Source organism: Gastrolobium bilobum, unplaced genomic scaffold (genome assembly GCF_033153095.1).
Source record: "Gastrolobium bilobum isolate Gb01-03AN ecotype WA unplaced genomic scaffold, APGP_CSIRO_Gbil_v1 utg359, whole genome shotgun sequence".
NCBI lineage: Eukaryota > Viridiplantae > Streptophyta > Magnoliopsida > Fabales > Fabaceae > Gastrolobium > Gastrolobium bilobum.
Genome location: NW_026897777.1, coordinates 137,028 through 209,116, shown reverse-complemented (window position 1 = coordinate 209,116; position 72,089 = coordinate 137,028). Strand labels below are relative to the sequence as shown.

The 72,089-nt window shown below is 32.8% G+C and overlaps 5 protein-coding genes across 5 annotated transcripts; 2 read left to right on the top strand and 3 right to left on the bottom strand.

The window, feature by feature from the left end:
* The first annotated feature begins 25,286 nt into the window (after window positions 1-25,286).
* LOC133310230 (homeobox-leucine zipper protein ATHB-20-like) lies at window positions 25,287-27,186 on the top strand. The gene is made up of 3 exons (XM_061511126.1): window positions 25,287-25,434; window positions 25,546-25,925; window positions 26,863-27,186. The coding sequence occupies exons 1-3, from the start codon at window positions 25,320-25,322 to the stop codon at window positions 27,184-27,186; spliced, it is 819 nt and encodes a 272-aa protein (XP_061367110.1). The 5' UTR covers window positions 25,287-25,319.
* A 24,560-nt stretch (window positions 27,187-51,746) lies between these two features.
* Window positions 51,747-54,769, top strand: LOC133310220 (wax ester synthase/diacylglycerol acyltransferase 4-like). Its single transcript, XM_061511115.1, has 5 exons — window positions 51,747-51,932; window positions 52,151-52,723; window positions 53,104-53,457; window positions 53,656-53,793; window positions 54,608-54,769. The coding sequence occupies exons 1-5, from the start codon at window positions 51,747-51,749 to the stop codon at window positions 54,767-54,769; spliced, it is 1,413 nt and encodes a 470-aa protein (XP_061367099.1).
* Window positions 54,770-55,661: 892 nt separating this feature from the next.
* On the bottom strand, window positions 55,662-58,568 carry LOC133310233 (probable leucine-rich repeat receptor-like protein kinase At1g35710). The gene is made up of 2 exons (XM_061511130.1): window positions 56,254-58,568; window positions 55,662-56,007 (listed from the first exon to the last, which is right to left on the bottom strand). The coding sequence occupies exons 1-2, from the start codon at window positions 58,370-58,372 to the stop codon at window positions 55,676-55,678; spliced, it is 2,451 nt and encodes an 816-aa protein (XP_061367114.1). The 5' UTR covers window positions 58,373-58,568; the 3' UTR covers window positions 55,662-55,675.
* A 238-nt stretch (window positions 58,569-58,806) lies between these two features.
* On the bottom strand, window positions 58,807-63,068 carry LOC133310225 (uncharacterized). Its single transcript, XM_061511120.1, has 5 exons — window positions 62,716-63,068; window positions 62,556-62,605; window positions 60,001-60,124; window positions 59,752-59,859; window positions 58,807-59,625 (listed from the first exon to the last, which is right to left on the bottom strand). The coding sequence occupies exons 1-5, from the start codon at window positions 62,945-62,947 to the stop codon at window positions 58,976-58,978; spliced, it is 1,164 nt and encodes a 387-aa protein (XP_061367104.1). The 5' UTR covers window positions 62,948-63,068; the 3' UTR covers window positions 58,807-58,975.
* Window positions 63,069-64,546: 1,478 nt separating this feature from the next.
* LOC133310219 (uncharacterized) lies at window positions 64,547-71,277 on the bottom strand. The gene is made up of 4 exons (XM_061511114.1): window positions 71,191-71,277; window positions 70,359-70,861; window positions 65,118-65,718; window positions 64,547-65,002 (listed from the first exon to the last, which is right to left on the bottom strand). Exons 1-4 carry the CDS (start codon window positions 71,275-71,277, stop codon window positions 64,547-64,549), a joined length of 1,647 nt encoding a protein of 548 aa, XP_061367098.1.
* Window positions 71,278-72,089: the final 812 nt, after the last annotated feature.

Here is a 72,089-nt window from a genome sequence, read left to right as displayed (position 1 = left end):
TAGTGATAATCATTGATTCATTGTTTAGTGTAAAAATATTTCACATTATTATTTTATACTGTATTTTCTTATCATTTAACATACTTTTTGAATGACGTAATAATATATCATCAAATAACAGCACTAGAAAAAATTACACAGATAAAGCACTGTAATTAAACTTAAAAAAAAACCTATCATTACAAATCAGCTATATTATATTACCAAAACCCTAAACCAATCAGTGTTCTTAAGAACAACATTTATGATGAAGAGGCAAATTCAAACGGTTGACTTGATGGACGTAATAAGGTTAACTATTAGGAGTTTGGAAAATAATATTTATTTAAAATAAATATTAAAAGTTTTGAATAACCATATGAGTCAAATTAAATTATTTGTATGAATTAAATTTTTAGCAGAAAATAAATATAAAAAAGCGAAAAAAAAGTAATGGGAGGAAATAACAATAAACAATTAGGAATAACACTAAATGATAGTAGCTCAGTTGGTAATAAAGGAGCTGAGTAAGTGAAAAGAAAAGAGGGTTCGATCCCCACATGTCACCTTTGGGAGGGGTTTAAATATCTTCATTCCTTATGCGCTCTGCACTCCAGATTAGTCTCATAGTCAGTTCAAAGACTCGAAGCTTGTAAAGATATTGGGAAGAGCCAAATCGTCTCAAAGAGATAATTAGTGTTAATTAAGTTAACTAAAATAATAATAATAATAATAATAATAATAAGAAAATGAGATTTCTCCTCCTCTGTCACGGATTAACAATCTCACCATGTACTTTCGAAGTTAACTTGGAATTGAAGGTATGAGGACACGGAATACATGGTATTCATTAATTTCAGTGACTTTCATTTTTTGCTAATTTTGGATGCTGACCATTGCAAGCGATCATCGTGAATAGCACTTTTGTTTACTTCAATCAAAACAAAGAGATGACTTTGGTCTTTGGTCTCCATTCAGTTTAATCTTATATAAGAAACCCATAGTCATAACTAATCCTAATTAATTTAATTTAATTAAATGTGCTAATTAATATATGATTCAGTGCCAAGAATCAGGGATGATACACAACAATGTCATAAAATACAATTCATGCATGTTTGGAGAAAGGAGTAGTTAGTTTAGTGGTTTTTAATTCTTGGATGGTATGTTTGTCTGGCTCTTCCTACTTGGACAAGTTCATGGACTCCACTTCCTAGATTGCAATGATGTAGCTATTAACATATTGATTCAAGAGAGAAAGTGGTTTGGAAGTTTGTTCTCTGATGGTGGAAATGTCGGACACACATTTTCTATATAACATTCAATGGTCCACGATTTCTAGCCACTTTGATTTTTGGGATGGCAAACATGCTAGCTGTGCCTGTCTTCACTTTTTCCGCAGGGCCTGAAATTGCGGCTGCAATTGGTGCATTTGATCCCCTTATACAGAAATAGAAGAATTTTCAATTCTGAAAATATATGAATATTTTAAACCCTCCCATTAATTATTCTATACAAATGATGTTGCAAAATTTAAAATAGTTTATATAACATATGTGTGATATTATAATTACTAACATAACTTTTTAACAATAAATAGGAGAAAAAGAGTTCTGACCTTATAATGGATAGCTTTGCTTGTTAAATTATGCTGGAAAGATGAAGAATCGAATTGGAGCTTACACCTTCAAGAAAAGATACTTGTGTCTTCCGTTATTATTAGGGGAAAATATTTGTCCTTATTTCAGAAAGTATATAGTTATAATATTAAGATTATATTTTTTTCTCTCTTTTAAAATTGTAGGTTGATGTGAAAAAAAAAAAAATACAACTTGAACAGGGTGTTTGGTAGAGGGTGTTTTTTGAGATTCCGTAGAAACTGATATTGAGATTTTTATTTATCCACGTTTGATAAAGAGGGATTGAGAAAATTTTCCCGGAATCTAATTTTTCTAAGATTTTGATTAGTGAACCATTTGAATGCCAAAATACCATCCAAAAATGCCACCAGGGAGGTGGTATTTTCAGATTCCTGGCGGATGGGAAAATTTCAAACAATTTTTTGACAAAATTAACCCTCTGTTAAATTTATTCGTGACAGATCTGAAAAACAAAATCGATAATTTGTAGTGTTAGTTTTCGTAATATATCATGTTCATAAATCATAAAATAGAAACATGATAAAGGGATCTTTGATATACATGATTTTCACATACACATAAGAGATAAAGACATACCCGAAAATAATGATAAGGATTAACAACAGTCATCATCTTGTGAGCAATTGTGTTAGGGTAGTTTCTCTCTCTAAGCCTTCTTTACTTTGATATGTATTCTGATGGAGAGAATGACATTAGGGTTGAAGGGGAGTAGGGACGACAAAGCGAGCTGCCTGCCCCGCCCGTGCTTGCTATAAGCCCACCAAAAAGCGGGCTAGCCCGCCCCACCCCGTTTGGGCGGGCGAGGCGGGCTGCCCGCCAAGCCCGTGAGATTTTACACTAAAAAGAGAAAAAAATTAAAAAATCCAGCCCGGGCTGGCGGGCGGCGAGTTTGGAAAAACTCAGTCTGCCCAGCCCCGTTTGGCGGGCGGGGCGAGCCGACCCGGCGGGCTGAGCCCATTTTGCCATCTCTAAAGGGGAGAGAGGACCATCCCTAATATATATATATTCGATAACTTATAATCTGGTAAGTCCATCATATACCAAATCAATGATGTGATTGAGATTAAATGTATCAATAATTAATTGGGCCATATAACGTTTAATGAGTAATATCAAGAATCTTAATATTATAATTATAATAATTTTTTTAATATTATAATTGATTCTTAATATTTCTAACATTCTCCCACTTGGCCCGATTAATCATAATGTACATGTATCTCTAATGTTAGTATCATAAAAGATAAATTGTCAAGTGTAAGTTATGGCGGTAATTCACTATTAATTCAGTACATCCCCTTGCATATACTACAACACTAACAATCCATCATATAAAATTCATAGTATAGGAAACATAATGGTCCACATAATGTCTTACAAAGACTTCCTTGTCAAAATTCATAATGTGTATACAACCAATATAACAAGGAAACATATTGTATGTCACAAACACATAAGTGAGCTCAGATTGTCACACATCAATAATCTTTAATACAACCAAGGCCCATACTTTCAACATGTTCTTTAAATAGCTTTGGTTGTAACCCTTTCGTCAAAGGGTCTGCCATCATGTGTTCAGTTCTGATGTCCATAATTGACACTCTATTTCTAAATCTCCTCTTTAACGAAAAAATACTTTACCTCTATACGTTTGGCACCTTTAGAGTATCTCTCGTTCTTAGAGAAGAATGCTGCTGCAGAATTATCACAGTAAATTATCAGCGGCCTGCTAATGGTGTCGACAACCCCAAGCCCTGAAATAAAGTTCTACAGCCATAATGCATGAGTTGTGGCTTCAAAACATGCCACAAATTCTTTCTCCATAGTGGATGAAGCAACAATAGTCTGTTTTTCATTTTTCCATGATATGGCTCCTTGAGCAAACATAAACAAGTAGCCAAAGATTGACTTTCTACTATCAAGACATCCACCAAAATCTGAATCAGTATATCCAATTACTTTTAATTCATTGGACCTTTTGTACATGAGCATGTGATCCTTCGTGCCTTGAAGGTATCTTAAAACTTTCTTTGCAGCTTTTCAATGTTCCATTCCTGGATTACTTGTGATATCTGCCCAACATCCCGACCGCAAAACTGATATCCGGTCGAGTACAGGTTTGAGTATAAATTAAGCTGCCCACAACAGAGACATATGGAATTGATTCCATCTCTTTCCGTTCAACATCATTCTTTGGACATTGCATAAGATTAAATTTATCACCTTTCTGTACAGGAACAACCCCAAGTGAGCATTTACTCATATTAAATCTCTCTAGAATTTTCTCAATATATCCTTTATGAGATAGTCCCAACATCCTTGTGATCAATCACAGAATATTTCTATTCCAATCACATAGGACGCATTTCCCATATCTTTCATTTCAAAATTCTTTGATAGAAAATCTTTAGTCTTACGCAATATACTCAAATCATTTGCAGCAAGTAAGATGTTGTCAACATAAAGAACTAAGAAAACAAACTTACTCACACTGATCTTCTGGTAAATACACCGATCAACAATATTTTCCTCAAATCCAAAAGATGTAATAATGGTATTGAACTTGATATGCCATTGTCGGGATGCTTGCTGAAGTCCATATATTGACCTCTTGAGTTTACACACTAATTTTCTTTCACTTTCCATGGAAAAACCTTCAGGTTGATTCATATAAACTTCCTCCTCTAAGTCACCATTAAGAAAGACTGTTTTCATATCCATTTGATGTAGCTTTAAATCATAATAAGTCACAAATGCCATAATCATCCTTAATGAATCCTTTTTCGAGACAGGTGAAAATGTCTCTTTATAATCAATGCCATCTTTCTGAGTATAACCCTTGACAACAAGTCTAGCTTTATATCATTCGATATTACCATTAGAGTCACGTTTCGTCTTAAAGACCCACTTACAACCGACTCTTTTGGAACCTTCATGTAATTCGACGAGATCCTAGACATCATTCTGATCCATGGATTTTAGCTCTTCTTTCATAGTTTCAATCCATTTATCGGATTCTATACTTTCTATGGCTTGTGAAAACGAAACTGGATCTTTATTGATTCCAATATAATCTGACTTTAGCAGGTAAACCACATAATCATTCGAAATAGCTGGCCTACGTTCCTTTTGGGATCTTCTTAATTATATTTCATGTGGTTCTTGTGCATTAGCATTCTGCAAGTTAGCATCTGCTGGGAGTACTTCTTCATTCAAATGTCGTTCAATGTTGTCATCGTATTCTACAACTGGAACAACATTAGGGAATTTAGTAGATGGAGTAACAATTATAGGCAATGAAACATTTACCTCAGTCTCCTTTATTCCCTTAATTTCCCTTTTAGAACTCCTACTAACTTCGCAGTTCTCAATGAATCTTGCATTACCAGTTTCAATAATTCTCGAACTATGGTTCAGATAAAATAAAATACATACCCTTTGGACTTCTCAGGATAACCAATAAAGTATCCACTAATCGTTCGAGAGTCTAACTTTAGTTCATGTGGATTATAAATTCTTGCTTCAGCTGGGCAACCCCAAACATGCAGGTGCCTTAAGCTAGGTTTCCTTCCTGTCCACTATTCAAAAGGAGTCTTTTGAACTGCCTTACTAGGAATCCTATTCAGCAAGTAGGTCGCACTTTTAAGCGCATAAGTCCACAAATTTTTTTGGGTAATGAGGAGTTACTTATCATGCTCATGACCATATCCATTAATGTCCGGTTACGCCTTTCCGCCACACCATTTTGTCATGGTGTGTCCGGCATAGTATACTGTGCACATATGCCATGCTTTTCGAGGAATTTTGCAAATGGACCTGGACATTGTCCTACTCATTATATTTACCATAATATTTACCACCTCTATCTGACCTTACGATTTTCACCTTGTTATCTAATTGTCTCTCAACCTCCTTAATGAATGTCTCTGGAACATTTACACATTGAAATTTTTCATGAAGTAAATAGATGTAACCATAACGTGAAAAATCATCAATAAAGGTAATAAAATATTTTTCTCCATTAAAAGCTGGAGTGTCCATAGGTCCACAAATATCAGTGTGTATAATCTCTAGAACCTGGGTGCTTCTTGTGGCATCTTTCTTATTATGTTTGGTTTGCTTTCCCAATCCACACATAATTCAAGATTAGTAAAATCTAAATTTGTCAAAATATCATTCTTCACCAATTTTATTATTCTTTCTTTTGATACATGACCCAATCTTTTATGCCACAAGAAAGCAAAATTTTCATTCTCTGTGTTACGCTTAAATTCAACATTATAAACAACATTAAGTAGTGATTCAAATAAAATCATACAAGCACAAAGTAGCACTCCTTTGGGTAGATACTACAATATACTCTTCATAAGCAAATACCAGAACATTAATAGACAAAAATATTTTTCAACTAAATATATCCATTATCTTTAGATAATCAAAATATTAATTTGTCACATAATGTCACTAATTATATAATATGATTCACCTTTGGGTAAATCCCTCATTTATAATAATCAGCAATGTTAATTTATTCAATTTATATCAGTAATTGGTATTTTATAAGTACATGGATAAATGACAATTTTATGCATGCAATAACATTCTAGTTTGGCCACTTTGGTGACTAACAAACTATAACCATAATGCAAGCAAATAAATATGGATAAATGATAATTTTATGTATGCGATAACATTCTAGTTTGGCCACTTTGGTGACTAACAAACTATAACCATGATGCACACAAATAAATGACTTTTATGTTATCTACACACTTTTAGTTTGACCACTTTGGTGACTAACAAACTACGACATAATGTGAGAAAATAACTAACAGATTAATTTCATATCATAATCAGAATATATTGCATCAATAAAAATTAACAATAAGTATATATAAAACAATACAATCTATACTTCAAATATACATATTGCAATTTTTTTTATAAGCATGATCGATGCAAATCTTCATACTAATGCCTATATAAAAATTCATTCGGCAGCAGGGAAAATCATGCCATTATACATGATTTAAATATGGATAAATGATAATTTTATATTCTAGTTTTGCCACTTTGGTGACTAATAAACTATAATCATAATGCACACAAATAAATAACTTTTATGTTATCTACACACTATTAGTTTGGCCACTTTGGTGACTAACAAACTATAACATAATGTGTGAAAATAACTAAGAGATAAATTTCATTTCATAATCACAATATGTTGCATCAATAAAAATTAACAATAAGTATATATAAGACCTTACAATCCATACTTCAAATATACATATTGTAATTTTTATTTTATTTTTTATAAACATAAATGATGCAAATCTTCATACTAATGCCCATATAAAAAATAAAAATAAATAAATAAATAAATTCATTCAGCAGCAGCGAAAAATCATGCCATTATACATACCGCATTATTCATAACATAAACAATGCATTTATTTATTTATTTATTTTAACAATTATAGGATTAAAATTTAACATTCAATTTTAATACAATCACTAACACATTTCAAATTCATTACTGTATATATATAATAATATATATACATAAATAAATAAATAAAAAATTCATTCAGCAGCAACGAAAATCATGCCCATAAATACATACCGCATTATTTATAACATAAACAATGCACATTTTTCATAAACTTATCAACATAGTTACATACACAATCATAATCTATTATGGAATTAATACCCATCATATATAATTGTAAATTTACACACTATTTCAAATTCATAAACAGATCTGTAATACGATTATCATTGAATATAGGGTTTTATAAGAGTTATATTGTAGGAAAAGTGATTGTGTAATGTTATAGAGATTCGTTTTGCGTGCCTTAATTTTTTATTTATTTATTTGTTTTAAAAAGTGTGGGTCCCACAAAATGTTGTGAGTGTAAGAAAGTTTGTTGTGTTATGTTAAAGGATAAAACGAAACCCTTGAATATATACAACCAATAGGCACAATTATCGAGAAAACAATATCAGTTGAATTATGCATACAGTATCTAAAATGATTATCATTGAATATATTGTAATCTTCAAATCAAATCAATTGTGAATACAGTGTCCGGAAACGATGAATCAATGCATATTGTCACGAAATCAATGCATATTGATTAACTTATGGTCTTCTTATTATACTTAACAAAAATCACCGATTACCTGTTATGGTCTTCTTATAAAATTGAATCGGTGAATATTTTTATTTTATTTTTTAATGTATATAAAGTTCACCGATTCAACATTGAAGAAAGTAATAAACCTTATATAATGAGATGAGTTACATGATATTACGAAAAAATCATAAATTTTAGAAACTAACTTTTCAAAATCAAGAACCCATTCATAACCCTACATGGAAAATCATGAATTTCGAAATCAATGTTCTGATACCACATGTTAGTTTCTGTAATATATCATGTTCATAAATCATAAAATAGAAACATGATAAAAGGATCTTTGATATACATGATTTTCACATACACATAAGAGATAAAGACATACCAAAAAATAATGATGAAAGATTAACAACAGTCATCATCTTGTGAGCAATTGTGTTAGAGTAGTTTCTCTCTCTAAGCCTTCTTTACTTTTATATGTATTCTGATGGAGAGAATGACATTGAGGTTGAAGGGGAGAGAGGACCATCTCTAATATATATATTCCATAACTTATAATCTGGTAAGTCCATCATATACCAAATCAATGATATGATTGAGATTAAATGTATCAGTAATTAATTGAGCCATATAACATTTAATGGGTAATATCAAGAATCTTAATATTATAATTATAATAAAATCTTTTTAATATTATAATTGATTCTTAATATTTCTAACATACATAGCACGTTGCTTTTAATAATGACACGAAATGAATCTTCCAATTTCTGAAACGAACAAGCTCTTGCTCCAAGCTTGAACCTTCCATGGAGTGAACCTAGATGCCATGGAGATTCAGAACAAAACCTTGATATTCCGTGATAGTGGGCATTCTCACACAGACCTAGTTGCCAAAATCCAAAATTGAATTAAAAAAAATTAAATTTTTCTCTTAAATTTGAAAACCTAGAAGGATTTCACTGACCCATTTCCCATAACGTGGAATTGAAGTCTCAATTGGAACCAAATTCTAGTAAAAATTGGAATGTTTAGCCCTTCAAAAATTGGCAAAAACCCAAATTGAGTTCCAACCCACGAAAGATTAATAGGGCAATGGGTTGAGAATCTAGCAAAAAGACAGAAACTTGAGCGAGAAATCAAATGAGGTAATGAGAGAAGAAAGGAAATGCGATGAGTGAGGAACAAAGCTTTGTAGAAAATTCAAGGAACAACTCCGTAAATCGTGCTTCAAGAAAAGATTAGAAGGTTGGGTTACTTTTGTAAAAATATCTTATATTTTCAGAAATATTTGACAATCAATCAAATATAGAATTAATAAACTTGAGTCAACATTCTTGATAATATTTCGATCTATCAAAAAGTTTTTTGTTCACATTCTCGAGGAATTTATTATGTACTTTCAGGAATACATAGTTATAAAAGAATAAAAGACATAATTTAGATTCTTTAAAAAGTCAAAATATTTTTTCTATTAGGGGTGCGAGAATCTTTTATACTAAAAATATCTAATTTAATAAATCTTTCTTTGAAATCTTTTACTGTAAAATACTTCTTACAGAGATTTAGATTGAACGAAAGCTTCCCAAGGATGTTCTAAGATATGCGTGTATTTGATGCATATTAGAGATAAAAACCAATGCGCAGGATTTAAAATTTGTATTATTTGTTGTTTGATACCCATAAATATAAATATAATAACACAAAATTCACTGTAACACCTTTGGTGTTTGATATGCCTGCTAAAGGAAGAAAAAAAATTAAATATATAAAAGTTAATGATTTCTTTTGTGCTGAATAAAAGATTATAACTTAATTCAATAGGCAACAAAAATTTATAATTTTACTATCAATTGAATTAATTTTAATTTAATATACTTAAATTATCAAATGAATTTTTCTTATTTTAATCAAATTAAACCAAGTGTGATTGATGGCTGTAGAAGAATATGTGTTCATACAGGAAAAAAAAAATTACCTACACGCAAAGGGGAGACCATTGCGGACATGGAAAGGACATGCTTGAGCCCAAGTAAAATGCAATGCAACAAAACCTACAAAAGGTTTGTGTTATTGAAGAGGGCATAAGCCCAGACTTAATTGTAGTAGCATCAAGCCACTCAATCATATATATAGACAAAGCCCATGTTCAACCTTAGAACACAGACCAACATAACAGGTGACGGATCAACCGCGAGCTCTATTGATTCTCCAATCAACTGAGCAAATTTATGGGTTGAAATATCTTACGCTGCATATGTGGTTGGCTGGAGGCCCGTACAAAGTTTGAGCCTTTTAATCATAACTTACTAGCCCGTAGGGTGGAAAATGTTAGGGGTAGGCCCATTAACATTAGTGATATAAAACAAAATTTTAATAGATTATAAATTGTCCATCTATTGTGAAATTTATTCCACCCATGTGACACACCCAATTCATACACACTAATCTAGTACAGAATCATGTGCTCAACATCCAGATTCCATACTTATATCTGTAGAAAGCCAGTAATTTCGTGTAGTGTTGTTACATTACATTTCTCAATAGTTAAAAAAAAGTTTGTAAAGAAATTTTTTTTTATCTGAGAATCATGATTGCTGAAAATATGGTGAAAAAATGAATTTTTTTTTAAATATTACCAAAAATTTGTTTGGTAGATAAAAAATAATACCGAAAATATTGGATAAGTTTTCTCTTTTTCATCTACTTTTTTCTATTTTCTCAGCAATGCAAGAAAATCACCGTCTGGATGAAATTTTCATTCACAATTTCAAATATAACGGATTCCCAAGTAAATTACTTTGTCGGGCAATTTTTTTGAAATTTGATATCAAATATGGTCTTCTTGAAAGCCCACCCTCACTTTCCTGGGTATATAAAAAAATTCCTTTTACCAAACACCCCATTAAGTCATTTATTAGGGATTGCTACATTTTATTTTTACAAAAAAATAAAATAAAATTAGAATGGATTATGGATGTCAAAACTCAACTACATATTAATTACACATTCAAGAAAAGCAAAATAATAATATTTTTGGACCAACCTCAGCCCAATTAATCACGACCCAAGCTTAAATGGGTTAGACCGTAGTAACTTGTGGGCCTATATATAGATATAATATAAGATGATGTAGTTGTAATGAATTCCTGAATCTGAAAATCTCTGAAAGTTTTGTAGAGTTTTTTGGTTTTTCTTTTTCTTTTTGAATGTTGTACGTGTTGCAGATTAATATTGTTTATATTCTCCCGCGGTTTGTGTTCCTTGCTTTTGCTTGTAGGCCATTGGAGTCTGAGTTGTTCCGGCTAGGACGTAATGTGCATTCATTGACGATTTAAGCAAATACTGATTTTTTTTATTTTTAGAATCTGGATATGCATAAATATTCATTAATTGTTCATTTCTGTCTAGGAAGTGAGCGTCTGAATTTTTAGTGATACAGTCTTGAAAAGTGGCATGACTTCCTTGCTATGTTCTCTTTAATATTATATAGCAAATTAACCTGGTTATTATGGCATTTGAAATTACAATTTATTACAAGATTTTTTTTTTTTGGAACCAATTATGTCCAAAATAATGCATTTTCCTTGTATTTGGTTTCATAATTCTGACTTAACAATTAGAGTTAGCGATCATTCATAAATCTGCACTTAACCCTTACTGTCTAAGAGGCATTTTCTACTTTAAATTAAACTTCAAATTGGCTCCTTCTTCAAAATTGTGTTGATATTGTTTTTCTTTTATTAATTCAGCCATATAAGTTTGATTTACACTGGATGAAAAACAAAATCATCTAGCTAGAGGTTGCAACATGAATAACCATGACAATATGTTTACTACCTTTTAAATGCTCATTTATTATAGGACGACCACTTTTAGTTATTATGAATTTTAAGTAGTAATATAACAGTTACAATGGATGAATTATATTAATTTGGTTTTATTATAGATGTTCAAGTTATGTTTTTGCTACTATAAATGTTTGCAATGAAATTAGTTGCATATACTTCTATAAAATTATTCAAACCTTAATTCTACAGGCTTATGTAATTTAAATTTAAAATTAAATTTAATGAAACATACAAACATTCGCAAAATAAGGAAGCTGAAAATCCCTCCCCAAATTAAATAGGTAAAAATCACTGTAAATTAAGGAGGTTAAAAACCTCCACAAATAGAAAAAGTCACCGCAAATTATATAGTTTTAAAAATTTAAAAAGAAAATCTGAACAAATAGGTGAAAACTATAAGGGAATGGGTTCTCTTTACATCATATATATGAGGTCATAGAGGATTTTAGGCATTGAGATTAAAATGAATGATAGAAAAAAGTATAAGGGTGTGTTTGGTACAGGAGAAATTTTTTGGTGACCGGGAATCATGATTAATGGAAATACAGTAGAAATTGAGTTTACTTGGAATCTTACGAAAGAGGTGTTTGGTTCGCCAAAATATTACCGGGAATATTGGATAAAAATTACTGATTCCATGTTTGGTTTAGAACGAAATATGACTTGGAATATGAGATTATTTTACAAAAATAACCCCAAACTATTTTTACTTTTGTAATTGATAGATTGAGTCTAGATTTTTATGTGTATTGGGGTATTTTTGTCTCAAAATTTATTGTTGTGCTTTCCCTTTACTTGGTATTCTGATTGGTATTCCGAATTACCATATTATTTTTGGTAATCTGAATAGTGACTTTTCTTTATAAATCAAATTACCGGTAATCCTTGGATATCCGGGAATCGAAATTTATTTCTTCTACCAAACGTGGTAATTACATTTACCAAAGAAGGATTACCGGTAATCCTCTTCAAAAACTTGAAACAAACACCCCCTAAGGGTAAAAGCGAAAAAATATGGTAATGAATCCTGAGGTTATGTAAGAATATGTAACCCATATCCTCCAGATACAAATTAACAACGATGAGACAATGTAATAAGATAAATTATGATAGACAAAGAATCATCTTTGATTTATATCTCAAGAGCTTGAGATTATCTCATATGACCTCATGTCATGTGATAATCCATTCCGGTGTAGCCACAAATCATCACAAATTATAATACGTGGAATATGTAAACGTGGCAGATTTCGAAAATTGCTACAAATCAATTTGGGTAGGCAAAAAACTGCAGCAAATTAACTTAAAAACCATTTCGAAATAGAGAATTTCTTGTAATGAAATGACCATGACCATGACCATGACCATGTTCCTCTGTTTCAATGCATAAAAGATGGGTGTTGATTTCTATCCATGGATTTAAGTAACATGGTTGGGGAACAGCTGGTCTCTCAGTCTAATTTATGGATCTGAATTTTCTTTTCAAATCATGAATCTAAAACCTAAAATAGCAAACACATTGAACGAAAATTATTTGCATAGTGCAGAAATGGAACGTAACGGCAAATGATCTGTTACTGGTCAAGTCTAACAGAAATCTAATTAGTTTCTTCCTTCTTCTTTTTTCCTTCCAACCCCAAATTTTTCAGTTTTGAAGATGTGGTATGTTACGTGCATGAGTTATATAAAGTTGGTTCTAATCATTAGAATTGATTATATATATATATATATATATAGGGTTGGTTTTTTCTGCAGTTAGTGCAGATAAGTTATTTGCAGTAAGCCCAATACGACGTTGTTTCAAGGCAGAATTAATGGTGTTTTTGTAATTTTAATTTATTTCAGGATTATGATAGTCTTTATAATTATAATTTTCTAATCTTTCCATCCTAAAATGACGTCGTTTTGGAAGTAAATGAAGATAACTTATCTGCGTTAACTGCAGAAATATTTTTCTGATATATATTTAAAGATTATCACCAAAGGGAAGTTTTTACCTCTCCAAAATCTTGTAGCTAGGTATTTGTGTACGCACCTTCTGCTTTAACGTTATATATATGGGACAAGTTATATTTACAAACTTTTTTGTTTACAAATTCTTACAAACTACACTAAGTACGACCGGTCATATTTTAATCATGCAGTGTACGACCGATCGTACTTAGTGTAATTTGCAAAAAAAAATTATAAACAGATCCTATCCTTATATATATTTGTGGAGGGAAGCAAGCACAAATGGTTCTATACTCCAATTAATAATGCTTGTTGCATGTAAGATGTGTTCAACATCTCTCGTATCTTGAAGTGTCAAGTTAGACATAAAAAATGTTTATTACTCTTAACCCAATAACATTTAAATTCTTGGGCCGGAAAGATAGTTTATAACATGATATAAAAGATTATAATTAGTAATTAGGAATTCAATTTTTGTTAATCCCACTCTTTTAAATAAAAATTAAATTACTCAAATCTGGAAGGCTACAATGTTGTGTTAACTTGGAAGGCTACAATGTTGTGTTAACCTGGAAGGCTTTTGAAGACATTATTTCAATTCGTAGTTCAGAGGCTTAGGTATATTTACTCAAATCTTTAAAAGTGGGTGGACTGGAGTGAGATTTAACTAAAAAGTTTCATGTGAAAGAAAATGACTCTAATTATATTTTCATCTCTATCCCTTTTAAGAAGGAGCAAAATAACAATCTATCAACTTTTTCAAGCATTTACAAGTAGTTGTGCATGGATGGTTGATACAACATATTGTTCTTGATCATTGTCTTCTGGAAGCGGTTTGTTTTGAATTAAGAAATTATTTCCATGTCTGATCTTGCATTTGATGAGTTGATTACCAGTCAAATGGTGGAAGCTCAATCGGTGTATGAGAATTAAATAGATGATAAAAGAAGCTCGGTTCGATCCTTATCAATATCAACTTTGGGAGGAACATATGATCTTAACCTCAAACTTGTTCTACTATCGAAATTAATCTCATAACCGGTTCAAAGGACTGAAGTTTGTGAGAATATTCGGAGAGACTACTCACCTAAAAAAAATAATTAAGGTAGATATAAAAAAATGAATTAATTACTCCTAATATAACTACTGACCAGGAACAATAAAATAGTCTTTGGTTAGAGAATAGAAGATCAACGAAACATTAAAGAATCGAGAAAATAGACCAATATATAGAAGATATTTTATATTATCAATGAGGGCGGTTATGAAACAATAAATTTTTACTTTTTTTTGGGGATAAAAACTAAATTCTAAGCTTTTACATTTATTATAAAAAAATTTAAATACTGAATCAGCTGATATTTTCATTTCGATGTAATATTTGTTTTAAAAAATTTGATCAAAAGACAAAATAAACAAGAGAGAGAGAGGGGAGAAGATGTGAGAGGGAAGCACAAGCACATGGGAACAGGATAGCACGTGGAGAAGATTCAGAGAAGTTTTTTGATGAATTATTTTATGGGAGAAAGAGAAACAAGGAATGACATGGTCGCACCAAAACTTCCAGTAAGAGCTTTGTTGTAGGCCAGGCTAAAACAGTACACATGATGGGACCCATACCCAATGATCATACCCATTATGTACCCCACCATTCCCAACACTACCATCACCACCACAGAAATCAATGTGAAATTGTGATTGCAGATGATGCTGGTGTGAGTATCTTCTCAGTTCCCGTAGATACGCTTAGATTGGAAAGGTGAAAGCACCCAATGATTTCTCTATCAATGGATAAACGACACATCCAATCCCATACAATGCTTTGTGCATTTCAACACCCTTTTGATCTCCTCCTTGTAAAAGTGAATGGGATGACTAATGATCCAAGAGTCAGAGTGGTACTAGCAGCTGGCTACATCAGAAAAGATGCCCTAGCCTTTGTTTCAGTTGATCTATCACTCACACACATAAGGGGTGATAAACAAGCCAGGGCCTTTCAGGGGCCTTTAGCTCGGCTCGTGAAAGCCTGAGTTTATATGCTTAATATTGATTGTTGGAATCAGGTTTGGACTTATATAAAAGTTTGTTTAGTAAAAAGGCCTCAAGCTCGACCTTTAATCTCTCAGGCTGACCTAGTATATTAATTTTTATTTTTATTTTAACTTTTTATACTATTTGTAATAGCCATCTCTCTCCTCTCAATCCATTTCATCCCTATTTTATTAGTTAAATAGACTTTTTGAATAATTTTGTTCGATATTATGTTGTTTCGATATACATTGAATTTATGAATATTTATGAAATTACTAGTGTTGTTGATTGTATATTCTCTTTGGATAAAATTTTATTGTCTTATTTTTTTCTAATAGGTGCTAAGTCAGGCTTTTATTTTTTTTTTAAATAAGGCAGGCCACAGGCCGATAATTATATTATTAACAGGTAATAAGCTTGGTAAGGCCGACACATTTAATCACAGGCTTAGCCTTTTAAGACCAAAGATCGGCTCGGCTTGACCCGTTAACACCCCTACACACACATATAGGGGTTTACTAAAAAATTTGAGATTAAATTTGAACCGTTAATTTTTGTTAATACAATCCTTATAATTTATTAGAATTAATAATTAATTAATATATATGAGTCATGACTAATAAATTATAACCGTTAGATTCATAAAATCAACGGTTAAAAATCTGTGTCGAAGAATTTTTCGTGTGTGTGTATATATATATATATATATATATATATAGGGATAAATTAAATTTACAAACTACATTATGTACTATGGGTAGTATATACTATACTACTTGAGCATAGTACATAGTGTAGTTTGTAAATTTAATTTACCCCTATATATATATATGAGTTTGTTGATTCTCATTTTGAATGACATAAGTTATGTCATTTTAAACGAGAGATAAACACAAGGAATGAAAATCATGGGAGAGAAATTGAGTGATTTTTTTTTAATTTAAATTTTAAATAAAAAATACTATTATGTGTCTGTCTCTTTCTTAAAATGACATAATCTTATGTCATTTAAAATGACAAACACTTTTCCCTATATATATGAGTTTAATGTTTATCAAGTTGTAGGAAATAGTTTTATCTCTATTTTATCTCCTACATACATATAAAAGTATGTAGGGATTATATTTTTTATTTCTCCCTCTTCTTCTTACATGACCTTACATGGGTCCATACACTTTTATGTGTGTGTAGAAAATAATTTTATCTCCTACAACACGAGAGACATTAAACTATATATATATATATATATATATTATATGGTAAAATCATTTTTCCATCTGCTTGACGTCCAACAATGACAAGTATATAATTATGATCCCCATATTTAATGTTTTCCCCTTTTGTATAGTAATGATATCCCACTTAATGTTGTCACCTATATACAAATAATTGACTGCTGGATGTCAAGCGGTTGGAGAAATGTAGACATATATAAATATATATATATATATATATATATATATATATAGAAAAGTTATATTTACAAATTTTTTATTTACAACCTACACTGTATCTGATCAGTAATACACTATTGAGTAAAGTATTATCGGTCAGACATAGTGTAGTTAGTAAATTTGCAAATTTTTTTTTGTCAATATAACCCTATATATATATATATATATATATATATATATATATATATATGTTTGAGATAAGATCATTTGAGACGAAGTCAAATATTGAAATTTGACACAAAATTTTAACTTTTGATTTCTGCCTATCATCGATTATTATTTATTGAAAATTAATAATTAATTAATAAATTTGATTGGAGAAAATAATTAATAATCAATCATATATATAATAGTTTTGTACTGTTACACAAAATGAAATTTGTCTCCGCATAACACAATATATAGATGAGATCCATTGAAAAAAGGAAATATAAAAAATGAAAGGGGCACCCACCTATACATTGTGTCAGCGGGAGAAAACTATTACCCTGTATGCGTTAATCTCGTGGGAGAATTTTTTTTAATAAAACATTTATGGGAAAAGTGTTTATCCTTTTAAATGACACAACTTATATCATTTCACTCTCACAAAGAAGTGGGACCCACACATTTATTTTTTTTGTCAACTCTCTCTCCTCCTTTATCTATCTCTTTCTCTCTTTTAAAATGACACAACTTTACATCCTTTAAAATGACACACACTTTTCCTAACATTTATTTTATATAAACGTGACAAAAAAATTTGTTTAACAAAAATTAAAAAAATTATAATAGAATGTGGGGTCAACCATATATCTAACAGCAAATACGATTTTATTGCTATAAAGTTGATAATATTTTGATGTCATTAATTATATTCTATTTTCTTTGATTTGTATTAGTTTGAGCTTTGAGATGTGGGATTATATCTAATGAAATAAACTTTTATATTATTTACCAAAATAAAAAATCTTTTATATTCATTATATGAAATTATTAACAAATTGAACAGTGATGACTTTTTTTTTTTTTTTTAAATATGTGAATTTAGAATCGTATCTGTCAACCACATGCTTAAGGTTGTTTACCATGCATAATATTTGAGGACGACGTTAGAATCTTCTCCATCTCGACTCAAAAGAACTGACAATACATATAAATGTCCAATGAAATACCACTGTAGTGAATATATTCCAAAATCCCAGTACGAGTATCTTTAATACAAAATAGCCAAATATAACCAGCTGATGCCAGACTCGCATAAATTAATTTAATTGCAAATGCAAGTTCCATCACTGATGAATAATTGAATACTACTAATTAAAATGACCACTAGAGACTTGCATTTATATTTTCTATTATATATACTTCTTTCCTCGGATTCTGGATTTTCATGTTGCCGAATCACACATCACCTATCAAGTTACCTTTGGATCAAGTGGGTATTTTTGGCTTATAAAATAGAAATACTCCAACTTAATTAAAATTTACTTGAAATAAAAGGATATTTGAAATATTATTGAATCGTATTTGAATCTGTACATAGGGGTCTCTATTTATAGAGACTTCTTGACCTAATGAGCTTGGCCCAATATACAAGTAACAGACTAAATAAATACAAATAAATGACTACATAATTACTATTTAATACAAATAAATGACTACATAATTACTAATAAATGACTACATAATTACTATTTACAACACTCCCCCTCAAGCTGAGGAATAGATATTTATCATTCCCAGCTTGCTAGCAAGTTCTTGAAATCTATCTGAAGGAAGCCCCTTTGTCAATAGATCAGCTAATTGACGCCCAGTGGGAATGTATGGAGTGGTAATCAACCCGCTATCAAGTTTCTCTTTGATGAAATGGCGGTCGACCTCAATATGTTTAGTCCGATCATGTTGAACTGGATTATGAGCTATACAAATAGCGGACTTATTATCACATAGCAGCTTCATAGGTCCCTCACATTTTATTTTTAGATCATCAAGTACAATTTTCAGCCACAGTAACTCACAAATGCCTTGAGCCATAGCTCGAAATTCAGCTTCTGCACTTGATCTGGCAACCACATCTTGTTTCTTACTTCTTCATGTCACCAAGTTACCACAAAGAAACATGCAATAACCAATGGTAGAACGACGGTCAGTCACAGATCCAGCATAATCAGCATCTGTGTAGACTTCTAAAGATAGATTGCCATCACGTCGGAATAACAACCCTTTACCAGGAGTACCTTTCAGATACTGAAGAATTCTCTCTACTGCCTGCATATGTTTCTCCTTTGGATCGTGCATAAACTGACTGACAACACTAACAGCATAAGCTAAGTCTGGTCTAGTATGGGCCAAATATATCAATTTTCCAACTAGCCGTTGATATTGTCCTTTATCAACTGGAGGACTCTCCTCTTCATAGCCCATCTTGTGATTCTGCTTAATAGGAGTATTAGAGGGTTTACACCCGAGCTTTCCTGCTTCTTTGAGAAGATCAAGAACATATTTCCTCTGGCTGATAAAGATTCCTTTGCTCGAATGAGCTACTTCTATACCTAGGAAATATCTCAGTTTCCCAAGGTCTTTGACTTCAAACTCAGAGGCAAGCCGTGTTTGCAGAATCTGTCTCTCCACAAAATCATCACCTGTGATAATAATATCATCAACATATACAAGGAGCACAGTAAGCTTCCCATTTTGGGAGTGCTTGAAAAAAAGAGTGTGATCTCCTTGACTTTGTTTATATCCTAAGTTCATCATAACCTTAGTAAACTTTCCAAACCAGGCACGAGGTGACTGCTTCAATCCATACAAGGCCTTTTTTAATTTACAAACTTTATTTTCTCCCTTCACAGAATCAAAACCAGGCGGAATTTCCATGTAGACTTCTTCTTCTAACTCACCATTGAGGAAAACATTCTTCACATCAAATTGGTTTATATCCCAATTGTAATGGGCAGCAAGGGATAACAAAACTCTCACCGTATTCATCTTTGCAACTGGAGCAAATGTTTCTTCATAATCAATGACATAGGTTTGAGAGTAACATTTGGCAACTAATCGAGCTTTGTATCTCTCAAGAGTTCCATCAGAATTATATTTCAGGGCATAAACCCATCTGCACCCTACTGCTTTCTTTCCAGTAGGTCTATCAATAACCTCCCATATTTTATTTTTCTCCAATGCATTCATCTCCTCTTGCATGGCTTGAGCCCAATTCCTATCTTTCAAGGCTTCATGTACTGATTTTGAGATTGCAATAGAGTCTAGTGCTGAAACAAAGCTTTTGTGCTGCACAGAAAGATTAGCAGAGGAAACAAACTGGGAGATAGGGTATTGAGTACAAGAGGGACATGAGGGACAAGATTTCTTGGGACAAGCTCTTTTTCCTTTTCTAAGAGCAATGGGTAAATCATCAGAATCAGTAGTAATGGGTAAGTCATCAGAAGTATTAACATCAAGATCTGAAATATGAGATTCAGGACTTACCAGTGGTTCAGAAGATTGAGGTTGCTGCTGAGACAATGTGGGCTGTTTCCTTCTTTCAGGTGTCATAATCTTTTGTATCTCTGGTGTACTTGATGTATCAATCACAGGAGAATCAGTCACAGGAGGATTACTCACAAGAGGATCAGACACAGGAGGAACAGGACCAGGTGGAGGATACACTGACATAGGTAAATGAGTAGACACTGATGATTCAAACTCAAAGAAGGGAGGTGATGAGATTTCTGGTGAAAGATTCTCCCCCTGAAGATGAGGACCTTGGAAAAAGGACTCAGATTCCTGAAATGTAACACCCATAGAAACAAAAAAATTCCTACTACTAGGGTGATAGCACTTGTAGCCCTTCTTATCAGGAACATAACCAAGAAAAACACATTTAATAGCCCTAGGGTCCAACTTACTGCGATGATGTTTATGAACATGAACAAAAGCAACACACCCAAACACTCGTGGAGGAAGACTCATCATAGTTGGAATAGAAGGGAAAAAAGAAGTCATAGAGTGAATAGGACTTACATGGTCAAGTACCCGAGTGGGTAAACGGTTGATCAAGAATGCTGCAGTAAGAATAGCATCTCCCCAATAGTATTTGGGTACATGTGTCTGAAACATTAATGCACGAGCCACTTCAAGAAGGTGACGATTCTTTCTTTCAGCAACCCCATTCTGTTGGGGGGTGTCAACACAAGTAAGTTCATGAATCATACCGTTATTTCTTATAAATTGGGCAAAGCTATGATTAACATATTCAGTACCATTATCTATTCTTAGTCTCTTGAGTTTTTTACCAAACTGGGTCTCAATCATTTTATAAAATTGAAAGAACAGTTGTGGTACCTCAGACTTTTCACGCATTAAGTACACCCAAGTTACACGAGTGCAATCATCAATAAAAGAAACAAACCATCTATTTCCAGAACCATGAGGGACTTTAGAGGGACCCCAAACATCAGAATGAATAAGATCAAAAGGTTCAACACTCTTAGTAATACTAGAAGGAAAAGACACACGATGATGCTTAGCAAATTCACAAACATCACAATGAAAAGACTCAACAGATTTAGAAAAAAACAATGACGGAAATAAAGATTTGAGTAAACTAAATGGAGGATGACCTAAGCGCTTATGATGAAGCCAAATCAAAGAATCAGCAGTTGATTGACCATGAGACATCAAGATGTGATTTGTTACTTTATTTGCAGGAGATTGTGACACCAGATAGTATAACCCACCTTGCTCTTTAGCACTACCAATCGTCTTCCCCGTGGCGAGATCCTGAAAAACACAATGGGTAGGATAGAAGGTTACAGTACAATTCAAATCTTTTGTAATTTTATGAATAGAAAGAAGATTCGTGGAGAGTTTAGGAACATGAAGAACATCATTAAGATGTAAGGACTGCTGTAAGTTTATGTCACCAGATCCCGCAACTGATGTATGAGAGCCATCAACTACGGCTATTGTATGAGTTCCAATGGTAGGATGATAAGATGTAAAGGAGTCAGCACAACAAGCCATATGATCAGTAGCACCAGAATCAACAACCCAAGAATGTTTAAAATCATTACATGAAGAAAGGAAATAATAAGTTTTGGAGCTCATACCAGTCATAGTCAAAGCACTAGTATCAGATGGCTTACTCATAGAATCAAGAATGGTTCGGAGCCGTTCCAACTCATCTGGACGAAATGCAGGTTGGGTCTTATTAGGTGTAGGAGTTATTTCATAGGAAGTAAAATGCGCTTGACCACGCAACTTTGCCATCTTTTCTAAGACAGATTGCTTTCAATAAAGGCGAAAGCATAAATCCTTGATATGACCTGTTCTTTTACAATAAGAACACCATCGATCATCTCTCTTAGGTCTAGAAGAGGTACCATCATAAAATTTTGAAAAAGAACTCCTTTGAGAAGAGGCCATACTGCACAGAAAATGGTCAAAGAAAAGCTCCAAGAAGCCAAAAAATCACAAATAAATACCAAACGATGTCCGATCAAAGAGAGGAGCACAGATCCAGAAAGAGGATGAAGGGACGATCAAGATTGCGGTGGTCCGATCCGGAAATATGATCTCACGTGTCGCCACGCGCCGGTGAGATTGGCTGTCTTGTGATGAAGAATAATGGAGACGATGAACAGTAATAGAGATCTAGTATAACAGAGATCTTCTCGGTCCAAGAGGTCCCCGGAAAAAAATCCGGTGGCGACTGATGGCAGCGAGAGACAAAAAGAATAAAAGGTTCTTGTTCTAAAAATAATAGGCGCGGAAGCAGAGCCCTCAGGATCGAGAGCTCTGATACCAACTTGAAATAAAAGGGTATTTGAAATATTATTGAATCGTATTTGAATCTGTACATAGGGGTCTCTATTTATAGAGACTTCTTGACCTAATTTTGACCTAATGGGCTTGGCCCAATATACAAGTAACGGACTAAATAAATACAAATAAATGACTACATAATTACTATTTAATACAAATAAATGACTACATAATTACTAATAAATGACTACATAATTACTATTTACAACAAATTTGTCTGAACTAATTTACTTCAAAATCTTAAGATGTTAAGTGATAATTTTTTCAAATGATTTATATTATTCTATAACACATTCTTTCACGTAAAAGCTCTTTGAGCTTGAAACTTGATATTGCATAGGCTCAATTTTTTTTTTTGTTTCTTTACTTTATACTTATTTAATTTCACAGGTGGGGGTGGATTGTTATTAAGGCTCTGATACCATGTAAAAAATCTATTCAATCCAAAATCTTAATATACTGGGTGATGACTTTTTAAATGATTTATATTATTCTATAATATTGTATAATATTGTCAAATATGTATGAACGTTGGCATTTTTAATCACACACTAGATGTCGCTATTATTTAATTGCAGTTCTATAAGTAAAATCTGGTTTCTATATATACTATTGGCTTCCAAGTATTTCGAATTTTGAACCAATTACACATTCATACGATGTGTAATCAATTATATAAGAAATGTTTAGGCAAAAAATATTTAATATATGTACTGCATTTAACATTACATATGTATAATGTTACATGACTAATTAAAAATACATTTTACTCATTTCAATGATTAAATAGAGCGTCCATTATAAGCCGGGCTTACCTAGGAAGTTCTTCAATTATATAAACCATGCATACAAGCAAACATATCCAGATTTCTCCAAAAAAACCAAGCTTTAATTTGTTCATTTTATTGGACATATATGCTTTTCTTTTGGTGTAGTAAGACAGGGGTTAACCATAACCAAGCAAGGCTTCGATCCCAACCTCTCATTCCAGGCATGGTGAGCAATAAAAGGCCAAAACATCTCATATATAAAAATAATTTTTTTCGCCTCGAACTTAATTCTCGAATCATTAAATTTGAGCTTATCTATATTCTTTTTCATGTATAAGTTCGAACTTATCTATAATGCATACGTATTGATATAGGAAAATATTATTTAAATTTTATATCACTCTTTAACTTTTATGTTAAATATAATACAATGATTGATTCCTTTAATTACATAACCAAGCACTTATAATTTTTAATATATACACACACACACACACACACACACACACACACACACAAATATATCGGTTTTTATTGAAAATAACAGTTTGATAATTATTTTATAAATTATTCTTATATAATTTGTTGTATAATTTTGTAAAAATATTTGCTCCCAACGTACGCACAATTTTATTTAGATATTACATCAAAACTTAGATTCTTAGTGACATAGTTAACTAAAAAATAATGTATAAAATTGAGCACATTTAAATATATATTATCATAGAATTGTTAATTATTTTGTTAGGAAATCAACTCAGTAATTCTTTTAATCTAAAATGGAAAAGGAAAAATGACAAAGACAAGTGCACTTAATACTTTCGGATGCTTTAAAACATTTTTTAATTTTTTATTTTTGTTAAACTGATCATAAAAATTGTAATTCTAATATTTTAAAGAAACGTTTGATATATGCCATATTATTATGAAGAGAAAGAGAGAGGGAATGATGATATATACTATGAGAAATAATTATCTCATGTTGCATGAGACAATTAATTATCTCATACTACATAGATAAAGTAATGAGATCCATTATATTTTTTTTTCTTTTTTTTAAAATAAAATAAAATAAAGGATTCTACTATCTTATCTCTATTGAATGAGATAATTATCTCATACAACATGAGGTAAATAGATCCCATATATATACTATATACAACAGTTTTGATATTCACATGCCTGAAAATTTTACAATTTCATACACCAATTAATAATTTGTAAATACATACTTAGTTAACAAATTCTTTGTTTCGTAAAACATATTAATATATTATCTCAATTTATTAATTAATTATTAATGTACATTAAACAATAATTCAATTTTAGTCACCATTAACCTGCGTATCTCAAGAGTAGATTTTATGTCTAGAAAAGGATGGGTCCACGAAAGCTCCAATCGTTGATTATATTACACAATATATTACACGTCTCATTTTCTCTCTCTCTCTCTCTCTCTCTCTCTCAACCTAAAAATCGCTGTCCTTAGGTCTCTGTTCCCATCATCATCATTATCATTATCTCTCTTTCAGAAACTTTTGTCACCATAAGAGTGAGAGCCAAACCCTTATAACCAGTAGCTCCTTAAATTGGGGTAGTGAGAGAGAGAGAGAAAGAAAGACCCACCAATTTGCATGAATGATATATCACTATCATATCCTCTTCTACCATGGCCTTTCCACCTTCTCACAGTTTCATGTTTAACACTCATAATGAAGACTATGACCATCTCCCTTCAACCTCACTCAACGCCTTCTCCTCTTTGCCAACACAACACTTCCAAGGTCCCTCTCTTTTATATCTCTTTCTTTCTCTTCATCAAAAGGGTTCAAAGTTAAAAGGGTAATTTCGATAATAACAGTACTTTTTTTTTTTTTTTGAGTTATGTATTGCAGGGGGTGCAGCTTTCATGTTGAAGAGATCCATGTCGTTTTCAGGCACTGAGAACAAGTGTGATGAAGTGCATGGAGATGATGAGTTGTCTGATGATGGGTTCCAGATTGGGGAGAAGAAGAAGAGGTTGAATTTGGAACAGGTTAAGGCACTTGAGAAGAGTTTTGAGTTGGGGAACAAGCTTGAGCCTGAAAGGAAAGTGCAACTCGCTAAGGCATTGGGGTTGCAGCCAAGACAGATCGCTATATGGTTTCAGAATAGAAGGGCTAGATGGAAAACCAAGCAATTGCAGAAGGAATATGAAATCCTCAAGAAGCGGTTTGAAGCAGTCAAGGCTGATAATGATGCCCTTAAGTCTCAGAACCAGAAACTACACCAAGAGGTAATATATATATATAGTTCTAGTTATCTAGTGTGCTTGGATCATTGAACTTTCCATTCCGGATTAAAATAATGTTGTTTTTGGAATATATGGTTAGATGAGAACATGATGAGCTTATTGAGGATATATCGATCTAGGGATTGGTATCATGATTTAAACTATGTTCTTGATCTTGATTCAGATATTCAATTTTCATTAATTAAACAACCATTTATATATATAGGCCAAGATAGAAGAGTATGACCCAATTCTTCAGTTTTCAAAGGAAACGAATGTGGTTTTAATCTCAATCCTCCAATTCATCATTTTGTTTAATTTAAAATTTTGTTCCCCTATCTTCTCTTCCTTGACTTGCTTGATGAGTTCAATTTGTTATACTTTGTGAGTACGAAGTTTTCTTACAACTAATGGTTCCGTACCAAGTTTAGTGCTCTCTCCTTTTTCACAATATTGGATGTAGATTGATATTTTCGTGTTGGAAGAATGAAAGCATACCGTTGTTTATTTAACTTTATTAGAAGAGGAAAACCTTTTCCTTGTTAGAGTTTTGGTGCTTTTTATTTACTTCTAAAACAACATTTCAATTATTGTCTTACGATCCCACATGTATTAGTGACTTTTTAAAGTGACCGATTCCCACACTAACTTTCTGCTTGATTATTAGTTGTTCATTCTTGTGAAGAGTCGGTGTAACTGCCAGACCCCATAGGTCATAACTGCATATTACTAGTAATGTTTTCCTTTTAGTATTCAATATATATTATATCTTGTGTTTTAATTCCAAGTTGTTAAGAATGAGACATAGTTGCATCAGATCCAATTAATGCTTTAGCACGTGGAGAAAAATACAATGAAGCTAGCTAGGTGCTGAAGGCATGTTAATACTCGATCAACTTGACTTGTTTTACACTTTTTTTTTACTGTATAGTGTTTGCAGTTACAAGCTCTAAAAAGTAGGGAATGTTGTGAAGCTGGAATAATCAGCCTTAAGAAAGAAAATGAGGGTTCTTGGAGCAATGGAAGTGAAAACAGTTCAGACATTAATTTAGATCTCTCAAGAACACCAGTTTTGATTAGTCCTGTATCTTCTCAGAATGGTAAAAGCCTTCTATCTACTTCCTTAAAGCCCACCGGCATAACTCAGCTCCTCCAATACTCATCAAGACCAAACCTTCAAGATGAAGGCTTCTGCAACATGTTTCACAACATTGATGAGCAACAGAACTTTTGGCCCTGGCCTGAACAGCACCATTTCCATTGACCCTAGAAATGATCTTGGAAATCAATGATATAAGGACCAGAATGAGAAGAATGTTACTTAGGCATATTATACAACCTTTTTTCTATGAGCTTTTCAATTTATGTTGTAGATTGGTGTATAAAGTTTGAACAAATTATCTACTTGAGTCATGAGAGTTTGGTGGACTGAGTAGTGCAATTTCTTTTCCCTTACACTTTATTGTATTGCAAAATATAAAATAATATTTTCATTAGTCTGAAAATAAAATATTATAAATTCCAGTTACAGTACATGTGCACCCTAAGTGGATTTCCAGCTCTGGCTTGTAGTATGGGCCATGAATAAAAATGGGATTCTTTTGTTTGCATTCTTTAAGCATATATTTTATTTCATGTTGGTACTTTAGAATCATGAGATCATGACACGGAAAACTGCATGCAAAGACATTAGTAGAAAGTTCACCTAATTATGAGAAGTTTATATATGACTTCAGTTGTGGTAAGAATTAAAAGGGTGAAGTGAGCCATCTCATTTTGGGTCCAAAAAAGAGCAAAATCTAGCTGGTAGTTTATAAAGCAATGGGTTCGTTTTTTCTGCCCGTTACTGCAAATAAGTTATCTGCACTAAGCTCAATACGACGTTATTTTAGAACGAAAATCATGGTATTTTTGTAATTTTAATTTATTTCAGGGTTATTAGAGTCTTTATAATTATAATTTTCTAATCTTTCAATTCCAAAACGACGTCGTTTTGAAAGTAAATGCAAATAACTTATCTGCATTAACAGCAGAAATATTTTATATTTTTCTGTAAAGCAATACCACACATTCGAAGAAGAGAGAAGCTATATATAGAATGAGAAAAATGAAAATAAAAAATAAAAAAAAGAAAGAGAGAGAGAGGGGACCGAAACTACGTAACTCTATCCTGAAGAAGATCCATGTGACAAACTGCCAAAGCAGATATGTTTACCTAAAATAGAGCAGAGTTCGAATAGAATAACTGAATAAACATTACAAATGTTAGTGCTACCGTAGAATAATAAACCAACAACTAAAGCACATACATGCTGTGCCTGATGTAGCGTTAATTATTGCTCTTTAAAGGACCAGTTTCGCCAAAGTATCTTAACAGGCATGATCATCTTTTAAGCTCTAAGAAAACCTCATTAGAGTTAATCACAAATATTTACATGGAAAACTTTAGATTGTGAAAAGAGATGATTGAATGGATCCAGTTAGGCACTTCAAGGATCATTCCTTATTTTCTTCATTTATAGAGGTAACAAGCTCAACACACTTGATCTTTTCAAACTTAACTTTTGCTACACTAAGGATAAAGTCTTTTTTTTTTTGAAAATTTTGACCGGAGTTTGTAAGGCTTAATCTTAAGCTTGTAAGCAATATTTACATTAATGATTTTATATTAGATTTCTGTAACACGGACTTTTACAAAGAGTCCATTGAACTTAAAAAATAAATAATACACATGCCCTTCAATATGTGTTAAGAAAGTTTATAGTTAAATATTTATTAGAAGAATATAATCGAACTTGTGGCTACTTGATGACAAGCTTTGATACCATATAAAATATTAATTCACCCCAAAAACTTAAACTTATAAGCAGAGTTGCATGCTTTTATAACCCAACATTCTGTACCAAAATCAACTTTGATTCTCGAGAAAAACAATTAATTTCAAAGACGTGAATTTTATGTCTTTTTAGCACTTCACATATATATTAAATTGTAAATGATCTTCATTGTGTAGACATACATGGTTGTGAGAGGGATCAATTTAACCTGAGTCAGTCAAAGGTTTACGCTACAACTAAATTAACAACAAAGTATTTTCTTTCCAAGTCGGGTCCACTTCACTGCAACATAACGAAGTTCTACTAACGTTACAATGTGAACTAGATCGTACTACTACAGCGTAGAGTTAACGAAAAATATATAATAAAATAAATTAGCTGTTGTTGATAGGATATATGAAAATAACCATAATCTTTAATTTAAAATTTTAAGGTTATATGAATCAAATTCCGTCGAAGAATTTTAACAGAACAAATTCTGTCAAAAAATTTCAACGAAATTTTTAATTTCGTTGAAAAATAGATTATCAATGAAGAGAAATTCGACTGCTTGAATTACGTAAAAAAAATAGACTTTTTTAGTAGTGATATATTGCATTCTAAAGAGGTCGTTTTAGGACGACACAACTCCACTTCCTTCAAGAGAATTCTCAATCATTAAAGAGTTTGTTTGGATAAGTTCTGGTTTTTCTTTTTAAAAAAATAGATAGCATAAAAAGTTGATATTTGTTTTGAAAATCGGAAGCAATTTTACATTTGGATATAACTATAAAAAAATAAATTTAATATAAAAATTATTTAAATTTTTTTAAGTACATTAATTGTAACCACCCGGGCGCTAACGAGGGGAGTGATCGCCGGTGCGAAAGGGCATTGACAAGGAGCGACTCCTGGCAGCTTCCAGCGACGGGGTACATGAATGAATCGAATCAACACCCGAAAGAGAGAGATTCCAGAGACTGTGCCGGTATGAGACGATACAGTTGGGAATGACTTATAAGAATTAATTGGTACTACCTATACTAACAAGATGCATCTACTTTTCGGTAGCCAGGAACAGAAGAACTCCATAGTTAAGCGTGCTTGGCTTGGAGCAATTATGGGATGGGTGACCTCCTGAGAAGTTTTTCTGAAAAGTGTGCGAGTGAGGACAAAGCACGCTGATCCTTGCAAGTTGCCAGACGTTACATTAATTCCTTGTAAAATCAAAACAAAAGAATTAAAATCTCTTTTTAAGAAAAATTTGTTTGGATTGAAAAAGTACTTTCTAATTTGTAAATGTACTCAAAAATTAAACTCATAGTTATAATAATATACTTGATCTTTTGTAAAAAACCAATTTAACATCAGTTACTTTTTTTTCATTTCAAATAATTAATATAAGAATGAATGATATAAGAGAAAAAGATCAATTATTTTTGAATTATCTTACGTTATTTGAAAACAAAATGAAATTTCAAATGTGGTTAAAAAAAGTGAAAAAAATGTTTACCAAAAATAAAAAAGTGAAAAAAAGCATGTCAATGTTAAATTCAATAGAACAGTAGAATCAAATATGCTAGAATCACATACGAGGAAAATCTATCTCGACATCGGATTACGTTCTTCAGACAAAAAATCTCTAACTCCTATTGCAAGACCCTACATGTGGCAACATCAATTATCACTGCATCTGGTCAGGTATGTGCGGACTGCCATTCTAGAAATAAAATCACATAGTTGTGAATCTGTGATGTTGAAGCAAACTAAGGTACAGAACATAAGCTACTCGCTTTCACTATCTCATAAAAATCCATTTGTAGAAAATGGCACCAAATGCAAAATATTTGTTATTTATGTGAAGTAACAAAGGTAGCAATTGAAACTACCCGCTTTTCCTTTTCTCTTTATTCAACAAAACAAGCCCAATTTGTCCAGGGATGATAATTAATTTTGTACATGGATCTTCATGTTAACACTTTCATACTTAGCCCAAAGTGCTATATTCTTCATTGGAGTGTTTTTTATTGCACTAGGAACTGGTGGGATCAAGCTGCATATTTATGTCTCTGGTGGGATTCAGAGTCATTCTTGATCTCATTGTTTCTCTTTCTCTATCAGTCTATCTCTATAACAGATTTGGATAAAAAGGATAACATTGAATTCTAAGTAAAAGATTACATGCAACCTATATTTGTAGGTATGCTTAATGCATAGCTGATAATTACGAAAAGCGCGAACTAAAAATAACAAACAAATACTGTTAGAACTAATTAACTAACTGGCAATGTGCCAGCTCATCATGCTAACTGAAGGCCGTTATTTCTATTATGATCAGTTCTGAATTTGTATTCTTCAGAAGCTGTGATATCAGTGAGTTGCATTTTGTGGGTTTGAGAAGGTTGGGCCTGCGAATTGGGCTGAGCATTGGACTCTTGTAATACCCCCCCACAAGATGGGCGTAAGATATTTGCAAAGCCCAGCTTGGAGTGTTCAGCCGAAATTTAGTAGTAGTCAACGGTTTTAGTAAACATGTCAGCTAATTGAGCGAAAGAAGGAACAGGAAGCAAACGAATCAAACCGGAAGCAACCTTCTCGCGGGTAACATGGCAATCAAGTTCTATATGTTTAGAACGTTCGTGAAACGTAGCATTGTGGGCTAGGTATATCGCAGAGCGATTATCACAATAAACAGAAGTAGCCCTTTGCCAAGGAAGATGAAGGTCCTGAAACAAGAAGTGAAGCCATTGCAACTGGCATGACAAGCTTGCTAAAGCACGATATTCTGCTTCAAAGGAGGAGCGAGAGACCGTGGTTTGCTTCTTAGATTTCCAGGATATCAATGAAGAACCACTGAAAACACAGAATCCGGTTACGTATTGTCGAGTATCGGGGCAACAAGCGCAATCTGCATCCGCGAAGGCACGTATGTGAAGGTTACCTGAACTAGGAAAGAAGAGGCCTTCACCAAGAGATTGTTTCAAGTAGCGTAAGATGCGATGCGTAGCGGCCAAATGAGCATCTGTAGGATGAGAGACATATTGGGACAATTGTTGAACAGCAAAACAAATGTTGGGGCGTGTTGTGGTTAGATAGAGTAAATGCCCAATCAGTCGACAATAGGATGCCTCATTAGAAAGGGGAATGCCTTTTGTGCGACTGAGTTTCAGTGAAGCATCCATTGGAGTGGACACAGGTTTGGAAGCCAGTAGACCCGCATCAGATAATAGTTCAAGCGCATATTTGCGCTGGTTAAGTATGATTCCATCCTTCGAACGAGCAACTTCGAGACCAAGAAATAAACGAAGATTGCCAAGGTCTTTTATTTTGAAACGTTGATCAAGAAAAGTCTTGACACGTTGTATTTCAGTGATGGAATCCCCAGAAAGTATAATATCATCAACATAGATGAGGAGAACAGTAAATGAAGATGAAGTTCTGAGTACAAACATGGAGTGATCTGCAGTAGCTTGTTTGTACCCAATAGAAGTTAGTGCTGAAGAAAGCTTGGCATACCATTGTCGTGACGCCTGTTTGAGTCCATAAAGGGGCTTGTGTAGCCTACAAACAAGGTTGGGCCGTGAGAGAGGAAGACCCTGAGGTGGATGCATATAAACCTCTTCATGCAAGTCACCATGAAGGAACGCATTGTTTACATCTAGTTGTTAAAGGTGCCAGCCTTTTATAGCAGCAATGGCAAGTAAAGTTCTGACAGATGTAAGTTTTGCAACGGGGGAGAATGTATCAAAATAATCCACACCTTTCTGTTGCGTAAAAACCTTGGCTACCAAACGTGCCTTGTAACGTTCGATAGTGCCATCCGAGTGATACTTGATCTTATAGACCAATTTGCAGTCTATAGGCTGTTTGTCAGGAGGTAAATCAACCAAACACCAAGTATGGTTAATAGCAAGAGCATTGAGTTCATCAGCCATAGCCTTCTGCCAACGTGTGCATTTGATGGCTTGAGAATATGAACGAGGCTTGCAGTTGATGGATGAAGCAAAGCAGAAAGACTTATATGAAGGAGCACATAAGTCATATGATAGTCCATTAGAAATAGGATGACTAATGGATTCAGAATTACCTAGAATCGAATTGGTGTGTTGAGCAGCATAAATGCCATAATGATAGTCATGGAGATATTATGGAATACTTCTGACTTGAGAAGAACGACGAGGCTACAATGTTCTGGTTGATTGTCATCATTGTCAGCAACTGTGACAACTGCATCAGTATTGACGGCTACAGTAGCATCCTCTATTATATTAGTGGCATCACCATGGGGTATAGGTACGGTATCTGGGGAAGGCAAGTTGGATGGGTTAGGTATACTGTGGTCCAAAGGATGTGGAGTGTCTAAAGGTAGTAAGTCAGGTGCTAGAGAGTAGGGATCTTGGCTGGATGTGTGGGAAGTACAAGCTTTATGGAAGGGAAATTGGTCTTCATAAAAGATGACATGACGTGAGATAAACAAAGAATGGGAATTAAGGTCAAAAAGTAAGAAACCTTTAGTTCCTTCCTTATATCCAATGAAAGGGGCTTTTCTGGCTCTGGGAGAAAACTTATTTCGATGGGATGTGAGGGTAGATGCATAACACAGAGTTCCAAACACTCTAAGGTGGGTAAGGGTAGGCAATGTGCCATATAGTAGTTCATAGGGAGATTTGTTGTTGAGGTTAGGAGAACAAACACGGTTAATAAGGTGAGTTGCATGGGTTACTGCATAAGTCCATAGACTGATGGGTAAAGATGATTGAAAATATAAAGAGCGAGCCACATTCAGTAGATGTTGATGCTTTCTTTCTACTACTGCATTTTGTTCAGGAGTCTATACACAACTAGTTTGGTGAATAACTCCCTTTTGGAGAAAAAATTGGGACATGCCAAATTCACCTCCATTATCACTTCTAAGAACTTTAATGCTGGTTTTAAACTGATTTGCAACATAAGCAAAGAAGTTCTGAATGTGCATTCGTGTTTCAGACTTGGATTTCATCAACATAATCCATGTAAATCGTGAAAAGTCATCAACTAAAGTCAAAAAGAACTTATGCCCATGTATTAATGGAGTTGCAAATGGTCCCCAATATTAGCGTGTACAAGATCAAAAGCTGCAGCTGATTTATTAAGACTTGGGGAAAATGGAAGCCGTTTCTGCTTGCCTAAGTGACAGGCATTACATGGGCTTATATTACTATGATGAATAAAGGGAAATTGAGAGGACATTACATGTAATGCAGCTTCTGATACATGCCCTAGACGTCTATGCCATAGGGAAGAATTATTTGAACAGAACTATTTATACTAATGTTGTCATTTCTCGAAGCTTCACAAGCTTTATTTGCTGTAGCTGGTCCATTGACTATCATGTATAGGCCACTCCTTTGCTCAGCAAAACCAATCGTTTCCTGGGAGTGAATCTGCTTAATATGACAATATGAGTCAGTAAAGGTGAGTGAACAATTAAGAGTCTTCAACAGTTTTGTAACTGATATTAAATTGACACTGAACTCAGGCACAAAAAGAACATTTAACAGCTTTAGTCCTGGTGATAAACGAACTGAACCAGAAAAAGTGGAAGTAACTTGTGAACCATTAGGTAGATTTATTCTTACTGGCTCAATTTTGTGTAGAGATGTGAAGCATGAAACTAGATGAGTAATATGGTCAGTGGCACCCGTGTCAATGATCCATTGTTCACTCATCTTACCTGTCATATTCGTATTGGCATTAGAAACTTATGTTAGCAGTATGATTTGAAGAATCAGCTATGTTATCAGCATTTTGCAGCAATGAAAGGATATGTTGATACTATTGTTGTAACTGACGATGAACTTCAGATTGTTGAAACTGATCAGTTAGGATGTTGGCTGCACCATCAACATCAGTGGAAACATTGTTGACAACATGAGACTCTGAGTTACGGTTTCTATATCCAGGAGGATATCCATGTAATTGATAACAAGTTTCTATCGTGTGATTGGATCTACCACAATGTGTGCAGATTCTCCCTCCAGATTCTCCACGGCCAAAAGAGTTTCTGCCACGTCCTCGGTTGTATCTGCCTCCATTCGAAGGAAAAGGTCTTCTATTGCCATTACCTCCATTGTTATTATTGAACATAGCAAACACTTGTGGATTGGTTGAAGAAACAGTGTTAGCATCTGATCCAAATTGCCTTTCTTGCTGAACGATAATAGAAAAGGCTCTGTTTATGTTTGGCAATGGATCGATAAGCATGATCTGTGAGCGCACCGAAGCATATTTCTCATTAAGTCCATTTAGAAAACGGATCACATGATCTTTATCTCGATAATTTCTGATCCTCAACATTGCTCCACATGCGCAAGGAGGATTGCAAGTACAAGTAAGTAGGGGTTTTAGATTCTCCAACTCATCCCACATTGTTTTGAGTTGAGTGAAGAACTCAGTAACTGGACGTTCACCTTGTTGCAGTTTGTAAATCTCCTCTTGGAGATCTGAGATTCGAAAGATATCAGATTGTGAGAATCTTTCACGAAGATCTATCTATGCATCATTAGCACATTCAATCCACAGTATTGATTTAGCAATAGATTCAGAAATTGCTCTATGAATCCAAGCCATGACCATTGTATTGCACCTCTGCCACTGAACGTATGCTGGATCACCTGTTGGAGGAGAAATGATGCTTCCATCAACAAAGCTAAGTTTATTCTTTGGAAGTAAGGCCACTGTCATGCCTCTAGCCCAAGTGTGGTAGTTATTTCCATTCAATGGTGGAGAAACTAGTACCAATGCAGGGCTTTCATTCGGATGAAGAAATAATGGATGAGATGGATTTGTATGAAAATCTAGTGCAAAAGCCATTGATGCAAGATCGAAGAAAGGAAATCAAGAACAAGAGTTTGTGAAGCAGAATACCAGAGCTCTAACTTAGAGCTCTGATACCATAACAGATTTGGATAAAAAGGATAACATTGAATTCTAAGTAAAAGATTACATGCAACCTATATTTATAGGTATGCTTAATACATAGCTGATAATCAAGAAAAACGTGAACTAAAAATAACAAACTAATACAGTTAGAACTAATTAACTAACTGGCAATGTGCCAGCTCATCATGCTAACTGAAGGCCGTTATTTCTATCATGATCAGTTCTGAATTTGTATTCTTCAGAAGCTGTGATATCTGTGAGTTGCATTTTGTAGGTTTGAGAAGGTTGGGCCTGCGAATTGGGCTGAGCATTGGACTCATGTAATAATTTCTTGTATACATAACTCCCTCCATATCAAATACATGAATAAAAGATTTTCTTCTATTTGTATTCATTCATTGTGAAATATCCTATCGTCTATTTTCTTGTTATTGGAAGTTGAGGTTAGATGTTCAATATATTTATATCTCTCTGTGTTTGCGAATCCAAATCTCACTCCCGAAATCCATCCCAAAACAACATGCTCGAAGTTGATACATAGATGCGTTTGAGATACCGTAGAAACAAAACTTCATGAGATATTCTAATAATTCATGCAAATCAACTTTGACAAAGTCCTTATTAAATGGTGGTATAGCATCAACTTCATCTTGAATTCTGCTTTCAGGAATTGATTATTGTAAATAATTCTTGAAATCTTCATTCATGAGCTGCTGCAATAAAATTTCATCCAATGGAATGCTTAATGGTTTTGGCTGAGTTAGAAAACATTGAGACACGTATTGCATTGTTGGCCGAGAGCAAGAATTGGGATTTAAGCATGCAAATGCTATTATGGCAACACGAGCTACGTCTAGTAAAACTGTCATATCTACTCTTGAAAGTTTGGCAATATTTTTTGGTTTCCATACGTATATATGATACAAAAAAAAAGGTATATGTCTTATTTCTGATCGACATCGATCAGATCATCTTATGTGTGGTTAAAAATATTCACTTTGGCTAGCAACCCCCAAATATGTATCATGTCTTTTTTCTCCACTATTCTCGAGAAACTTTAATAAAATAAATAATCAAGAATGTCAAATTGAAGGAGGACTTGAAGAGAGTAGGTATGCAATTAAATTTTATTACTAATTCCGATCGTGTAAAAAATTGAGTATGTTATGTTATGTATCCGAACACCTTATTTTGTAAGTTATATGCCTTCTATGATTCAGTTTGATATCTTGTTAGAAGAACCTTAGCTCTCCAATCCAGAGGTGGCAACAATTGCATACAATGCTTTGAATGTGTAAATGAATTCGTGCATATAAAGTGGACGGTCGTCGATACGGTCTAGTCACATGACAGTTAACTTGTTTGAATGTGTAAATAACATCTTCAAGGGATCACGAGGAATGTCAAACAGTGCTTTCGTCGCACACATACAATAAATGTGTCACTTCTTTGTCAAGAGAGCGCAAGAAGTAGTGTGGATAGTGCTACTATAAAATCAATCTTGCCATTCAAAGGAACCGATGAATTTTCTCTATCTCAGAGAGGCAAAATATTTAGTAGTTGCAATGCATGATTGCTTATGTGTTTTTTTTTTTTTTTGGAATACTGCTTATGTGTTTATTTATAGGGTAAAGTGTGTGTCATTTTAAAGGACGTAAAGTTGTGTTATTTTAAGAGAGAAATAGATAGATAAAGGAGGAGAGGGAGTTGACAAAAAAAAATAAAGGTGTGGGTTCCACCTCTTTGTGAGAGTGAAAAGATATAAATTGTGTCATTTAAAATGATAAACATTTTTCCCTTATTTATATAGCAGTTTCATTACTTGAAGTTGTTTTTTCAGTTTTATTTGTTGCAAGGCTTGCAATTGTCATGTAGCTATTTTTTTCAAGTTTATGTACTTGCGGTTATTAAGTTTTAGTCAACTTATTGATGCGTAAAACCGGCAAGAGCACTGATCGTACCAAGTGATAAAGAGTGAGTAGAGTATCGTCTCCACGAGGATTGAGGCACCTAAGTTGTTATAACTATTCCTCTCTTGTTGGATTAATCAAAATAGGTTGAGAATGATTGTAGTTCATGAAACAAACTAAAACAATTAAAGTAAAAATGTAAATGATTCCAAAAGTGTTTTCAGAATGCAAGAACAAAAGATTAAGGATTGGGAAAATATTTGAGAAAATATTGCGGTAAGAGAAACAAACACCTTTCTGATCTCCACCTTGCAACTTGGATTACGTTTACATTTACCTATTCAATTGATCGAACAATTCATCATCTTTTATATGATTAGTTAAACCCTAATCCCTTAGTGATCTTAACCTTGTCAACTCTATTTGTAACCACTCATTTTTTGTCCTCACATACAAAAATAAAATAAAATATATATATATATATATATATATATATAAATATAAATATAAAAAGTAAAATTTATTTAATAAATTTCCTTATTTTATCTAGTCTCTTAGTCTTTTTATTTTTATTTTTTAGTATTATTTCTTTTCTTTTTTAGTTGCAAAGCCAAAAAATAAAAAGTAATAAAGACAAAAAAGAGAAGTTACCAGTTCTTTAGTTGTAACAACAAACCCCCTCATGTGGGTTTGATTAACCGCCTTCCCTCACCGCCTTGTCAATCAAGTTGGACTGTTTGCAAACAATCCCACGTGAAGATAATGGTCGGGATAAGAAAAAAGGGGAGCCGTGTTCAGGAAGAGAAAGGAAAAATCAGAAAAAAGCTGGAGAAGTTATATTATAAATAGGAGAGAAAGCTTCGATTGTAGAGGATCCTTTTTTGGAGATCGGCAGTAAGGTTTTCAAAGCAAAAAAAGCAGAGCAACGTTTACTATAAATATGAGAGATTTCGATTGTAGAAGGGAATAGAAAAATGAGAGCAGAGGAAGTTTCTTTTTTTTGATAGTAAAAAATGAGAAAAGAAGAAGAAAGGTTAGTAAGATTAAAGTTCGTTTTCTAAAAGAGAAGAAGATCAAACCTTTCATTGGGATCCTCGAACAAGAGGTACGACATCTGAATGGGTATCCACTTTTGAATATTACTCTATATATTGCATGATGAGATATTTACTTAAATCTTGCTTGAGGTTATATATCCATGGAACTAACAGTAACAGCGAAGTTCATCTCCTCCTATCACATTAATGAACCACTACTAAAAAATAAAAAATAATAATATGCTACATAATGAACCAAGTCTGCCTTGTATGTCTTAAGTCTTAAATCACCGAATCATTAGCCAACCAAAAATCCAGAATCAGTGAGTGTCTTGCTGAAAAGGGATAGAGTAAGAGTTGTTGAGAGGAAGGTGACGATGGTGAGATAAGTGAGAAGGTAGAAAGTAAGAAGGAAGATGATTCATCTCAGATGGGGAAGGAAAATATGGTAGAAAATGAGATTGAATCAAGAAGTACTCATCTCTCTGAACATAATGGTCATCGTCTTTTTTAAGAATCTCATAAAAATTTGAGGATATACCATCTCTTTAAAAATCTGTGTTAGTGGACCTTTTGGAATGGTAGAGGGGAGAATATGACCTTCCAAGTATAGGACACATAGAGATTTGGCACCACTAGCCAGGGAGTACCTAGTGAAGCGATGGCTGATACCTAGTGAAGAACGAAATCAAGCCCAACATTTAAAAAAGGGGAAACATATCTGCCCAATAATGATCCTTTAATGCTATTGTGGTTATGTTTTGATTATTTCCATTGCTGTTTTAAATTTCATTAATTAATATTAATAAAGGCTAATTTGTATTCGTTTACTTGTTAGTGATTTAAATTGTGTCATCCAATAGTCATCTTTTTTACATGTATATATATTCTATGTTAGTCGTGATTTGATGTTTATTTATCTCTATCTAGCATTAATCGTAGTTTACGTGTATCATATAAGTCTCTTGTTTTTTTAAACTTTGATTATTATGGCCGATGACCTGATGATAATAAAAAAGGAGATAATAAAGAATTTAAAATAAACTCTCGTGAAAAATTAGAGGGATTAGCTGAGTTGTGACCGCTTGTTAATCCCATTATTTTTAAATCATTTCGACTGTGACAGTCCGATGATTTTAAATAATTTTGGAAATAATAAATAAACAAACAAATAATCATAATATTTTTATTACTGAGTTTGGGTTAATTTAGACAATAAAGAATATAAAAATTAGTTTGTAGTCAATTGACATGGGAGTCAGCTGAGCCGTGACGGCACGTTAACTCCACATATTTATTTTGACTCATTTTGACCGTGACGGTTTGGTGATTCAAAATTAAATCAAATTTATCCCAAAATTTACGATAACAAAAATAATAATACGAATATTATTATTCTTTAAAAAAAAGGGATTAGCTGAGTTGAGACAGCTTGTTAATCCTGCAATTATCGTTTTGGATTATTTTAACTGCGACAGTTTGATATTCCGAAACCATCAAATTCAAAACTTTCAAAATATTTTCTTTAAACTACTTTCAAAATTAAAATCAATCAACACACAAATATTTTCTACAGAACGACGTAGCTTTGAATTTCCTATTGTACCGAGGGATACGTCGGAGCGGGACTCTTCCTGTCAAGCACAAAAATAAAATTTCAAAATTAGTTTTCTTTTCCAACGATCAATTTTATTTATTTAGGGTGAAATAAATATTTAAAATATTATCAATAATTTGCACAGTTAATATAAGGTAACCGTTTTTTAACGGACGGTGTAGGGTGCTAATACCTTCCCTACTCGTAATCGACTCCCGAATCCATTTCTGCTGTCAAAGACCATTTGTCTTAAATAAAAGGTTTTTCCAATGTTTTTCCTAAATAAACCTTGGTGGCGACTTCATTGTTTTAATCATTCAATATTCTTTCGCCGTCACGTCGCGATACGGTTGCGACACTATTAGAATCCTAATCCCTTAGAAATCCCTTTTCGAGTTAACCCTTAGAATCAATGAACCTTTAACGTTCGCTGTTCATGTAGCCTATCCCTAGTGCGTACATGAACATTTATCTTATTCTTTATCAGGAATTAGAATTCCAACATCCCTATCGAAAACCCTAACCCTCGCAATCCTACTAGATTAATCAGTTCCAATAGAATTATAAAATGAAGTACAAGAAAAGATAAACTCAATTAAAATAGATAAACATAAATTTCAACCAAGGTACAAGGGGTTCACATCAAGGGTTGTGACCCTTACCATAATGATAAAACTAGCCAGACATATTCATGTATGACAAAATAACAGTAAAATAAAGTAGCATTTAAAACCTAGAAGAGAAAGGGAAGATGAAGATCTTCCGTCTTGATCGATCGAATCCTTGAATCTCCAAGAAGCTCCAAGGAATCTCCACTCTCTTTGTTGTTTTTCTCTTCTTGATTATCAAAAAGTCCTTTCTTCTTCTGTTTCTGATCCTTTTATTTGGTTTTGAAAAAACCTATTTTCACTTGCACTCTAATTGGGCCTTATTTTGGCTGATTCGCATTAAAAATTAAATCGCCCACGCACGAGGCGCCAAGCCTGGCGCCCCAAACTTGGGAGAAACAGAAGCTGAGTCGAACAATGGAGCCCCGGGCGCCGCCTCCCGCGCGCCGCCACCCGCGCACCGTGCGTCGGGTTGGCGCGCCGTGCGCCGATACTCGCGCCTAGTGCGCCGCCGAAACAAAAGCTACCCAACGATTTGGTGCCTTGTGCTCCAGGTAACGCGCCTCGTGCGCCGGTCTCGCGCCTCGTGCGCCAACCTCCGCGCGTCGTGCGCCAGCGGGAAATTTGGTTTCTCTTATTTTGCTTCTTTTTGCGGCGTTTCCTGCTATTTAAACATATAACTTGAGTGAGAGCATGATTGAGAAGGAATAATCAATATTTTTTTGCATTTAAAGACTATTTTCACACATTTATGATTAATTCCTTACTTCTTTTAAGTTAGAAAACATCATATGCTAGGCTCACATCACTTATCATATGAGGTGAGACATAAATACATAACATAGGTCATAAATAAAAATAAAACATTGTCAATAAATAAATAAACATAGTCTATAATATGAAATAAACATAAAAAACAAAACTTAAATCTGCAATCTAGGCAACCATCGGGGGTGCCGAGATATCCGATCTTGGTTGCAGCGATTTTGACAAGTAGGATGCTCTGCGTTTGGCTCTAATATATAGTCAAAATCATCAACGTCTGCCTGAAAAAAATCATCTGCGGAAGTGTCGCGCATGCTAAGAGATTTGGTCAGTAAACGTTGTGAGTTAGAGTAAGGTCGAACCATAATGCTTGATCAAACAAATCTTCTTTGTCAAGTGATATTCCTTTTTATGACAGGTTATAGGAGAATGTTATATTTACAAATTTTTTGTTTACAAACTACACTAAATATGACTGGTCATACTTTAATCAAGAGTGAATGACCGATTATAGTTAATGTAATTTGTAAAAAAAATTATAAACGAATCATTTTTTTAGATTATATATTAAAATAATACTACGTGCGAGTCACGGGGTATCCCGTATGGATGTAGCTATAATATCATGGGTTCATGCATTAAATCAAGATGGTATATGTTTGTATGGTAGCTGTTTGATCTACGTTTAAATCAATAAGCCAGAAGTGGAAAGTGTGGTCGGTAGGAGTTTATTTAGTTTTGAACGTGTTCTTTATGGCTTAAGTTGAGCGTTGGATGTCTATTGTGGTTTTGAAAGCTGGGGTCAGATATTAAATGCTCATGTTTCCTCTTAAGTGTTTAGTTTTGTAGTTGCAAATAGTTCTGACTTCTGAGCTTCTAAAATGAAACGTGTATTATTCTCTTGCCAAAAAAACAAACGTGTATTTTTTTTATTTTTTTTTAATACAGGAAAGTTTAAGTGGGGTTAGACATCGGTATCCCACTAGAGTTAGGGAAGACCTCCCAACCTCTTTAAGGATTTCTGGGAGGGATTACATATCACCCACCAATAAAGTCATCATATCGGCCAGCGATGTTTGAACCTACGCCCTTGAGAGGTACGAATCAAACTCTTAGCCAACCGTGCCCACCTTTGTTGGCAGAAACATGTATTCTTTGATTAGCAATTCATATAAAAGTGTTTGTACTTTTCAACTATACAATTTGTGTTATTTTACTCTAATAAAGAGGTGGAACCCACACTTTTACTTTTTCTGTCCGCTCTCTCTTTCGTAATCTATCTCTTTCTCTCATTTAAAATTGTACAATTTTACATCCTTATAAATGACACACATTTTTTCGCATAAAAATATTGATAGAAGATTTTACACAAATTCTAAAAACAGTTTCGACCAGCAAATCAATACCGATTTATCATCAATTGAACCTTATTTGATGTCTGTTCACCGGTTAGTTGATGGACCGGTTTGATTGATCATCTAATTTTCCATTGATTCTGTCAAACCGGTCGATCTGGTTTTCAACTACATGGAGTCAAGGGTCTAACTTCCGAAGTCGCAAAGATTTAGTTAAACGTAAAGGTTAATGATAACAATTTATTAGAGTTAAATAAATAAGAGAACAAAAAACTGTCAAATAATGAGTTGTTTTATTTTAGTCCTTCTTTTTTAGCATTTTATTTTACTTTTTTTTTTTGGTAAACTATTTTACTTTATTTTATGACTTTTTAATTCTTAATTCTCAGCATTTCATGATTTCTTACTTTTTCAAATGCCATGGAGTTTATTTCTTGTTCATTGGTTTTTTTTAAGGGAACATTATTTTTTAAATAATAAAAATAAAAAATTTATGAATATGTGTGTGTGTTGTGTGTACATGTAAAAAAATAAATAAATTTAGAATCGTTAAGGTGACGTTTGTTTTAATAAGTGTGCATATAAATGTCAAAAAAGTAAATTTAGAATAGCTCAAGTGCTATTTGTTTTAATAATATTCCAAATTTAGAATTAGATTGAACCAACAATCTGTTAATCCAAATTAATTCAGTTTGTTATGAGGTCCGTATTAGGCTTAAACTCATAGTGAATTGGTTCGGAAGAGCTGGCGGACCGGGCCGAATGATAAGTGCTTGCGCGATTTTATCAAATTCTAACATCGTCCACAATTTTTATTTTTTTGATTTTTGGATGTCCACAAAGCTTTAACTTTTAACACCACTATATCTTTGTTATTCTCTCAAACAAATGGTTGAAAGCATACTGTAATTTACTTGCCATGTGGTCCAAAGAAAAAGATATTGACATCACTTTCTTCAGACAAAATTATCCAGCTTTTGCTTTCGCATATGAAGTTCCCCATTTTCACAAAGCCTGCACCACAATCATGCAACTCGTAAAACTTTCCTTTCGCGCAGGTTACACATAAATTCAGGGCATTGTATATATAAAAAAGGGGGAATAATACTCTCATGCTACACGAGAGTAAATCATTTTCCTACACAAATTTGTTTTCCGTGCCAATTAATTTTTCTTTTCTTTTTAAATATAAAATATGGGACTCACATTTAACTTCTCTCTACTTTTTTTCTCTCCTACAATCCTACAACATAAGAAAACTTAAACCCATAAAAAAAACAAAATAAAATTCAGGGCATGTTGAGGTGTTTATTTTTCCTCAATAAGCTAATTCTTTTTTAAAAAATATTTCATGAATTTGTGTTTCGATGTCTGTTTAAAAAAACAAAAATTAAATAAGTCAAATATATATATAATTATTTTTTTAAAGCTAACATTCTTTGCTTTTAGAAAAAAAAAACATACTGTTTTTTTTTTTTTTTGCTTAAAAGGATTATTTGAATATTGTATCCAAACAAATTTTTTTTTTTCAGTTTTATGAAAAAAAAAATTCTTTAATAAAATAATGCATATTTTTATTTATTTTTCAAATCAAATTCCCATATTCTAAATGAACTCTTACTAAGAAAAAATTGGCATATAAATTCCTCACCAAGTTTGACTACACGTACGTCTGTATGTAAGAACTCGCACTGCTAATTAAGGAAATTAATTAGATAATTATGAGATAATTTCATAATTGACCCTAATAATTATTATGAGGCTTTAATAATTATAGTAAGTAAGTAATAATGTTGAAAGTCGCTTTTCTGACGAAAAGCGCAGATACCGGTTCTGCTAGTCGGTATAAATGCGTACCGATAAAGTATCCCAGAAAATTATAATAAGTGCATGAATATTCCTAGAATAATATGTAGGAATGTGAAAACGAGTTTCAAGTTAAAATAATGAGAACTGGTATCAGAAACTGATACTGGCTATAAAAAGCGCGTACCGGAAAGGTGCTCCGAAAAATAAAATAAAAATACGTTAATTCTTGTAAAATTGATTAGATTAAGAATCCAAAGTTTGGGATTAAAATGCTAAGCATAACAATTAAAGTTAATACTGTGTGTTTTATAGTTAAGTGACTATAAATACTCACTTTGGACCAAAACCCTAGGCATCCTCATAATTCCTACACGTGTAGCTGCTGCCTCCTTTCAGTTTTCACTGTTCCATTGCTCTTTTCCATTGTTCTTGACCAAAACTCAACCAAGAGACCATTTCTTGGTTGTTTCTTCATCCTAAACACTTGGTGTGGGTAAGAGTTACCGTTGGGAGTGTGTTGCTGGCATTGTTGCTGAGTTTGGGTGTCTGTCTTGAAGGGTTTAGAGGGCTGAGTTTGAAGTATGAGTGTTGTGAGCCATGGTCATGGCATTTTGAGGTCCAAGTGGTGACCTTTGGTGAGAAAGAACCAACCTTGGAGGTGTCATTTCGTGCTCTGTGTATAGTCAGTCTTGGGGAGCTGTTGGTGAGCTCCAAGAGCACTCTTTTCTCTGTTTTAAGCTTTTGGGTGAGTTACCTAACCTTGATCATGAGTTTTAATGATTTAAAGGTGATGTCTTTGCATGTTAATGGGTTAAACACGTAACCAACTGGTATGTGGACCTAAAACAGATTTAAGATGCATGCTTTGACGTTTTAAAGTGTTAAAAATGGTACCTTGGAGGGATATCTTCGCGAATGCAGAAGCTTCTGTCTGTCGCAAAATATCCAGATATTGATATCCGGATATGGTATCCGGATATGGGGATCTGGATATCCGGATATTGATATCTGGATATGCTCCCGACGAATATTCGGATATTCTGGGTTTTCGAAGAACAGTAGTTGCATTGTTCATACAAAATGATGTTTGGGGTTTGTGGACCCTAGATTGGCTAAGTTGAACCTCTGTAATAATTAACTAAGTTAGGATCTAAGTGATTGAGGGCTTGTGACTTTGTGAGAAGCCTTAAGACATGAAAAGTAAAGAAAAGATGTTGTCCTTGTGTCTTGTGCTTGTCGTATATGATTATTGATATATCTATCGGTCAAAAATAGATTGTGATTGTGCTGAGTCTGGACCTTGAGCTGGGTTGGATTCTTGGTTTGGATAGCTAGCTTGAAATGTAAGCTTTCGTGTCCTCGGATTAGTCTGTTGCTTGTTCCACAGACCTCCATGGGAGGGTGGTTTATATGCATGGTATGCTTTTATGAAAGATGAAATATGCATTGATATATGCCTGAGACGTATTAAGTTAATTGTTGACTACTTGCGCAATCAGACAGCGACTCTGTTGTGTAAGATATGTAGTGTATGAAAGTGATGGTGTCACTCACACGATCAGACAACGACTGTGGTGTGTAAGACATGTAGTGTATGAAAGTGATGTTGTCACTTACACGATCAGACAGGGACTCTGGTGTGTAAGGCATAAGACTGCGACTCTTATGTTTAGATGGGTCGCAGACGTGCATAATGAGTTGTAGTATTTAGCTCGATGAGCAAGAGATTATACTGTCATGATATAAATGCTTTAACATGAACATGCATTGAAATTACTGCTTTTGAACTTATATTATACTTGTAAGTGAGCTTGGGGCGGAAGAGTCCTTGAGGACCCCTTGTCTTATTGAGATTTCTTTTTAGAGATCTCACCCCACGTTTGGGGCACATATTTCAGGTTCAGGTAATGCTGGGGTTGAGACCTCTAACGGCAGGAGGCCGAAGCTTAGTTGATTTATATGCTGTTATGCTGACATGGTTGGATGCTGGATATATCTGCTGATATTATGTTTTTAGCTTGATTTTATTATGTTGCTGTTGTTGGGCCTTGTTGCCTTATTTGGTGAGCATAGGGATTGTCCATGCCACATTGGATTATGTTTTGATTAGATTTGGGTTGTATAAACTATTAGGGTTGTCCAGCTACGTGTAGTAGTGCCGTGACTAGAGACTCAGTTAATGATCTTAATTATGTTATGAGGTTATTTCAGTATAGATGTTTGTCTTTTGCATTTACATACAAGCAATGTTTTGGAAATGAATTAAGTAATTCAACTTGGTAAGAATAATGACGTCATAAACGAAAAGAAAAAGAATATTCCGCAATTTTAATTAAGCGATGACATGTTAACAAACTGGGTTAACACGGGGTGTTACACTGTCCATTCTCTATTTCTCCCCTTGCTCTTTTTCCAAAAACAAATTTGCCAATTTGGAAAAAATTGAAAAACCTCATGTGCTATTATTTTGGGTACAACGACCATTTTTCACCTTTTAGGCAAAAATTTATCGGATTGTCATACCAATTTTTTTTTTGTCAAACTATCACGTCACATTATATCGCTACGCCACCCAGCGAGAATAGACTGAACACGTGGCAGCGTCTACATGGTCAACCATTCTAGTTGAGCAGCTCAACCAAAATGACAAGATGCTGACACGTGGCAAAATACAGGCAATATCTGCAAAAGCTGTTCAGGTGACTAATCTCGCTGGGCTGCCCAGAGAGAATGTCTGTACTTTTGCCATGTGTCAGTATACTGTCATTCTCGCTGGGCTTCTCAGCTAGAATGAATGACCATGTAAACGCTGCCACGTGTACAGTCCATTATCGCTGGGAGGTGTAGCGAGAATGTGACATGGCATTTTGACAAAATTTCATCAAAGCGTGGCATACCAGTATTTTTTTAATCACTAGCGTGTCAGTATGGTCAATGTCCCATTATTTTGAACACTTATATTCCTATATTTTTTTTAATTATTTAGTCTCATGTGATTTTTTCATCAACACCCCTGCTCAATATTATTAGGAACATAACTAAATATATCTATTTTAATTTTTTAGAAGGAAAAAATGAAGTAGTAAAAAAAATAAGACCAAATATTATGAAAATTTAGAACACTTAATATAAGGCTAAAAGAAAAAATAGAAAAATAAATAAATGTGTCTAAATAAAAAAAATAAAAACAAAAAAAGTAGAAGAAAAAAAGTTCAAATATGTTAAAAATCACAATAGTGATCGAAAAACTAAAATTAAAATAATAAAATTAGACCAAATGACAAAAAAAACATGATGATGAAAAATAGAAGAAAAAATTAAGATAAAAAATAAAATAAAAAAAGAAACAAAAAGAAATCACAAATATGATTTTTCAATATATTTGAATTTATTTTTTCTTTAATTTTTTTTTATTTTGTCCTTGATCTACTTTATTCTTTTTTATTTAGATGTTTTTGGTCTTTTCTTTATTTTTATTTTTTTTTTACTTTATGGGATCTATTTTATTCTGATATTTTTTTGCCTTGTGCTAACCTATCTACTAAATTAGAATCATCCCACTTCATTGATACTTTATGGTCTACGTTCCAAGATATTTAGATTATTTTTATACAGTAATTAGAATCATCCCACTTCATTGATAAGATTATATTTTTTAATAATTCCAAATATTTTCTCTCATGAACTAATTGATTAATCTCTTAAAAAATTAAGTAGTTTAATATATTCTTTTACGCAACAGTAATTTGGACTTAAATTATGAATGTTCCTATGATATTATGTCATGAACCAATTCTTTCAAAAATTTAACCTATTAAGTGACAGTACATGAATAATTTTATATTATATTTTTATTATGTTGATGGCTAATTTCGAAGTGTAAAAGTTTTCTTCTTCCGACATTTACAGGTACAACTAGATATGTGTTTAAAAGTGAAATAAGAAGGATTAGATGAAGATGAAGTAAGGATAATAATAATTTATAGAATAACAATGATACTGATGCTTATAAACATGGACAATTTCTTTCCTCTCCGTCCATTCTTCCATTCTCAGTACTTCTACCTAAACAATAAAAATTAACCTTTCTTGATTCACAAAAAGAACTTTAGATCTAAACCAAATCTTATATATGTACATTGTTTGTGTGCTACATAATTAATATCAATTTCATTAATTTGTCATGAAAGCTGGTAGGTTATGGTCTTTTATATGCTTTCTTTGCAGCTTACCCGCAAGTAAAATCAACCTCTCCTCTAATTTAACATTGTTTTATCTATTTTAGTTGTTTTTAGGTGAAAATACCAGCAGCTTTTGTCTTTGTTGTAAAAAACGAATCATATGATGGTAATTAGAGAACACGAGTCTCTCGCTTGAACTTCATTTTTCCATTTCATGAATTTTATTCTTCCGTCTGTGCATAATACTTTTCTATTATTAATTATCTGCTATCCTGTCCATGGCACATGGTCTAAGATATTTGGCTCGAAAAAATTGCTCAAGTTTTCAAATGTCCATTACTTATATATATACATTGTTCAATCCCTTTCAAATTCAATGATGAAATGGGAGCATCACATTATTTATAAACGGACGATTAATCGGGCAAGAGGATCATCTACAGAAGCTGACTCTATATGTATATATATCATTCATCTTTAAAACATCAACAGTATGAAATGGTTGAATTTATTAGCACACAGTATGGGTCGTATTTATGATGTGAGGTTGCAGACAAACATACGGACAATACATACTACGGTCAGGTTCGTTATTTAATTTTCGGTGGTATATAGTTAGCCAGCAATCTTAGATGGTGATGGTTGACCTAACTCAAAGTATAATTGTTTAGAGTATAAAGTTTTTTTTTTATTTTTTTTTTATTTTTTATAATTAGAGTATAACGTCTTTCATGATTCAATCTGCTAACACACAAAGTATGAAAAGCAATAGGCATACTTTGACTTTTATAAAACTGCTGCATGTACTTCAAGAACTGCTAAAAATTGTCGTAATTTGTCAAATAAAGATAAGTCAATGTAAATTGTAATCTACGTTTCAGGAAAATAATTCTTGCACATTAATTATTATTTTTTTAATTTTTGTTACACCTATTGGTTAAAGGGCCAAATAACTTGCTCCTCTTAATTAGAGATCTTGTTCAAGTTCAGTGAATGAAAAAAAAAAGTGTCCCAAGATCCGTTCCCAATATGGTTTTGATAATGCTCGAATCAGACTAAACTAGATTAGATTAAAAAAAATTATTAGGAAGGATATTCCTCTTGTTTAATTACTATAAAAAGAATTTAGAAAAGGTATAATGGAAGCTATGTAAAAAATAATATTGTTGCATATATATTTCAACCGTCAATAATAATCCCTTTATCTTACAAAATTGGTGGCATAAATTATTGATGAATTATTGAAGATATAAATATATCCTATTAGAAATTGCCGACAGCCATCCTCACAATACTAACTCTACAAGTATTTGAATAAATTTACACGTATTTAAATTAGCTATTTAAGAATGTTTGTCATTGTAACGCCTGACAACTTGCAAGGATCAACGACTGTCCTCACATACTAATACGAGACATTTCAGCGTACTTTGTCCTCACTTGCACACTTCTCGAAAAAACTTCCCAGGAGGTCACCCATCCCAGAATTGTCCCAAGTCAAGCATGCTTAACTAAGGAGTTCTTTCGTTCCGGGCAGTGGCAGAGCCACGTTGTAGCTAGGTGTGGCCTCAGCCTTGGCTAAATTTTAACAAATTATATTTATCATGTATAATTATATAATTAATTATAATTTGGCCCAGTCTAAAATTATAATTTGGCCCGGGCTAAAATTTGTAATTTGGCTCTATCAAAAAAAAATATTTGGTGAGAGATTTGGGTAAGTTGTATTAAGTTATGTGTTCCATTTTCATTTATATAAAAAAATTAAAATATAGAAAAAACTTCAAAAAAACCCTTACAACTTTCTTCATAATTATTTACCCTCTCTCCAAAATTTTGAATCATTTATCTACCTAACTTAAATTTTTTTTTTTTATCATTTACCTCCTAACTTAGGGGGATAAATGATAAAAAAAACTTTAAGTCATGGGTAAGTGATAAAAAAAATTTAAATAAGGATGTAAATGATTCAAAAAATTTGTGAGGGGGTAAGTTATAATTAAAAAAACTAATAGGATTTTTTTTAAAGTTTTCCCTAAAATATATTCAATAAAATTTAAAATATTTAATAAAATTATAATTTCTTTCCATGCTTTCTGCTCAAGTAGAAAAATAAATACCCATATAATTTTTTGACCTGGGCTCCGTCACTGGTTCCGGGCTACCGAAAAATAGATGCATCTTGTTAGTATAGGTACTAATTAATTCTTATAAGTTATTCCCAACTGTACCGTCCCATAACAGCACAGTCTTTCGGGCGTTGATTCGATTCATTCATGTACCCGTCGCTGGAAACCTGCCAGAAGCCGCTCCTTGTCCATGCCCTTTCTCACCGACAATCAATCCCCGCCGTCGTCAGCGTCCGGACGTTACAGTCATATCAAAAGGTAAGACAGCATTTAAAAGGTTTAATTTTTAAAAATCAATATTAATTATTTGGAAGTATGTGTTACAGTAGTTTTAAGAAACAATTCCCATTTCGTCTAACGTATTAGTATCTTCAAAATTGTTTGACTGGCAGCTAAATTTCTGGTTCCTGTGGTTGATCTGTCACTCTTGCATTGCCTTGTTCTTATCAAAGTATAAAACTTGTTATTCAATTTTAAAGGTAAATTAATTACCACATGGCTCAATAATCTCAAGATAATGCTGGCACGTTTCTATCGTTTGTCTTTCTCGTTTTCTCAAATTTCTTCTAATCTATTATCTACTATATATATAGCTAGTTCCATTTCCCCCTCAACTCTCAGGAGGTAAAACTTCATTGATTTAATTTGCAGCTTTCATATATATCTCTGATCATGGAACAGAGAGTATATAGTACTATGGAAGACCAAAAAGAGGAGCAAGCAGAACCAGTTAGTCCTATGGGACAATACTTTAACAGCTCTGCAATATGCATATATATTATTGCAGTATTAGAATTTGAAGTTCCCTTAGACGACTTGCAAACCTTGGCTCTTCTTAAAGATGTTTTCCTTCCCATCAATCCACGCTTCTCCTCTGTCATGGTCCTCTCTCCATAACGCTATTAATTATTTCCTATTGTATACGTTGCATTAATATATTTGCTTTGTACATTTTGTTGCATCTTTGCTTACTCTGTCTTTATACATGGTTCACTATCTCATCAATAAGAATGTACCAAGTATGATCATTTTTAAGCATTTATCAATTTCATATCACATGGTTTTATGTTGACTAGTATTGTTCAAATTTATGAGAACAGGTCCCAGAAAAAAGTGGAGAGAAACGATGGAAGAAAGTTGATGTAAACCTGAAAGACCATGTCAACATCCCCATATTCCCTGAAGGCAAAACAGTGGAATCATATGACAAGTGTTTTCATGATTATTTGTCAAGCATAGCTATAGAGCAACTACCACAAGGAAGACCATTATGGGAAATTCACATAGTCAATTACCCTACAAGTGATGCATCTGGCAGTGTAATATTTAAGCTTCACCATGCACTTGGAGATGGTTATTCTCTCATGGGTGCACTTCTTTCTTGTCTACAAAGAGCTGATGATCCTTCCCTTCCCTTGTCTTTTCCTTCTCTCAAATCATCAAAACAAGAATCTTCCACCAAAAGCTTTTATAGAAGATTTTCTTGGATGTTGTCCTCAGCCTTCAATACTGTCTCAGATTTTGGATGGAGTGTATTGAAGAGTAGCATCATTAATGATGATAAAACACCAATAAGGTCTGGAGATGAAGGAGCCGAGTTTCATCCAATTTCCATATCAAGCATGGCATTCTCCGTTGACCGAATCAAGGACATCAAAACCAGGCTTGGAGTGGTATGAAAACAATTTTTGGTTGTTGAAATTTTGTTTTTGCATTTCACCTTCTCAACCGACCATATAAGAATGCCTATTTTTTTTTTTTTTTTATTAGAGCACCTACTTGTCGGAATAATATGTGGACACCAAGAAATAATACGGCATTGTTTAATATTGATTAAAATACTCTTGTGCATATACAGAATAACATAAAATATAAAAGAGTGGTCCACTTAATTAGCATTAATTGAAAATATGATAAGCTCTTGAAATCTATTAGTTGCCCAAAGTTTAGGAAAAGAATATACACGTTATTAATATATGGTTGCCTGATTTTGGAATGGAATAACCTTATATACCACCTGTTGTTTTCTTTGCACTATTCTATCCAATTGCAGACTATAAACGATGTGGTCACTGGAATAGTCTTCTATGGGACTCGGTTATATATGCAAGATATGGACTCAAAATCAAAGACAGCAAACTCCACCGCATTGGTATTACTCAATACGAGAAACATTGAAGGTTACCAGTCAATCAATGACATGCTAAATACTAAATCAAAGGGTCCTTGGGGGAATAAAATTTCCTTCTTGCATATACCTATACCGAAATTAAATGGAAGCAGAATTTCAAGCCCTCTAGAATTTATTTGGGAAGCACATAATATAATCAAGAGAAAGAAACAATCTTTAGCTGTTGCACTCACAGGGACACTTTTGGACATGGAGAGCAAATTCAGAGGACAAGAGGTTGGTACGTTTATATAAATTGAAATTGAACATGATAACATTATGTGTTCTCTTCTCTTACCAGTATTGTCTGTGCTTTTGTTCATTTTAGTTTTTATATATCTTCTCAAATTCACGTTACCATTTGATGAAAATAATGTATATAAGAACTTCAATCACAATGCTTCAATGGTTATAAGTTGGTCCATGTTATTGCAGGCAGTAGCTAAACACATTCGTGGTACAATAGCCAAGTCAAGTGCAGTGATTTCAAACTTGGTTGGACCTGTACAACAAATGTCTTTAGCTAATCATCCAGTTAAAGGCTTCTACTTCACTTTGGCTGGTGGACCTGAGGTATAATCCTCAATCCCTTTTCCTTCTTTACCTGATCATCACGTGAGAATATACGAATTGGGAGAAGGATCCGTTTACAATTTTTTTTTTTACAAATTATATTAAGTATGACCGGTCATATACTCTTGATTAGAAGTATGACCGATCATACTTCAATAAAGAGTGTATAACCAATCATATTTAATGTACTTTATAAAAATTTATAAATAAAATATTTATAAATATAACCTTTTCCCCGTAAATTGAATTGAAGTGGTAATGGTAGGGTGGCTGAGGTACAAGAAATAAATTGATTCCCTTCTTTTAGAGGAAAAAATATTATATAAAGTAAGGAAAAAAATATTTATCTTTTTAAATGATATAACTTGTGTTATTTCATTTTAACAAAGATCTGGGACTTCTGTCTTTATTTTTTTTGTTCATTTTTTTTCTCATAATTTATTTTTTTCTATAACTTAAAATGACACAATTTTATATCCTTTGAAATAATACATATTTTTTTTTCATAAAGTAATCTAATAATAGCAAGAATGGGAAAGTACAATTTTTCTACCCAACGCTCCTTCACTTTATTGAAGTGATACTACGAGATTAAATTTGGCGGTTCCAGCCCACAAGGGATTGGGTGGGGTGAAGGGGAGAGAGTGAGAGAAAAATTGAAGAGAGAGGAGAGAGAAGAGTGAAAAAAAAAAAAAAAATTCATGCGTCAGTGTCTTAATGGGAGGACCATGAAGAAACAGGATCATATTAAAAATTTCCCTGATACTACATATATGGACACTATTTAAGCATCCTTTGATTTTATGGGTTGCAGAGTCTTGTCATTTCAATTATGAGCTATATGGGAACGCTAAGAGTTGCCCTCAAAACGGAAAAAGATTTCATAGACGAACAGAAATTGAAGTCATGCATGCAAAGTGCATTTGAGATTATACTCAAAGCAGCTATGGAAATTCCTCACGAAACCAAACATTAATGTGCTCCTCACTACATCAGAAGGTCAAAATTATTGTATTTGGTTTGGATCATTGAGAATTTGGAATTGCTTATTACGAATATTTTTTTTTTTTTTTAAATTATCATGTTATTATTTCTCAGAGTTATCAACTCGCCTTAATTATTTAAGTAATTTGTTGTGTAATTGATTTGAAAAGTAATAAAAGAAGCTCGCTAATCTATTTGTCAATTTTGAATCTGTAGTGATATTTTTTCTTTTTCTTTTTCTCTCTCTCAAATTAAAATGGTGATTTTTATGTTTATTTCCTAAATAAAAAGTACGATTACCGCTCAAGATACCAAAAAGAATATAACGTAAATATGAAAATATAACAAATCAAATCAAACGTAATTATTTAACCTTTCGTTGAAGAGACAAAAAGAAAAGAAAAGACAATAATAATCATAATCTTTTCTGAATGAGGATTGTAATTTATTTACACCAATTAATCTCAGCTCGAACATGGTTCTCTAGCCCTGCTTATGCTTCTAGGCCCATTTTGATCTACAAGACATGCTTCATGGCTCCAATTTATTTACACCAATTATTTACACCAACTTTATGGTTCCAATTTCCTTTTTGAGAAATATTTAGAACTCAAGTCATATCTAAAATATTGAGCCCTGTTAATTATCCAATTATGTTGAAAAATGCGATTAAGCCTAATTTTCAACTCAAACAGCGAGCACCAATGAATAGAAATATAACAATGAAAAAATAGTAATTTTATGTGGTGTAAATAAACAATGAAAAAAATGCACGTAATAGTTTTATTTTTCTTTTTTCTTTTTTGAAGTAAAAGAGAACACCAAGATTCCAAGAATGAAGGAAGCAGAAAATATAAACTGCCACGCGAAGTTCATATGATGACATCCTAGAAATTAGTTACAATTCCTGATTTACCATCTGCCTTATTGAAATTTCTTCAAAAGGTTTTGTTAATCTGGGCTTTCCGGTGAGAAATTTGTCACACACTGTTTGCATTGTTGGTCTAGACCTTGGCTGAGAATGAAGACATGCAAAGGCTAGCGTTGCTATACGATCCAAACTCTGAGCATATTGTTGATTGTTGGTGGATAATAATCTGGGGTCTAATATATCTTTAAGGAGAATACTTCTAGTGGATGCAAATCTTAATGAAGAAATAATCTCTTCAGGATGCCTTCCCATGATAATTTCAAGAGCAACCACTCCAAAACTGTAGACATCACATTTCTCTGTCACAGAATCGGTATATGCAAGTTCTGTATCAAAAGGGGAACCAAGTTAGAAAAACATAAATCGTTTTGTGGAATAAATTTTCACTACTCCTCTAGTATTAGTTACTTTTAATGTTATACAAATATATATGACTCACCTAACTCTATTTATTTCATACAAATATGAGGTATTAGAGTAGTACTTAAAACTTATTCCATTTTGAGAATAATGGAAACTGAAGCAGAATGCATGACAAAACTCACCTGGTGCAAGATATCCGTAAGTGCCAGCAAGTACTGTTCGATTGGAGGAACTAGAATTTCGAAGTCTTGCTATGCCAAAGTCAGAGAGACAAGCCTCCATTTCTAAATTCAAGAGAACATTTTTGGTTGTTACATCTCTGTGAATGATTGCTGGCTTGCAATCATGATGAAGGTATGATAAGCTATATGCTATTCCTTTCACAATGTTAATCCTCTTGTTCCAATCCAAATCCACAGCTTCAATGTGATTGTGTAGAACATAATACAAGCTTCCCCTTTCCATGTATTCCAAAACCAGAAACATGCATCTGTTGTGCAAGCAGAATCCATAAAGCTTCACAATATTTCTATGCCTTACTTTTGTCAACATTCTCACTTCATTCTTGAAAATCCTGCGGAGTTCTGGTTCGTTGGCTTCTAAATTGTGGAGTTTCTTCAAGGCCACTACTCTACCACTAGGTAGCTGTGCTCTGTAAACATCACCATAACCACCAGTTCCTATGCAATATTTGATGTCAAAACCCTCCGTTGCTTCAATTATGTCATTATAAGCAATTTTACCATCATAGTTCCATACTGAAAACAGGTCACCATTCTTCATTGCTTTTGCCACAGACTTGGAACTCTTAGCCTTACACCAGCGGAAGAACACATACATGATACATAGAAGAGCAAGAAAAGCAGTGAGAGGAAGGAAAATCTTCATAAGGGTCTTGACTCTATTGGAAGAAGAGGAGTCACAAGTAGGAAAGGGGGTGCTGCGGCTAGATAAACACTCATTGCAAATGAATGCATCAGGAGCATAAGAATCTTGGACACCAAATGGGATCTCACCCTCTAGAGAATTGTAGGACAAGTTTACACTACGAAGCAATACTAGGGAACTTGGAATCTTTCCAGTGAGTTCATTACAACTTAGATCCAAGACCCTAATGTATTTCACATTCCCAAGTTGATAAGGTATTTCTCCCTTAATTAAGTTATGACTCAAATCAATTGAAGCAAGTGTAACAATATCACCAATCTGAGAGGGAATGCTTCCGGTTAGTTTGTTATGGCTCAAAGTCAACACCTGCAGTTTAGTGCATGTAGAAAGACTGACTGGGATTTCTCCAGTCAACATGTTTCTAGACAGGTCTAAAACCAAGAGTTTGGACAGTTTTCCAATTTCAGGAGGTAATGCACCAAAAATTTTGTTTTCTGAAATTTTCAGATACTCGAGTTGGGTCAATTGAGTAAACTCTCGTGGCACCAAACCAGAAATCTCATTGTTGGACAAGTTTAGTTCAGTCAAATTGGTTAGATTATGTAAAACTGAAAGTATTTCACCAGTGAGATTGTTAGTATTAAGATCAAGATATGCAAGATTGTTCAAATTTCCTATTTCCAAAGGTATGGTACCATTTAAATTGTTCACACTGAGAGACAGATATTTCAAATTGTTCAATAGACCAATCTCAGCAGGTATTGGACCAACAAAACCATTATTATTTAGACCCAATTGAATCAGATTCTTCAGCTTTCCTAACTCTGGAGGGATAGGACCACTAATCAGATTGGTATCAAGAAATAAATAGGTCAACTTAGTCAACTGACCCACAGAAGGTGGAATTGAACCACTAAGCCTGTTACTAGCCAGGTTCAGGATCACCAGATTCCTTAGATTCCAAATGTTTGATGGAATATGTCCTTGAATATCATTAGAAGATAGGTCAAGATGAGCAAGTTTGGAAAGAGTACCTAGTTCATTTGGGATACTTCCAGTGATCCCATGTGCAGCAAGATTGAGGTGGACAAGGTTTGGGAATGAAGAGAAGTTGAATCTCCTGAACTTGTCTCCCAATTGGGTTTCAGCAGGCAAAGAAATGTTTGTAATGCTTCCAGCACTATTGCATGCAATGCCTGGCCACTGGCAATGACTTGGAACATAGTTAGTGAAGTCACTCCACCACCCACTTTCAATCAGAGCTTGTGCTTCTAAGTCTAGTGGTGATAATTCAAATGCTGCATCAAACACAATTGCAATGCAGAAACTAGTCCAAGATATAACAAGCATACTGCACAAAGCTCCTACCACCATATTTTTGGGAATTGGCATAGCCATGACAAACAGTATCATAAAAGATCTTTTTTATTTATATTTTTTTGTATAAGGTTGATACTTTAACATAAAAGATTCATTAACAAATTTTAGAAGTCAGAACTTGCGGGTCAACACGACTTTTATTCATTGACCACGTGTTAATGAAGCATATCAACGCGTTAATCAAAGGAAGAGAATGCATTATTTAAATTTGCTAACTAAAGTGATTGGAACAGTTTACGCATAATTAACTCTATTGAATGCTCATTCAAATTGTGAAGATCAGGAACACCCCTCATTAAGTACAATTTAGTGTCCTGAGGTTTTAATTAGAGCAGTTTTGTCCATGTAATTATTTGATTAAAACAATTAAGACAACTGTTAAAATAAAGAAATATTGATATTCTTTAATTGTTTTTTCCAATGATTAAAAATGAAGCTTTAATATCAATAAAAAGCAGCAAATCCGAAGCAAGTTATGTTTAGGGAAACGGTTCTGAAGCTCTACTAACTATGAGACTAATGAAGGGTCTCTCATTATTCATTTTAATGAACCCGAGTTTGGATGAAATCGAGAGTTATGTTACAACGATTGACCGTGGACGTGGTATACTAGAAATGTGGGAAAGGTAACTGTTCTTAGGTCTCTCTAAATTCATAGGGAGCTTTGGTGGAAAACTTAAAAAGCATATAATGCTTGTAAGGCTTTTCTGGGGTCACAATTGTTGAAGGAAAATTAGGGTGATTTACTGAATCAGGGAAGGCTTGACTCTCTAAACATAGTCCTGCATGAGCTTGATATACATACCCACCTCTTCCCTTCACATCTTTTATATAGTTCCCAGTATAAAACTGCAAACCAGGAGCATTAGTGTAAAGCTCCAACACTCTTCCAGATTTCTTATCCTGCACTATTGCTGCTAGCTTGATCCTTTTGCCTTTCTCACCATCCAGCACATAATTGATGTCATAACCTTTAGTTTCAGCCAGCTGGTTGATCCTGCTTCCAATAGTATATGGCTTAAGGAAATCATAAGCAGTTCCTTTCACAGAAGCAAATTTTCCTGTGGGAATGAGTTTGCTGTCAACAACTGTGATTTGGGAACCAAAGATTTGAACCACCTCATTCAGAATATTTCCACTGTTTTGGCCTCCTAGGTTCCAGTAAGCATGGTTGGCCAGATTCACTGGAGTAGCCTTGTTTAGAGCTTTTGCTTTCATAATTATAACCAACTGATTTTTCCTAGTTAGAATGTAACTCACAGTTACTAGAAGATCACCAGGGAATCCTGAAACACAATTGGAGCATACAAATCACATATCAGCAGTTCTATTTCCTTTTTTAGAAATTAATAGAGGTATCATGTATCAAAGTTCAACTACATAGAAGCAATGTAGAAAATGGCATTGTTTACCTTCTTCTCCATCAAAACTATGGTAAGTGAAGGTAATACTGGGATTGTGACCTTCTCTTTGATACCTTTCTACTTTCCAAAGAACATCACTAAATCCTCTGGATCCACCTAATTAATAGGGAAGATAGAGGACTATGAGTATATTCTATATGAGATGTGGTACTAAATGGACTATGCAACTATAGTATAAATTCTCTGCTTATAAGCAGAGAATTTATACTATAGTTATGATTAAACATTTAAACATACCATGAAGTGTATTGTTTCCTTCATTAGCAACTAATTTGTAATGGATTCCATTTAGACTAAACTGAGCTCCTCCAATTCTGTTAGCAACCCGGCCAACAGTAGCTCCAAAGTATGTTGTATCATTCTGCAAATAGTTTCGCATGGCAATCACTCAGTTACATGTTATCTTTATCTTCAATGTGTGAGAAGCCAGATACAAACAAAAAGAACAAATTTTAACAGATCAAAGGATAGTTTGCACTTTGCAGGGGTCACTTCAACAATCTTCTGAAGAAAAAACAAGACCTACATTGTTTTTTAATTATAGATTTTATGTTAAATGTTATAAATTAAGTAAAAGTTACAGATTTATAGAAGTTACATGCTTTTACTATTTAATCAATAATTTTTAGGCAAATATGTCTCTTATATTACATAAGACAATTTTATTTTATGCATACACAAAAAATAGATGAAGCTCACTTATTTTATTTTATTTTCTCTTTTCTTCTTAGTGAGTTTCATTCATTTTATATGTATTGCATAAAATAAAATTATCTCGTACAAAATAAAAGACATATTTCCCTTATTTTTATCACTCAATTTATAATTTTTTAAAAAATAAAACCGTAACTCTTTTTTTTAATTTTTTTTCGGTAAGCGAACCTTAATATTTTTTTTTTTGGGTAGAAATAAGCGAACCTTAATTTACTTTGTGGTCAGTGGTTTGCACTGTACGAAAAGTTTTGGAAGATTTCACGATATTTAGTAAGAAAAAAAATATCTAATGTTACTTTAGATAATTTTGTCTAATATTCATTGAAACGACGTCGTTTTGGGTTAAAAATAAAAAATTAGAATAATAAAGACTATTATAACCCTAAAATAAATGAAAATTACAAAAATACAATAATTTCAATCTCAAAACGATGTTGTTTCGATGAACATTAGATAAAATTATCTAAAATAACTTTAGAAAAAATAGTAATTGAACCAAAAGTAAATGTCTTTTCAGACCTTCCAACCTAATCTTCAGTATGAGTTTGTTCATTTCTACATTAAAGAATTTACTTTTTGAACATATTTACAATAGAACTTGTGTAATTATACATCTTTTATTTCAAAATTATTATTTAAGATTTTATATAACAATTAAAGAAGTAATTAAAGACATTTTAATTTAAAAAAATTATATTTACCTAAAATATATTTTTTTATTAAATTTTTTATTTACTTAATAAAAAATATTAAGAGATAATATTAATTATAAATAATTTTATTTTTATTTTTTAAAAATAATAATTCACTTAAAATAGTTTAAAATTTTTAAAATTAATATTAAGGCAGAAAAACTAATCATAAAACAGTTCTTGAAAAATATGAAGTTCGGAACTTTACCTTTTCATTCATATTAATATATAGAATATGTTATTATGCTTAATTATTTATCAGCCTCCTCTATTTATTTATCTCCAATATCATTGGATTATAATCTCAAATAAAGAGAGAAAGAGTAAAAATTAATTGAGATTTTGATATAATAATATTAGAGATAAATAGGTAAGATAGACATGAAAAAAGATATATAAAATATCTTATCCCTATATATATTTAGATTTTTTTTCCCTGTGAATCTTATCGTTACAAAATTAAATCTTAAAGCAAATCAAAGTTTTTGTTTTGTTTTTCATACTAATTATTATGCGAAACATATAATGATTATTGCAACGACTTATTATACCAAGAGCATCATTGTAACCCCGGAGTTCCCGGGGATCGGGGATCGCAGAAGTTCTTTTTCTTTTTAAGGATATTACTCCCCCAGTTCCAACCCATAACACGTTTGTATGCCAGCACACCTGTACTATCTACATCGATATTAAATAATTCATCAATATATGCTTTTTTTTTTCTTTTAAATTATAAAAATACCTCATCACAGATATGCAAAAGAAAAGTTGTAGGTAATTACACAATAGAAAGCAACACATTTTTATATGTAGCCCAGCGAGCATCAAGCATAGAAATTGTCAACATGGAAACATCTAGGAAAGGGACATTGAAAATTATCAAAGGCCAATGATGCCCTTCTTTTATTCAAAGCTAAACTTAAATGTAGACTCATTTTTCAATGGATTGATATAAAACGTCAAAGTTATCCTTATCACATACATAAAAAATATGAGATTAATCTTTTCCATATAGTAGGTGATATAATTATTTTCTATACACATAAAAGTGTGAGAAACTCATGTGAAGAGAAGAGAGAAAAAAAAGAAGAAGCTCCTAGTATTTTTATATGTGTAGAGAAATATTAACCCCAAAAAATGTATATAGCTTTCTATCTTGGAAAGTGGTGACTAGAAGCCAATTCATGTGAAAGAAATTATGAGTAACTGACAAACTATACTCCAAATCTTGGCAATCACATTTGACTGAAAATGTTTGAATCAATCCAAGTTGTTGAAAAATGAGTAGATTTCTATGTCTTTAGCCTTTGAGCAAGAAAACAAAAAACACAACAATCGATAAACATATGCAACAAATTTTTTGAAAGGAGTACGGAGTGGACTCACAGTGTAATCCTTAATTGTATTATATCCAAGAACAACATCACCCAACTTTCCTGAAAATACATCACAGAGACAGATACAAATTTTAAGAATACAATAATGCAAATTGTGGGGGGTTATTGCAAACAACATTTGAAGTTTTGAACAGAATATAGAGGCATACCATTCTTATCAGGAAGGACTAAGGACAAAATTGATGCACCCCAGTTGGTGACCTTCAAAGAAAGGTCACCTTTCTTGAGCTCAAATATGCCAATATTTTCCTTCTTAACAGAACCATTGACAAACCCAGAAGCTGCTAAGTGTAGACATAGCAGCAGCACAAAGATCTTGGTCATTTTTTTCGTACAGGAATTTGCTGTCAAAGTAAGGATAAGAAGAGTTTGTTCTGACATCTGTCCCAAAGCTACTAGCTAATGGATCATATAAAGGGGTTGCAAGAGATTCAGGGTATGCAATTAAATGGTAACTGGGAAAGACAATGGGGCAAGGGTGTATAAAAGAACTCTGCTGTTTCTGGCTTCCATTCACTGTTTATATGATACTTTGAGTAGGCCTAGTTGGGTTGGGCCACATGGACTAGGCATATCATGTGAAGCTTCTTATTTGTCATCGTTCGGTCTCCAACTTCCCAATGGATTTCCATTTTCGAGGGTTTAATAGATAAAAAGTTAACACAGTAAAATCCTCTTCAACATTTCTTCATTACCTAAAAAAATTCATCATCAACACATGGTTGGTGCGGGCATTGAATTAGGAGAGATTATATGAAAACAAGTTAAGGTAAAAATTAACAACAATATTTAGATGCAATCTGATTGGTTGTGGACTTGTGGACTGTGGTCGTGAGCCTGGGAGCTTCTTGGTCCATTTGTTTAAGAAAGCATCCCAATATGTGGTTTTTTCTTTCTTTCTTTTTTTTTCTTATAGCGCCAAAACTTATAAAATTCAGTATTATTTTCTTCAAAAATTCATAATTTGAGTTACTGTGCTTTAAATTTAGCGTGGATTGGACCCACGCATAACTAACGAAGAGATCTATAATATAGTCGGAGATGAGCATCGTAGAGAAAATATCGAATTCCTTGAGTAATGAAAAAGTGAAGAGATTTAGTGTTGAATATGAATAAAAATGAGTTTTAAGCTTTGTACTTGGCACTTTGTGAGAGCAATGTGCGATATAGTTAAATAAACCTTAAGTGTTTTGCATATTGTTTAAGTTATTATTACAATTTTGTTTTGAAATTATTTTAATTACGGAATTCATCTTAAACAGAAACATTCATTAACGAAAAGAAAATAATTTATCCGTATTCTATTTCAATTATTGTGATTATAATTGCGCTTAATATCATACATAATATTCACAAATCGGTTCTAGAACAGAGTGTTACAATGCAGGCATAATTTTTGAGTTGGGCTTAAGTTGGAATACTTCGATCCAACAAGGGACTATATATTTTTTATTTTTTTTTGGTAAGCGGGACTATTTTTATTTTGGTTATTTTGAACCCGAGTTTAATGAAATACAGGGCTACAAAAACGAAATCTCACATGGAAAATATTAAAATCCCATACAGGGCTTAAGTTGGAATATTTTGAACCTCACTCAAATGAAATATTAGGATTTCTAATAAATTATCTAAATTTCTCACCATTAGCATAAACATAACTAATCCTTCTGTATAAGTTACACTCATTTTGTACTTACCACAAACATCAACAAATGATCCTTATTATCATAAGCTTAACATTTAAACAAGAGTACAAAAGCCATTATGATGGCACCACAAGCCTTAATTAATATCCAAACATCAACAAAATATATGCGTTTCAATCTGATTGAGTCCAGAGAATTCCAAGAATATATGTTGGTCCAACTTCTTGCTAATGCACGTTGAGCCCATCTTATTCACACAAAAAAATCATAAAACACATGACATGAGATCATGGATCATATTTCTTTATTTCCATCACTAACCACAGATATTTTCTTAGACGCAAAAGGCATAAAGCGAAGTTCCAGAAGTGAAGTTTCCAATTAGCAATCCAAGACTTATCTTATATCCATTTCCAAAATATATGCACCCATCACTAATGGACATTCCACCATACACTGTCGATCCAGTCTCATAAGACCACATAATTTCACCAGTCTTGCCATTTATTGCATAGACAGGTCCTTTAACATTTGGGGATCCCACAAAGACAATGCCATTAGCTACACTAACAGGACCATAAGCAGTGGCATTACTGGGGTTGGCTATGGACCACAAGATCTTACCATTTTTTGCCTCCATTGCAACCCATCCTCCACTAGTTGTAGTCTTGTTGGATGGTAAAAGAGTGAAGTTTTTGACATCAGAATTAGCAATGTTAGTGTAGACCCTTTCTTCGTCAGTGGCTGCTCCCCATGTTCCACCTCCTGAAATCCCACCAGGACCAACTTCCTGCAAAAATATAAAAAAATGAAAATTTTCAACAGACAACATGTATATAAACATGAACATGGATCCTGCACTAGAGAGAGACAATGATTAATGAAATTCTTAAAAAAAAAATTACCGTAGACCAAATGAGCTTGCCGTTATCTCGGTTCAATGCCCAAGCAAAACCATTTTTTTGTACAGCAACAACAACATCTAGTTTGGTTCCATTTACATCAATTGTGAGCATCATTGGTGCTTCCCCAAAATCAGCATCAGGGTTAGGACCTGGTGGACAGTTAGGTGTTGACAAGTTATTGCAAACAAAGAACCACACATCATATCCTCCTAATTGGTGGGACCATTTGATTTTACCACTATCCAAGTCAAGTGCAATGATTGAATCAGAGTGATTGTCTGGTTCAACACACTCATCAGGATGAGTAGGTTTAGTTAAATTATTCTCTCTTTCTTGACATTGGCGTATATGCAAAGGGGCAGAGTACAAGTTTCCAGTGCCAATATATATATGGTTCCTTGAGACATCAATGGAAGGGCTACTTCCCCATATAGCTGCTCCAGCATATTCTTCTCGTTCTCCATGGTTATTAGGTACCATGAAGGTTTGCCATAAGATGCTACCAGATTGAATATCTAGCTTTGAGAAGCTTCCCCGAAAGGTGCAACATTCTTCAATACTGAGACCTTCTTCTTGTGAAGCTGCTCCAACATAAAAGGCCCTATACATATATAGGATGGCCAACTTTTTCTTATATATATATATATGAGGAGATAATGATTGGGATTAATATTTCTCTAGGATATAATTTTATATTCTACACATATATAAAAGTGTAGGTCCCAGTTGGGGTCATGTGTTGCGAAAAGAGGAAAAAAAATTGTAAACCCCACATACTTTTATGTATATGTATATGTAAAGGGTTCGCTTTTTCTTCAGTTACTGCAGATAAGTTATCTGCAGTAAGCCCAATACGACGTCGTTTTGGGGCGGAAATCATGGTATTTTTGTAATTTTAATTTATTTTAGGGTTATAATAATCTTTATATTTATAATTTTTTAAGATTTCAATATCAAAACGACGTCGTTTTGGAAATAAATGTCTGCATTAACTGCAGAAACTTTTTTTCCATATGTAAATGTAAGAAACAAAATTATCCTCTGTAACATGAGAAACATTAATCTCATAATAATTATGTATTCACATGACTAACCTATACATTTTAAAACAAGTAATAGTATCACATGACTAATTTATAAATTTGATAACCGCGGCTCATCAGCTGTACATGTATTGATCATAATTACATGCAATCGACTATTTATTGACTTGGAAAACTAGTTGTTTACTTTCGAATAAGGAATTGCTCTCTTTAGTCTTTAGAGACCTCACACCAAAACTTAAATGTAAACTAATCCTTTATACCAGCAGAATTGTTGAACGCTACACAGAAGTTTGTAAAGTACTTTTCACAGCAATATACTAATAAGTCCACGTTTTATTTTTTTTCTGTCTTATATATGTGCTTTTATCATTTAGAAACCTGTGAATTAGAAGTTGATAAGTTTATTATGAATCAATATTTTTTTTAACGAGAACAAGATAATAGATTTGCACCAATAACCTTTTACAAAATACCGAATACCTAATAGCTTTATAAATCAATCATTTATAATAAGAGCTACGCATAATATTGTATGCAAAAAATGTGTGTCATTTTAAATGATATAAAATTGTGTTATTTTAAATGAGAGAAAGAAATAAATAATGGAGAAAGAAAAAGAGGACAAAAAAATAAAGACATGAATCTCACCTTCTTATAAAAGTAAAATGACACAATAACTTATATCATTTAAAGAGATAAATATTTTTTCCATAATGTCAACTACAAATCGGGTAGCTATTCTCAATTATTAAAGGAGAGAATGGGTTAGGTGGTCTGTACATCCAGGTTCTGTGCATGTCTTAATGGAAAATTTTAATTATAAGTTTAATATTTCTCTCATAAATTTAAGATAATGTTATATCTAGAAGAGACATAAAAAAATGAATAACACGTGTGAGAAAGAGGGAAAAAAAAATCTCGCTCACTTCTTGTATTTACTAAAAATACTTATTTTTTGGGTTCATATGAAAAATATTAAACCCTTTTTTCTTTTTCTTTTTTGGTTTTTTAAAGTATCCTTCAACCGACAGTCGAAGACTAATCCATTTGAGGCGGGTGATCACATTAAATAGATAAATCTTTTCCAATAAAGCATTTTCCATACACATAGCCAGAGATCGAACCCCTGTCAGCATGCTTAAAGAACTCAGCTATCTACCAACTGTGTTGACTTTGTTAGTTATTAAACCTTTTTAGTTGACAAGTCATTTTAAAAGAAGTTTATTAATTTATGATGGCGTTATAGAATATTAATTTTGTTATAGCATTGAATAAAGATAGGATACGTAATACCAATAAATAAATAATGGGTTTTATAAGAGTTATGTTGTAGGAAAAATGATTGTGTAATGTTATAGAGATTCGTTTTGCGTGCCTTAATTTTTTATTTATTTTTTTGTTTTAAAAAGTGTGGGCCCCACAAAATGTTGTGAGAGTAGGAAAGTTTGTTGTGTTATGTTAAAGGATAAAAGTAAAACCCATAAATAATTGTAAGTAGGGTGGCTGCTAGTTTTTTGTTCGTAAATATATGACGAAGTGTCTATTTGGATTCTCTTTTTTTTAAGTTAGAAGCTACTTATAAGCATAAGCTAAGGCCAAACAGGATTTAGAAAAAGTTTTTGTAATGAAAAGCTCTTTTTTTTATAATGAAGAAAAAAGCTGAAAACTAAAAGTTCTTAGGAGTAGCTTTTTTTAAGCTCTTATATGTTTTTCTTGAATTGTGTATTTTTTTTTTTAAAATGAAGAGTTATAAAGATGGAGAGAGAAATAATTTTCTTGAAACATGTGTTTTTAAGTAATTTTTAAGCTAAATTTTTTATGTAATTATCAAATAACTTTTGGCTTTTTTTTTTAAGATCTCTTTTTTAACTTTAACTTATAAATAACTTCTAACTTAAAATTAAGAGGATCCAAACAGACTCAAAGTATATGATATATTAACATCATCTTCAAACTAACAAGTTGATCAGCATCTGCCTGCTCATAATAATAAACAATTTCATACAAAGTTAATTTTCTCCAAGATATATAAAACCCAAATCGAATGTTAACCCGATCGCAAACTCAGGTCAACACGTCAATTATCCAACCCATGTTGGCAATTAAAGCAAGCATGGATGTGACTTAGATTTTGGAGCAATGTGCTATAATAGATCTTTCGGGACACTGACCACAGACCCGAGTTTTAAATTTTTAACTAAATATTTTTTTTGTCCTCAATAAATTTTATGATGTTCGCTTTAGTTCCTAACAAATAAAAAGGTTCATCGTGATCTCTAAGAAATTTAAAATGGATCCATTTTAGTCTTTTTGAAGGACTAATATAAATTTTTTTTGAATTTATGAAGGATCATGATTTCAACTAAATGGATCCATTTTGAATTTCTTATGAACTACGATGGACCTTTTTATTTACTAAGGACTAAAGCAGATATCATAAAATTTGCTAAGAACCAAAAGAGATATCTACTTTAAACTTTTTTACCGACGCCAAAATTTAATGTTACCGAAGCGCCACTTTTCAAAATTGCGAGTTTCTTCTGCCTCGTTTTTACAATGTGGCTGAAGGTATGTCCATACTCGCTATATCCTCCGGCGAGTTCTTTGCCAAGATTAAAAAACAAAATTTAATACCAATTCCTTTTTGAATGTCCTAACAGCAAGGTGTGTTTGTGCTCATTATTTTAACATAAAATTTTAAAATATTATATTTTTTGGATTTAAAATATAAATATTGGTGTAAGTCTAATTTTTTTTAGGGAAAAATGTTTTCGCAGTTAATGCAGATAAGATATCTGCATTTATTCCTAAAACAACGTCGTTTTGGTATTAAAATCTTAAAAAATTATAAATATAAAAACTATTATAACCCTGAAATAAATTAAAATTACAAAAACACCATGATTTCTGCCCAAAAACGACGTCGTATTGGGCTTACTGCAGATAAGTTATCTGCAGTAACAGAAGAAAAATCGAACCTTTTTTTTTATTACTAAATGCTTATTTAATTCTATAAATAAGGGGCAGTGAGGATTTAATTTCGTAACTTTATGGACAAATATCATGTAAAGAATTACTTCAACCCAATCTTAAAGCTTTGGAGGAATATTTTTAAAGATTTATTTTAACGAAAAACGTTTGTCTTTTTAAAGGATATAACTTATGTCATTTTTAGATTTTAACTGTTGATTTCTGTTAATCAACGGTTAGGATTTATTGAATTTTATTGCGAATTAATAATAATCAACGGTTATAATCTAAAATGATATAAAATTATGGGTTTGTTTTTTCTAAAGTTACTTTAGATAACTTTATCTAATGTTCATCGAAACGAAGTCGTTTTAGGGCAGAAATCATGGTATTTTTGTAATTTTAATTTATTTCAGGGTTATAATAGTCTTTATCATTCTAATTTTTTAATTTTTCAACCCCAAAACGACATTGTTTTGATGAACATTAAACAAAGTTATCTAAAGTAACATTAGATACATTTTTCCCTAAAATTATATACAAAAGTTTTTTTCCTTGTATTGTTATCTAAATCAGCTGTAACCAAATCCGATGCCGAAAATTAATAAAAAGCGACCAAAGAAGAAAGGAAACTGATTTATTTGCAGGTTTCGTTCTCGTACACAAACGCTTATCACGGTTATGAGATATTTTGATATTAAATAATATTTTTAATTTATATAATATATATTATATTTAATATTTAATAATTTAACAAAAAAATTAAAACTAAACTTATAATACATATCACTTTTGCAAAAAAACATAAGATGTAAATATTTATTATTATATTTTTAAATTGAAAATCTCTTATACATTTCAATGAGATTATTATTTAGTATCCATTTTTAATTTTTATTATAATATTTTTAAAAAAATATCGATCAATTTTTTCATGATATGTATTAATGAAATTTAAAATATTATAAATGTCAGAACGTGATAGAGTGTCACAGAATGTCAGACACGACAGTTTAAATTTTTTGAAATGTCGATGCAACATAGTTGCTGAGCGTCCCCAATCTTTGAAATGTCCTTTATTCATTTTACTTATTTTAGTTTTATTTTAAAAAAAAAAATCTTTAATTATCTTTGTATGTGGCTAAAGATGTTACAATCATCACCAAAATTGAAAAGTTATAAATCACAGCAGAATTATTTATGGGTCTAGTAAGAAGATACTAACCCTCTGTGGTAAGTTCCGGACATAGTCACAACGCTAGAGTTGTGGCTGTCCAAAGTGGTTTGCCAAACAAAGTCGCCTGTTGATCTTTTGACAGCAATAACAACAGCAGGGCCATATATTCCAACAATGAGGAGTTCACCTGCTATGGTTGGTGTTGCCCTTGCCACTGTCCAGTTAACACCGGGTAAAAAGCCTGTTGCATTTAGGCCTGTTAACTTGTGCAAGTTCTGTTTCCACACAAGTGATCCATCACTTGCTCTCACTGCAAAAATGTCCCCATTCCATGATGGAAAATAGAGAGTGCCATCAAAAATTGCTGGAGTTGCAGTTATGTCTTTGCCTGCAAAGAATTCCCACTTCAAACTTAGGTTGGAAACAGTTTCAAGGCTGATCTTGTGTTCCTTGCTGGCATATCTTCTGTTGTATATATCTCCACCATGGTTTAACCAATTTTGTATCGTTTTTGTTGACTTTGGTTTGGGTTCCTTCGGGGAAAGCCTGTACTGAAATCACTCAACAATTGAAAACGCAGTTTAGTGCATTAGTAGTTTGTACTCATATATATCATACTTAATAGGTCTCATAAATTTCATGTACACAAACGTAAATGAATAAGTAAAAAAAGATTTTTACACACCATTTAATTAATGTTTTTTTTTTTTTTTTTACACTTGCTAGTTTGGGTAAAAAGAAAATGAAGGTATATATATATATTGAGAAGTATGTTTGTCTTGATCTATTATACGCAGAAAAATTTACAAGAATAGTATGCAAATAACTTTGTTGACGGAAAAGATGTAAAGGAAATTAGTATAGAGTACTGGAGGCTTACATCAGAACCTTGGGAAACTGAACTTGTTAGTAGACATAATACAAACACAGAAATAACAAAAGTGGTGATTTGCTCGAACGGTGACATGATGTTGGGAAGTTGGAGATGCACTATAGGTATAATCGTGTTAACATTCAAGAGTTTCCACGTTTTGACATATCACTATGTAGTCTAGCTAGCTATATATAGGAAATGTACGATTTGTTTTTTTTGAGTTAACGCAATTCTAATCATCTTTTTGAGGCAAGTTGATTACTTTATATTGCCACAAGTTTAGATTTTTTGAGCCAGCTATTAAATTAATCCGGAGCGCAGGGCAAGTTAGGGATGAAAATATTTAAATCCCTCCAAAAGATGAATGTACAATTATTTTATGATAAAGCTATTTCATGATAAAACTATATTTTTTAACTTGATTTTTTTTTTGTTAGGGGTGGCAATTTTCAATACATCTCGTTGACAAAATATGAACACGACACAAAAGATTCGTCCTGAGGTCAACGTGTTTTTGAATTCATATCATTTTCGTGTTTACAAAAATTGACACAAAAAAATGTGTCGTGTCATGTGTTAACTTGCGATATCAAACTGACCTGCTTTAATCTTTTTAAAAGTTATTTGTGTGTTGTATAAATAGGTTATTCGTGTCTTATCACGCAAGTCAACCCATAGAATAATCAACATACTATGAGGTTGATATATAACTCATGTCATGTTGTATCGTTGTAATAAGCAATACACTCTGAAGTTGTAGGTTATTTTGTTGTATAGTATTAACTCACAAATAAGTGAGTCGTGTTTGTATTGAAGGTTTTTAACCCAATTTCAAATTTACATCTTGTTTGTATTAAATATATTTATATTTGTGTCATATTCGTATTGTATTATATAAACTCAAA

Coding starts and splice junctions, on each gene's coding strand:
- LOC133310230 (XM_061511126.1), top strand. CDS start 25,320: ATGGCCTTTCCACCTTCTCACAGTTTCATGTTTAACACTCATAATGAA. Junction 25,435..25,545: donor GCCAACACAACACTTCCAAG/GTCCCTCTCTTT, acceptor TATGTATTGCAG/GGGGTGCAGCTTTCATGTTG. Junction 25,926..26,862: donor ACCAGAAACTACACCAAGAG/GTAATATATATA, acceptor TAGTGTTTGCAG/TTACAAGCTCTAAAAAGTAG.
- LOC133310220 (XM_061511115.1), top strand. CDS start 51,747: ATGGAAGACCAAAAAGAGGAGCAAGCAGAACCAGTTAGTCCTATGGGA. Junction 53,458..53,655: donor GCAAATTCAGAGGACAAGAG/GTTGGTACGTTT, acceptor ATGTTATTGCAG/GCAGTAGCTAAACACATTCG. Junction 53,794..54,607: donor CTTTGGCTGGTGGACCTGAG/GTATAATCCTCA, acceptor TATGGGTTGCAG/AGTCTTGTCATTTCAATTAT.
- LOC133310233 (XM_061511130.1), bottom strand. CDS start 58,372: ATGATACTGTTTGTCATGGCTATGCCAATTCCCAAAAATATGGTGGTA. Junction 56,008..56,253: donor TTACGGATATCTTGCACCAG/GTGAGTTTTGTC, acceptor ATTCTGTGACAG/AGAAATGTGATGTCTACAGT.
- LOC133310225 (XM_061511120.1), bottom strand. CDS start 62,947: ATGTCAGAACAAACTCTTCTTATCCTTACTTTGACAGCAAATTCCTGT. Junction 62,606..62,715: donor AGTCCTTCCTGATAAGAATG/GTATGCCTCTAT, acceptor ATGTATTTTCAG/GAAAGTTGGGTGATGTTGTT. Junction 59,626..59,751: donor TAGTTTTGATGGAGAAGAAG/GTAAACAATGCC, acceptor ATTGTGTTTCAG/GATTCCCTGGTGATCTTCTA.
- LOC133310219 (XM_061511114.1), bottom strand. CDS start 71,277: ATGTCACCGTTCGAGCAAATCACCACTTTTGTTATTTCTGTGTTTGTA. Junction 70,862..71,190: donor CAGTTTCCCAAGGTTCTGAT/GTAAGCCTCCAG, acceptor GAGTGATTTCAG/TACAGGCTTTCCCCGAAGGA. Junction 65,719..70,358: donor TCCGGAACTTACCACAGAGG/GTTAGTATCTTC, acceptor ATATATGTATAG/GGCCTTTTATGTTGGAGCAG.